The 72,089-nt window shown below is 41.2% G+C and overlaps 2 protein-coding genes and 1 long non-coding RNA gene across 5 annotated transcripts; 2 read left to right on the top strand and 1 right to left on the bottom strand.

The window, feature by feature from the left end:
- The first annotated feature begins 18,531 nt into the window (after positions 1-18,531).
- On the top strand, positions 18,532-24,929 carry g6pc.3 (glucose-6-phosphatase, catalytic subunit, gene 3). The gene is made up of 5 exons (NM_001005682.1): positions 18,532-18,803; positions 19,697-19,806; positions 20,262-20,370; positions 22,106-22,221; positions 23,412-24,929. The coding sequence occupies exons 1-5, from the start codon at positions 18,574-18,576 to the stop codon at positions 23,918-23,920; spliced, it is 1,074 nt and encodes a 357-aa protein (NP_001005682.1). The 5' UTR covers positions 18,532-18,573; the 3' UTR covers positions 23,921-24,929.
- A 12,581-nt stretch (positions 24,930-37,510) lies between these two features.
- On the top strand, positions 37,511-39,835 carry LOC116408037. Its single transcript, XR_004220685.1, has 2 exons — positions 37,511-37,820; positions 39,301-39,835. It is a non-coding gene; the product is annotated as an uncharacterized LOC116408037 (long non-coding RNA).
- Positions 39,836-40,693: 858 nt separating this feature from the next.
- Positions 40,694-70,019, bottom strand: aarsd1 (alanyl-tRNA synthetase domain containing 1). Of its 3 annotated transcripts, XM_012971567.3 has the most exons (13): positions 69,910-70,016; positions 64,321-64,440; positions 59,234-59,362; positions 57,352-57,511; positions 56,158-56,215; positions 51,699-51,855; positions 48,888-49,004; positions 47,673-47,803; positions 46,878-46,944; positions 45,694-45,785; positions 43,602-43,656; positions 43,339-43,433; positions 40,694-41,272 (listed from the first exon to the last, which is right to left on the bottom strand). In XM_012971567.3, exons 2-13 carry the CDS (start codon positions 64,357-64,359, stop codon positions 41,134-41,136), a joined length of 1,239 nt encoding a protein of 412 aa, XP_012827021.1. In that variant the 5' UTR covers positions 64,360-64,440; positions 69,910-70,016; the 3' UTR covers positions 40,694-41,133. The 3 variants fall into 3 exon arrangements, with proteins under 3 accessions (XP_012827021.1, XP_031749854.1, NP_001135512.1); XM_031893994.1 differs by lacking the exons at positions 43,339-43,433; positions 43,602-43,656 and having other exon boundaries at positions 69,910-70,019; NM_001142040.1 differs by lacking the exons at positions 43,339-43,433; positions 43,602-43,656; positions 47,673-47,803 and having other exon boundaries at positions 40,695-41,272; positions 45,694-45,742; positions 48,884-49,004; positions 69,910-69,963.
- Between the last annotated feature and the right edge of the window lie 2,070 nt (positions 70,020-72,089).

Raw genomic sequence — 72,089 nt, 5'->3', positions numbered from 1 at the left:
TTGCTCTGATTTATTTACTGGGTTACAACCTGATCATTGGATGAAGGGGTTGCTTTACCACAAACCCCATAAGGCTTTGGCGCCTCATGACACAACTGACACTATGGGGTATATTTATCATGCTGTATAAAAAGTGGAGTAAAGCATTACCGGTGATGTTCAAAACTATTGGGGGCTCAGGATTTCTTGGATCTGTGTTTCATTGTGGAGAATGGTACAATTCACACTCATACATATTTTAAAGAGGTAGCTGTTAATAGCTATCTATATAGAGCCAGAAACTACCATACTAAATAGCGTTTAAATATCCTTTCAAAGGGAAGTTAAGGTACTTGGGAATCACTTCTTATCTAGGTTATGAGAATTGGGTCATTCAGAAAGCCATGCATTTGGCAAAAGAGGGAGATAGAAAGACACTGCTGCATATTTCGCCTAATGGCCTTACCCTGTCCCTTAAAGAATCATCCAAGGGGAAAAGATACTGGGGCCGATTCACTAAAGTGCGATAAAACATGCGCTATTTATAGTGTGCGGTAAAAATTTTATTGTGTCTTCATTTTCGCGATTTTTCGCACGATTCACTATAAAGCATACTTGCGCTATTTTACGCGATATTTCATGCGATATTTTTGTCGCGATAAATAACGGTATTTTTCACATGCACTCTATTTATCGCAAGTGCTAATTGTCACGACATTACGCACGCGACAATCGGCAGCATAAAACTGGCGACATTTTGCCCTGGGATAGCACAGAGTGCTAGAGAGGTGCTGTATAAATGTTTATTTGCAAAAAAAACCCCAAAAAACAATAAAAATATAAGTAAGAAAAAAAAAAGAAGTGCTAGAGATAATAAAATGGGGGGGGGGGCATTTAAGAATATTTAGCCAAATACTTAGGGGTCCGTTTGCTAAAGTGGCTTAAATTAAGTGGGAGATTTTAGACACAGAATAAATGGCAAATATTTTATGGGCACTTTATTAAACGGGAACAAATATAATATTGCAATTATTCTGGCAACAAAACATTGGATTGGCAGTTATCACACTCGCAAGAAAATACGCTACGTACTAATTAACGCAAGTTTTATTATTCAGCAAAATGGGCTAAAGACAAAATTGTTGGCAGAATATAAAAACTTTTAATTTAACAATTAAAAGGAAAAAAATAGGGAAAATAAAACTTAGGACTTGCTGCCCTTGAGTTCTCTAATGTCTCTCCGAAGCTCGGCCACTTCTCCCCGGAGCTGGGCCAACTCGGCCTTGATGTTGGCCAGGTCCTCCTGCACTGATGGTCCCTCGTCTGCAGGAGAACCTGGTGCCAGGCGCTTGGCCTGGGGGGAGTCCGGGGCCTGGGGGGGGAGAACTCAAGGGCCTGGGGGGAAACTGGGGGAGGAAAGAAGGGGGGGAGTGTCCGGGGCCTCGGGGGCCTCTTCGGCCTCTGGGGCCGGTGCTGCTGGGGCCTCAGGGGCCTCTTCAGCCTCTGGGGCCAGTGCTGCTGAGGCCTCTGGGGCCGGTGCTGCTGGGGCCTCTGGGGCTGCTGCTGGGGCCTCGAGGGCCGCTGGAGCCTGGTGGGCCTCGGGGGCCACAGGAGCCTGGTGTGCCTGGGGATGAGGTGCCAGCTGAAGTTCTGTGAGATAGTATTGCAAGATGTTATTTTGTGTAATATATTATACATACTGTATATATATATAGACATTCATACACCATCATAAATAACGGGGCCCCTCACAACAAAATTTTTTGGGCCCCCCTCCTCCCACGCCCCCAATGGCCCCTCCCCCTGTGAACCCTCACATCAATACAAAGGACACACAGACATTGTTAGCCAGGGCCCCCTAAAACATTCGTGGCCCTTCCCCAAATGACTCATACTATGGGCCGCTCCCTGCTGCTTCCCCCCTGCTTTATACTTATTTATGCATATGTATTTGAAAATAGTTGTGTATATAGATAAGGTGTAAGGACGTATGTCTTTTTTTCAACCCAACTTACTATGTTACTATGTTACTTTCGTCATCCCTGACATTTCTTACATTTGTACTTAGTTCAAATTACTTGCTAAATCTTTTACTGAACGTATACTGTAAAAGCATAATAAAGTACAATAATTACCTTCCGCAATTTCAGCTATCAGATCAGAATTCCTGCGCTTCAGGTCAGACCATGGCGGAGGTCCACATCAATTCCAAAGCCCCCGCGCAACCCGGCTTGGAGGTCGTGGACCCCTAAGGGCCCCAGCGGCAGGTCGTCATATCCTGAGCGCAGGAAACATGTGATAATATAGCGCCTCTCCCCTGGTAGCAGATCAGAAACCCCAGGCATGATGCTCCTCTCAGTGTGACTGCAGGCTCAATGACACAAAATGGCCCCAAGTCGCACATGTCACGAGATTACAAAATCGCTACAAAATGTCCGCCAGTCGCGAGATTACAAAGTTGCGACAAAGAAATCGCCAAAATATACCTAGTAATGTATTTTGTGCGACTAAATATTTACTGCTACAGTACTGCATATTGTGGAGACTAAATATTTACCGCTACAGTACTGTATATTATGGCGACTAAGTATTTACCACTATAGTACTGTATATTATGGCGACTAAATATTTACTGCTATAGTACTGTATATTATGGCGACTAAGTATTTACCGCTATAGTACTGTATATTATGGCGACTAAATATTTACCGCTATAGTACTGTATATTATGGCGACTAAAGATTTACCGCTATAGTAGCGAAATTCCATACATGCCAAGACTTTAGTAAAATTTAGTAAAAAGACACATACTTGAATAAATAACACTGCTAAGTCCATATTTTATTGCCAAAAACTCATTTACTGTACTTTTCTATCATTTATCGCCTGCCTGTAGTAGGTGTTAATTTTCACATAGACCAATGCGATATTTAGCGCGCCTAAGTGTTTGTGAATCATGCAATCGTATTCTTTTCAGCGCAAAAATTAACGCATGCGTTAAAACTAGCGCATGCGGGCACGCGAAAAATAACGCATGCGATATGGCGACTTAACGCACGCGATAATACTATGGTGAATTGCTCGTTAATTATCGCGACTAATTTAACGCAAAAAAGCGTGCGATAAATTTTAACGCACTTTAGTGAATCAGCCCCACTGTCTCTATCCCTTTGGCTAGGAAAGGGAGATCTCCATTGAATACAAATTCCACGATTGAAGGGATTGGTAATAACCCAATCTTTTGTACAATTTATAATCCATGGTGTATGGAGATTATATATTGTCTTAAACATTGGAGCATTCTCTTATCAGACCCCTTTCTCAAACCATTTTTGGAGGCCAGACCCAAGGTGGCTTTTAGGAAACATATTAGAGAGTTGATTGAAAATGCAAGCTCAATCTTTATCACAGGTTTCACATGAGAATGACTGAAGGGTTTTTAGATGTGGGAAATCTAAATATCTCATATGTCCTCATATTCCACATATTCCTTTGCTCAGTGACAGGAGAACAATTCTTGATTAAACAACACATTTCATGTATGTCTAGGGTGCTCATATATTTGTTAACCTGTACTTGTGGGTTGCACTACTGTATGTGAGTCAGACAAGAAGGTAATAGATTTCACACAGATTGCCAGTCCGGGCTTGGTCACTCTACATGGTGCCCTTCGCAGAGAGGGCTGAGCAGAAAGCAGTAGGGACTCTACAATTTGTTTTACCCCAAAATTGCAACCGCAATTTGTGCCCTAGGCACCTGCCTACCCCTAGTTCTGGCCCTGTAGAGATTGTTCATTATTCTATCGCAAGAAGCTATTTGCAAATTATTATTACCCATGGCAGTGGGCAACCTGGACAGGGAATAGTAGAACCACAAAGTGATATTGGGGTCACAATTATGTGTGCCTCCACTGGTAAATCACAACCAAGTTGGCATGCTCACCAGTTTTCAGCACATGCTAATCATCTTTTATATTATGAGTAATGATTGAAGTTGGTGAAGAGTGAGTGTTGCACCAAATCCATAATGTTTTGATGCAGCCAAATACTAAATCCTCTGCAAAAGATTAGTCTAAATACAAAATACCAAATAGTAAATACTCTATGATAAAATTTTGTTGTATTGATTTGTCCAGCACTTAGTGACACAGTACATAAAGGGTTATGATTTAGCTAAATCCAAATCATGCAAAATGGTATTTATTCATGTTTGTACTTGAGCTGTAGACCCCAAAGTATGACTGCTTCCTTTAAAGGAAAACTATACCCCCAGAATGAATGCTTAACCAACAGATAGTTTATATGATATTAAGTGGCCTATTAAAGAATCTTATCAAACTGGAATACATATATATATATATATCAGGAAATATTGTCCTAGCGTGTAAGAGCAAAATACAGAACTTTGTCCATTTATTGGCTCATGTGACCTATCATGTCCATTATTTGGCTCATGTGACCTATCATGTGTGTCATTGGTTTATTTGTGTGCACTATGAATCATATGATCCCAGGGGGTGGCCCATAGTGCTTAAAATGGTGATATTCTATTTAGAATTACCCGGTACCACATACTACTACAAAAGTATATTTTCATAAAAATGGTTTATTTAGATTAAGCAGGATTTTACCTATGAGCTATATTATGCAATACATTTTAGAGACCTATCTGGGGTTCATCTGTTTGTGAATATGTGCCTAGTTACTATATGCTGCCCCCCAGAAACCTGTCCCATTAAGGCAGTTAGAATGAAGACCCATTAGACCAGTTTTATAGTACTGAGGATTGTTTACAAGGAACCTGGCTTTAAGGGGGTGGAACTGTTTGGTTTTCCCATTATCTCTCTGTTACAGGTCACCACATATAAGGCCTCTCTGACTTCCCCACCGGCCTGACCCTAAGCCTGTTTGATCTCTTGCAGCTGGTAAACAGGGGGCTGAAGCAGGCGGCATCCAGACTTTATCACTTACGTCATGTGAAGCATTCTGCTGCTGTCATTACTCAGCCCTACGTTCATTAACCTCTGACCATGCTCCTTTCTGTTGAAAACAAGGGACACAATAAAACAGGCACTGCAGTCAGATATTTGCAACCTCAGACTCCTAAGATAGAGGGGTGAGATGGTGGGAGCGTCACTTTGATGTCTAGATAGTGTATTTGTTTGCTAATGGGCCATATTTTCCTTATTGAGTGTTATACAGTCTCAAAACGTTTAATTAGTTTTTAATACTACACCTTAAATAAGTAAGTTTTTTTAATTTTCAAAAAGGTTTTTTAATTTTACATTTTAATTATCTTTATTTCTGCATCTCATATTGCCCTATAGCAACTCAGTAACCTTGTTAATGACTTAAATCAAAATAATACTTGAGCATATATTATTACCATGGTATTAAAGGCAATTACACTAAAATTGTAGGGGAAAACATTGTATTATTAGTTAAAAACATGACAAATCCAAAATTTGTGTTTACAAACGAGTCCTAACATCTATGTTGCTGGCTCTGAGGCACCATAGATTTTACTTTCCATGGTGCTAAAAGGGTTAATGCCATGACAAGCACAAAGAACAGGGTGATGGATATACACAGAGCACGGAAGATTCTCGTTGAAGTATACTTTTATTATGAGGGTTGCTGACCTTGAAGAGGTGAATACAAAAATGTGAAATATTTTAAAAAACATAAAATAATATAACAATTTGTGGTTTACTATTTGCAAACAATAAGCAGAGTTGGGGCAAAAGCACCCAAGGCAAGCCCCTGGCCTTCATCCCCTCAGTGCATGCCACCTCCACCCTCTAGTCGCTACCTCGCCTCACTTGTCCCCTCTCACTCATAGTAACATAGTAACATAGTAAGTTGGGTTGAAAAAAGACATATGTCCATCAAGTTCAACCATAATGCCTATATATAACCTGCCTAACTACTAGTTGATCCAGAGGAAGGCAAAAAAACCCCATCTGAAGCCTCTCTAATTTGCCGCAGAGGGTAAAAAATTCCTTCCTGACTCCAAGATGGCAATCGGACCAGTCCCTGGATCAACTAGTACTAAGAGCTATCTCCCATAACCCTGTATTCCCTCACTTGTACTGAGAGCTATCTCCCATACCCCTGTATTCCCTCACTTGCTAAGAATCCATCCAGCCCCTTCTTAAAGGAACAGTAACACCAAAAAATGAAAGTGTATAAACGTAACTAAAATGTAATGCGCTGCCGCCCTGCACTGGTAAAAGTTGTGTGTTTACTTCAGAAAGTCTACTATAATTTATATAAATAAGCTGCTATGTAGCCATGGAGGCAGCCATTCAAAGGAGAAAAGGCACAGGCACATAGCAGATAACAGATAAAACACTATTGTATTCTACAGAACTTATCTGTTATCTGCTATGTAACCTGTGCCTTTTCTCCTTTTTTCCAGCATGAATGGCTGCCCCCATGGCTACACAGCAGCTTATTATATAAATTATAGTAGTGTTACTGTAGCAAACACACCAGTTTTACCAGTGCAGGGCAACAGTGCATTATATTTTTATTACTTTAAAGCTCTTTCATTTTTTGGAGTTACTGTTCCTTTAAAGTTATATAATGTATCAGCCAGCACGACTGATTCGGGGAGGGAATTCCAGAACTTCACAGCTCTCACAGTAAAAAAACCTTTCCGAATATTTAAATGGAACCTCCCTTCTTCTAAACGAAGTGGGTGCCCTCGTGTCCGTTGGAAGGACCTACTGGTAAATAAAACATTAGAGAGGTTATTATATGATCCCTTTATATATTTATACATAGTTATCATGTCACCTCTTAAGCGTCTCTTCTCCAGTGTAAACAGACCCAACTTGGCCAGTCTTTCTTCATAACTGAGACTTTCCATACCCTTTACCAGCTTAGTTGCCCTTCTCTGGACCCTCTCTAACTCAATAATGTCCCGTTTGAGCACTGGAGACCAAAACTGAACAGCATATTCTAGATGGGGCCTTACCAGCGCTCTGTAAAGGGGAAGAATAACCCCCTCCTCCCGTGAATCTATACCCCTTTTAATACAGCTCAAAACCTTGTTTGCCCTTGCAGCTGCTGCCTGGCATTGCTTGCTACAGCCAAGTTTATTATCTACAAGGACTCCAAGGTCCTTCTCCATTATGGATTTGCCTAGTGCAGTCCCATTAAGGTTATACGGGGCTTGCATATTTTTACATCCCAGGTGCATGACCTTACATTTATCCACATTAAATCTCATCTGCCACTTAGCTGCCCAGATTGCCAGTTGGTCAAGATCCTGCTGCAGGGATGTCACATCCTGGATAGAATTGACTGGTCTGCAGAGTTTTGTATCATCTGCAAACACTGATACATTACTCATAATACCCTCCCCTAAGTCATTTATGAACAAATTAAACAAAAGTGGACCCAGTACAGAACCCTGAGGGACCCCACTGAGGACCTTATTCCAAGTAGAGAATGTACCATTAACAACCACCCTCTGTACCCGATCCTGTAGCCAGTTTTCTATCCATGTGCAAATGACTTCACTAAGACCAATAGACCTTAGCTTAGAAAGCAGTCGTTTGTGGGGAACGGTATCAAATGCTTTGGCAAAATCCAAATAGATTATATCTACTGCATCCCCACTATCCAGCTTCTTACTTACCTCATCATAAAAAGCAATTAAATTGGTCTGACATGACCTGTCCTTCATAAAGCCATGCTGATTACTGCTCATAATGGCATTCTCCACTACATAATTTTGAATGTGATCCCTTAACAAGCCTTCAAATAACTTGCCCACCAGGGATGTCAAACTTACAGGCCTATAATTGCCAGGCTGAGATCTTACTCATTTTTTAAATATGGGAATGACATTCGCCTTCTTCCAATCCCTAGGTACCATACCTGATGAAAGAGAGTCTGAGAATATCAGAAACAAGGGCCACTGCAATTCTGCCCCTAGCTCTCTCAGTACCCGAGGGTGTATTCCATCTGGCCCAGGTGCCTTGTTTACATTTATCGTGTGTAACCCTTTAAGCACCATATCCTGTGCCAGCCACTGTGTAGTTGGAGCTGAGGCAACAGTGAAGCTATTGGGTGGGACTTGGCCCACTGGCTCCTCTACTGTATACACAGAAGAAAAGAACTGGTTAAGCACATCTGCCTTTTCTGTATCCGCTGTAACCATATTGTTATTATAACTCAATGGGGCCACACCCTCAACCTGCATCTTTTTACTATTAATATACTTAAAAAACTTTTTGGGGTTAGTCTTGGCCTCGGCCGCGATGCGCTCCTCATTTTCTATCTTTGCGTTCCGGATTGCTGTTTTACAACACTTGTTATAGTGTTTATAATCATTAAACGCAGCTACTGTCCCCTCTGACTTATATTTCTTAAAAGCTTTCCTTTTTTTCCCTATTAACTTCTTTACCTCAGAGTTAAGCCACATAGGGTGATTCTTAACACTTCTACTTTTTCTTATTAATGGAATGAATTGAGAACAGTAATGATTTAATATCATTTTAAATGACAACCATTTCTGCTCTGTGTTTTTATCAGAAAACATAATGCCCCAATCTATGCCCTGAAGCGCTGCCCTTAAGGAGCTAAAATTTGCCTTCCTAAAATTCAGTGTCTTTGTTGCCCCCATGTAAATTTGTTTCCTGCACCAAACATCAAATGAAATAACATTATGGTCACTATTACCCAGGGGTTCAACCACTTGCACATTTGCTATACGTTCTGGGTCATTAGAGAACACTAGATCTAGTATAGCATGGTTCCTGGTTGGCTCCTCAACAACCTGTGACATAAAGTTGTCATGCAGCAAGTTTATAAACTTGTTCCCATTTACTGTCCTGGCAGTACTATTGCCCCAGTCAATATCAGGGTAATTAAAATCCCCCATTATTATCACTTGCCCCAAACTAGCAGCCTTTTCTATTTGCAACAGGAGCTGGGCCTCCTCCTCTTCGCTTACATTAGGGGGTCTATAGCATACCCCTACAATTAGTTTGGTAGATTCTTTACTATCTGTGAGAAGCTCAACCCATAAGGATTCAGCTCCCTCTGTTAACCCCATCACTTCCTCCTTAATATTTGCTTTTAATTCCTGCTTAATGAACAGACACACTCCTCCTCCTTTTCTATTGCCCCTGTCCCTCCGAAACAATGTATACCCCCCAATATTAACTGCCCAGTCATGAGACTCATTCAACCAAGTTTCAGCAATGCCAATCACATCATATTTCCGCTCCAATGCCGTACCTCCAGCTCTCCAATTTTACCAGTCAGACTCCTTGCATTGGTAAACATACATTTAATACTGGTTCCGGCGTGAGAATGACGTGTAAACAAATTATGGGCCTCCCTGCCATTATCAGTATCCCGAAGCAAGTCTCCTCCCCCATTTTCCCTTACTATGCCCACTACCTCATCTATCCTGTCTCCCACAGAATTTCCCGCTGCACCCTCCCCTCCCACTCCTAGTTTAAAATCTCCTCCAACCCGCTAGCCATCTTTTCCCCCAAAGCAGCTGCCCCATCATCATTGAGGTGCAGCCCATCCCTGGCAAAGAGCCTGTAGCCGACTGAGAAATCAGCCCAGTTCTGGAGAAACCCAAAGCCCTCCTCCCTGCACCAATCTCTCAGCCACGTATTAATCTCCCTAAGCTCCCGCTGCCTTCTTAACGTTGCTCGTGGCACAGGTAATATCTCTGAGAAAATTACCTTGGAAGTCCTCGCCCTCAACTTTGCACCTAGCTTTTTAAAATCGTTCTTGAGGACTTCCCCCCCTCCTCTAACTTTGTCATTGGTACCTATGTGTACCAAGACCGCCGGGTCTTCCCCAGCCCCTCCCAACAATTTGTCCACTCGTTCCACCACATGCCGAACCCTAGCACCAGGCAAGCAACACACAGTTCGGCATGTAGGGTTTTTGCGACAAATTACCCTATCCACGTTTCTAATAATTGAATCCCCTACAACTATAGCCTGCCTTCCCTTCCTAGCACTATTCCCCCCACCTGTATTAGAGGTGCCGGCTCCCAGGGTGCTCTGAGAGTCAGCCCGCTCCATACATGCTAGCTCAGAGCTGTCTTCCCCAGCATCTTCACCTAAAGCGGCAAATCTATTGGTTTGTACAAGCTGTGAACCAGCCCCCCTAGCCTTGTGTCCCCTACTGCCCCTCTAAACTGTTACAAATTTGTCTCCCTCATTAACCTCCACTGTCCCTTCTCCACCCCCCACTACACCGGCCCCTGCCAGTGGTTGCTCAGTGAGCCTCCTGTTCTCCCCCATGCTTGCAGCTGCCCTCAGTGCTGCCAGTTCCCCCCTTAGATTCTGCACCTCAGATTCCAAGAGGAAAACCCACCTGCATCTCTCACAAGTAAATGCTGCATGGAACTGCTGCTCCAGGACCACATACATGCGGCAAGATGCACACTGAGTAACACCAGCAATCATACTGCAACTCATATTGCCACTGGGTACTTACAGTCTCCCGAGTGCAATCCCTTGTATAGTGCCTTTTACGTTTCAAACGCCTTTTTTGTTTTTAACGCCTACTATACACTTAATCTACATGCAACACTTTAGATTAAATGCAAGACTCGCTAGCAGCTCCCAAACTCGCTGTGCAGTCAGAACTTATTGAGGTTCAAAACCACTCAGTTTACCATTGGAAATTCCTCTGTCCTCCTTTAAAACTGCACCAGTTTCCCCCCTAAATCTATACATGCTCTATGTCAGTGATCTATTACAGCAGAAGATTAAATAGCAGATTCCCTTACACCCCCATTTCCACCCCTTAGTGCTCTTGCACTTCCCTAAGGAAAGGATATCTGCAGGGCCTAAAACATTTTTCCTTGAAGTTTGCATGGGAATGGCTGGTTTATAGGATGCCTATAACCAAGGAGGTACATACAAATGATGCAGCTAGGCCTTGCTATTGCTGGCGGGGGGGGGGACAAAACACCAGTCAGTATTTAATTTTCTCCAGAACATCCCATCCCTTACATCTCCCATCCCTACCTGCTAGCGCTCAGGTAGGAGAGCAGCGGGGAGGGGGTTTTGCTAAAGCTATAGAGGAAGCTGTCTGGGCCCTAGGGCCCCCCTGCAATTGCAGGGTCTACTTCCTCTATAGTTACGCCACTGGAAGTGCTTGATGAGTGCTGCTCTGGCCAATTTATGGGGCATCAGCATAAGACCTTATTCATCCTAAGAAGTAATACTAAATAGTAATACTAAAATGTACAGGTTGGCAATAATGATAAGTTGTATTAAAAAACCCCTACAAAACATATGGGGAAATAAAAATGAATATCCAATAACACAATTTTGTATTGCCAATAATATAAAAGCTAGGCATTTTCCCCAAGATGTTGTTTACTGCTGGACAGAGTAAAGGAAGGGGGGTGGGGGCAAACGATCAGTGAAATGGTAAAGCCCCAGGCGTTATTCTTTGAAGAGAGTGAAAAACAGCTTTTGTCCCTGGTGAAGACAAAAACAACTCATATTGGTTTTCCTCATTCCCTTTAGACTTTGAACACTATGATTTGTGCACGGTCCTGTTCAAACTGGATTTTTTTTCTTTTAAGCAGACGGAACATTCTAAGTGCCAGATGTAAAAAAAAAGAAAAAAAGAACAAATGACTCTGAGGTGTTTCCTAAAATCTCTCCCATAGATGTAAGAGCATTAGAAATAATCCCATCATTCTCCAGATATGGGATAGTTTTTATAGAGATATATCTCTAAGGGGAAGAAATCTCTTTTCATGAGTTTTCTACCAGCAGGAGGGTTAAAAGGGTTTCTTGTTAAATGGAGAGGGGGGCAGGCAAAGAGTTGAACCCACTGAATATTAGTACTCTAGATTATTATACTATTTTATCAAATCTATGTTATTTGGATTTGATATTCAAGTTGTTTTAAAGTCACACAACACTATTTTTTAACTTGACTTTTGGTATGTGACAGAAGTTCTATTTCTAGCAACTTTGCAAGTGGTCTTCATTGTTACTTTTATAGCTTTTATTTATGTGCCTTCCTCTTCATCACTTCTGGGATTCAGTGTTACTAATAGTATTAGGGTCCAACTAATAGCAAAACTAGTAGACCAGCCCCCCCCCCCCCCGCAAGAAGATGTGCCCTTTGACCTTTTTGTATTGTGCACTGTGGCTCCGGTGGCCATTTTGTGGGGGCAGACCCACTGCTCCCCAGTAGTTACACCACTGATTTGAACCCTGGAATTACCACCACATCTAGGCTAGTTTTCAGGTATTTTTGCATTACTTGCGCTCGGGTTGCATCTAAAGTAGTGCATAGCACTTGCTCTTGAAATTGTAAATCAGGGCAGTTAAATTGAATGCAAAGTTGGGCAAATGTTTTCTAATATTATATCATTCTTAGTATTTCTTGCCCTGCATTCTGCTGCACCGATTGATGCAAAGGAACCCTGGTCCTACTGCCACCTCGTGTTTGCACCTTAAAGGGGTGGTTCACCTTCAAGATAACTTTTAGTTATAGAATAGACAGTTTTTAGCAACTTTTCAATTGGTCTTCATTTTTTTAATATAGTTTTTGAATTATTTGACTTCATTTTCTGACTTTTTCCAGCTTTCAAATGGAGGCTACCCCGGTAGCCCAAAACTTGTTGCTCTCTTAGGCGACAATTTTATGGTCATTGTTATTTTTGTTACTTATTTTTCTCCTCGGGCCTTCTCCTATTCATATTCCAGTTTTGTGTTAAAACCACTACCTGGTTGCTAGGCTAATTTGGACCCTAGCAACCAGAGAGCTGCTGAAATTCCAAGCTGAAGATCTGCTGAACAAAGAGCTATATTAATCAAAAAAATGAAGACCAATTGCAAATAGTCTCAGAATATCACTCTCTACATCTTATGAAAAGTCAATTTAAAAGTGAACATCCCCTTTAATAAAGTGCACAGAAAATAAACAGATTCTGCATCTGACTTGCCAGCCACAATGCAAAGGCTCACAGGACAGCACTGACATTCATACTCACATAATGGCATTTCAGGCTGACTTTCCAGCGGGGGTTAGATGCAGAGAAACTGCCTTTAGAGTACAGGTCAAGAGAGTTCATTGTAATTTAAACTGGATAATGCCATTAGTCTAATCAATTAAACAGTAAGCATTTTAGGGCAGGACCCTTTTTACTTCTTGTATGTAAATCTATATGTTCAGTGTATTCACCCATTTATTGTACAGCTGCTGTATAGGTTGGTGGTATATAATAATATAATAATAATAATTAAAATCATTTGTTAGTTGAGCCTTTGTATAGTTGTGTTAATTGTTATTGGGTCTGCTCCGCCTCTTCTACTGAATCATTGGCAAGTGTGCCTATTGATGCTGGGGAATCCTTTCACTATCGCTTCGTCAAATAATTAGATAGAGATAGAAAGAGAGTGTCTGTGAGTGCATTGAAATGGGCCAATGTATGTGTTTATAGATAATATTATATGCAGGGATGGACTGGGGTGTGCAAGCCCCACCAGTGCTGCTACCCCACAGGCTCCCACACCCCCTTTGGTGCCCCTTCCTGCTCACCCACCGCCAGCCCCTTCCCCCCATGAGCACATCTTATACTTACTTTTGCTTACTTTTGCAACCAAGTATGCCACCAGCCCAGTCCGACCCTGACTTTATGTAGCCTACCTTAAATTCCACCATAGACCATTACTGAATATAGCACATTACCTACTTATATAAAGTAAATTTTTCTAATCTTGATGCCCACATGAGTAACATAGTAAAGCTGCCTAACTGCTAGCTGATCCAGAAGAAGGTGCACAACCCCAGCTGAAGCCACTTCAAAAACATTTTTCCTGACTCAATGATGTGTATTCTGTCATTATGGCATAGCCCTGGGTAGCCTCTATTCCCTGTTAGGGACATCTTAAATAATTGGGGAGGTATGAAGATAAGGATAAAAAAGGACACAAGAGAACTTTCTGTTACAGACCAACAGACCCCTCCCAACAGGTGAAGTTAACACTGACACCCTTAGTTCCACTTTATTTTTTTTCTGCTGTATGCACAATCTGCACAATCAATATCTGGTTGGGGCTCCATCAGTTATCACTCGAGCTGGCTAGAAAATCCTCTTGGGTTAGATATAAAAGCAGGCCATTGTGGACCTCCAAATGGGTCTCTATGATGTCCAGATCAGCCTAATATGTTCCACCACCAAGGTGGTAATATCAGGTTTATCAGGCAAACTTGCCAGCTGAGCAAATCATAAGAAGTATGAGCCACTTTGGTGTCACCAACATGGTCTTGCACCTCTTAGTGCTGTAGCACTTGCACCCTTGGTGCAAATGATCCCTTTTTTCTTGGAAAATACTATTCAAGATGTTTTGACCTCTTATCTACAAATAGCTACTTAAGGGGAAAGAAAAATAAATCTGTACAGGAAGACATGGACATTTTGTTCTCACAGAATCATAGTTGTAAACAAAGCCTTGTGAAAAGTGAAAAGGAAATTGGGAATTACTCATGCAGGACTCAAGGATGGTTCTGCATGGTATTAAGCACACAGCAAACTTGTGTTTAACCACTTCTGACCAGTCAGTATGATATATTAACTAAGAATGTTAAACCAACAAGCATTTTATTTGGGCCCATGTGAAAATGATGATTACATTATACACAAGCAATCCCACTCACAGTCAGGTCTGCTACCTCAGGCGACTGGGAAAACAGAAGTGCCCCTGTTAAAAATATGATGCTTTATATAGAGGGAAAAATGTTTATGCAACTTACATCCAGCTGCTTGTGCTGAACTCAGCTTTAAGGAGAGGCCCAGGGCACCTTTGCCCAGACAGGAACTACCAGCTTCCTGCCAAACTGCTGATCAATCAGGAGAGAGTGTCAGTCTTGTGATTTTGGTGACCCAAGAGAGTGCCCTTTGCATGTACTGCTGCGATAGAGAAAGAGGTTCCCATAAGACTGCTTGGGAAAGACTAGATTAATTTACAATGGATTTGTTAAGGGACAGGTCTTGGATTTGAAGTATCTAAGAAATATAGCACAGCCTTAGTATTATTATTGTCTCAGAGCTGGTATGGGCTGTATTGCATTAAATTGAGTCATAAGTATACTATATGGCGAAAATGATGTGGACACCTCTTCTTATTTTTGCAATTGGCTATATAAGCCATATAGGTGCCACTACCTCATACAATAACCTTCTTGACAATCCAATATTTTAATCCAATCTTCTTGTGGCAACAGTTTGGAAAAGGGACATCCCAGTGTCAATGGGATAATAACCATGTGCACAAAGTAAGGTCCCTACAGAAATGGTTTGCAATGATGAGATTGCTGGAACCTGACTGGCCTGCAGACAGCTTGACCTCAAGTCAGTGAGACAAACTGGGACACTGGTGCAAGTCAGGGTCTGATCACCCAACATCAGTGCCCAACCTCTTAAGTATGAATGAAATTAAAGGCCATCAACAATGTTCCAACATATATTGTAAAGCCTTCCTAGAAAGAGAGTAGAGGATACTCTAGCTCTAGCACAAAGGAATGGCCAGCTTGATATTAATATCCTTGGTTTGGGAATGAGATGTTCGACAGGAGAGGTGTCCACATATGTTTGGTCATACTGAGTATCTCTATCTGAAGTTCTCTAAAGACTGATAAGTCAAACTGTACAAGCTAGCTTTTTAGTTACCTGTGTAGTAGGAGTACTTTAACTCTAATAGTGTATACTCTTATAGTGGTGACCCTTTAATATGTATTAAGACCATAAAGTTTACTGCATTCATGTGTTAGCTTTTTGTTCCCTTATAGAACCCATATATCTTTACTTCCATGGAGATGGATGAAACTTGGAACTGTGGAAATGCACAAAAGGGTGGAATGCTGCCATTTTTTGCACTTGCTGCATCTCTATTTAAGGAGGAAGCAACTGATCTCTGAACTCCAAACAGATCCCTTATTTCTCTATTTCCTGTACTAAAAGTTCTGCTGAGGGTAGTCCTATTACAATTTCTGGGGGGCAGCTGTGAGGACCCAAGCCTACTCCAACATAAATATAAAGAAGGAAAGGAAAACCCTTAATTACACTCTTCCAAGCAAAACTCTGTATTGATTAAAATAGATATCCTTGTTGCATCAAATACATTGCGGTTCCGGCAAAAAAGCTGTGGTGGCGTCACAGAAAAGTAGCAAGCTTCAAAAAAGTAATACGGTAGGTGCGGTTTCACTCATCACTAAATAGGATTTAAATGTCACAATTTAAGACTATAAGACTGATTAGTAATTAATTCAGATTCTAATTATGGCAGCTCAGAAACCAGTGCAATTGGCATCTGAATTTAATAATCAGCCCCGTTGCATCAGCTTATATAACAGGCAAACCTGCTTGATGATTTGCAATCACCCCTAAATTTAGCTTCTTATAAGCTGCTTAGAACATACTGAGCGTGCACTCCTAACAAAATCTAAGATGGGGAGCTCTAAGTTCAGTATATAAAATTTGGTATTTCTAGCCACATTCTTATGAAAAATTAATTTCTTCTCTATAGTGAGGGAATACAGGGTTATGGGGGATAGCTCTTAGTACAAGCTGATCCAGGGACTGGTCCGATTGCCATCTTGGAGTCAGGAAGGAATTTTTCCCCTCTGTGGCAAATTAGAGAGGCTTCAGATGGGTTTTTTTGGCTTCCTCTGGATCAACTAGAAGTTAGGCAGGCATTATGGTTGAACATGATGGACGTATGTCTTTTTTTCAACCTAACTTACTACGTTACTATGTTACTATGTATAAGAAAATTAAAAAGCAATGAAATCGCCATCATAGCCTGTATATGCCATTTCTCTAAGATCCTTAAGACAGACATATATGGAACAATCCATTGTAGTATCCAACTATGTTATAGCTACCATTCTTGTGTTCCTTTTATTTTGGCCAATAGCCTGAAGGGGCAGAACTGAACAAAGTAAAAAGGATTTGCTGCTTTTCTTCACTTCCGCATCTGAAAATGTAATCTGCTGATAAACTATGTTGGCCAACGCCGAGTGCATACACTGGCCAACATGGTCCATCAGCAGATAAAATCTTTAAAACTTCCTGATAAATGAGCCACCCAAAGAACACGGATATCGGTGGGGATCTTCAGGCCACTGTAAATGTTTTTATATGTGTATGGCCATTAACAATTCAAACAATGTCACAGGTGAGCATGAATCAGTCTGTGTAGCTGTTTTATTGCTTCTCTGTGCTTCTTTGTGATTCCAGATTTGGTGAAGGGTAGTAAAGGTATGGGACCTGTTATCCAGTATGCCCAAGGTTTCCAGATTAGGGATATTTCTGTAAATTGGATTTCCATATTTTGTATACTAAAAATCACTTCAGCCTTAATAAACCCAATAGCAATGTTTTGCCTCCAATAAGGATTAATAATATATTAGTTGGGATCAAGTACAAAGGTATTGTTTTATTATTACAGAGAAAAAGGAGATCAATTTTAAAAATTTGAATTATTTTCTTAAAATAAAGTCTATGGGAGATGGCCTTCCCATAATTTGGAGCTTTCTGGATAATGGGTTTCCTAATAACAGATCCCTTACCTGTACTGCAATTAATATTCCTAACCAGCTGATTTCAGGCAAATCTACATGGGTTGATTTGGATGTATTTTGGGGCAACTTGAAAATGCAGTGCTCAAATATCCTCTATGTTAATTAAAAAAGACTAATATATAATCATTTTCAGAAACAAATTTGATTTTTTAGGAGCCACAAGTAAATGAGGGGCAGATTTTTTGCTGCTCTTTTGGGCTGCTTAAAGACTTGGTGCTTAAATATTCTGACATAGCCCTACGTGCCCTTTGTCTTCATAAATGTGCATCACTATGCTTTTAACGTTGCATCCATTTTAGAGCCCCTGCACTTACGGTTCCATTCATAAATAAGCCCTAATCATTTTAAAAATGAGTTGATGAGTTGAGTTAAAAGTGAGTTTATTGAAATGCAATAAAACCCTTTCAAGTTACTTGTTGGGGTAATTAAAAAAATAATAAGGTTGCAATAAACCAATATTAATACCTTTTCTTGATGACTGAGCATTCAGCAGTAATTATGAGGCTAAAAGTAGGCTGAGTAGGTCTGTTTGTTTAGTTACTAAAAATATCTGCTTTTCTTGCGTTATTTCAGCAGACTCGTCATTATTAGCAGCAAGAACACTGACTTTTTAATTCAAATCAGCAAGCACACAAGTACCTAGATAAAGCTTAGAGTGCTCAGCTCAGCATTTTCTACAAAAGCCAGAAACTCTGAAATTCACCTATCGGAAGAGTAGACTATGCCCTTGCCTTGTCAACAAGGCTATTTTCCCTGTTTCTCCATAATATGACAGTAACATGACACCGCTCTGCACTTTTTAGCCCTCAGCCCCTACCTGCGTCATGCTTTCAATTTAGTCAACAATGTGTTGCTACAGGGATGTTCAAGGGGGGTCAGAGTTCAACTGCTGGAGCTGCAGACCATATAAAAGGCAGCTGCACTGAGGCAGAAGTCAGATCAAAAGAGGTTTGAAGAAGTAAACAACCTTCAGAAGTAAGAGAGATCCACTGAAATGGAGAATAAGATGGATGCTCTCCACCACTCAGGAGTTCAGATGGTGCACTATCTCCAGGTGAACTATGAAACATCCCAAGACTGGTTCGTATTTATCTCCTTCGCGGCTGATCTCAGGAACACTTTTTTTATCCTGTTCCCCATCTGGTTCCATCTGTGTGAGTCGGTGGGGATCAAGCTCATCTGGGTAGCGGTGATCGGCGATTGGCTAAACCTTGTCTTCAAATGGTATGTTGGTCTTCCAAAAATATTGCACTAGGTGGTGTATATTTTGCACTAGCATTGACTAAATGAGCTATAGAAATTTGATTTTTGCGTAAGTTGGTAGCTCATTGGTTACAGCACTGGGGTCCTGAGTTCAGTTCCAAAGTCTGCAAAGTGTATAAAGCACAGTAAACATGTTATAAATAAAGGGTAATATTTATAACGGTGGCTTATCCAACCTAGACAAAGAACTAAACTTATAAATAAACAATTGTTTAAATGAGATAAGTTAATTAAGTGACAATTTCATGACAATGTTGTTTTTTGCAAATGTCTTGTCATATTGTATATGTTTTCTATGTTGTAATTTTTAGGGCAAATATGTGTTTTTAATATAAGAAGAATACATAAAGATACTAATATACTATAAATAAATGTAGAAAATGAATTAAAGAGATTGGGGCTGGAACTAAGGGGTAGGTAGGGTAGGTGCATGTCTAGGGGGCAGTATCGGGGGGGGGTGCAGTCCCAATTGCCAAACAACTGGCCAAGGATAAATTAATAAGCAAAGTGATCAACCTTGTAGGAAGCAACAGTGAAGGATGGGGTGACTGCAGGTGTGAGTGGGCAAGGGGGCAAGCTGGCAGGACACCAGGCCAAGTAGTATTGCTACCCAGTTTTAATAGAAATGCAGTTTAGAGACCTATATATAACTAGGGGAATTAACTCACACATCAAAATGCATCTGATATAAGCAATAGTTGGTGATCTGCCAGTTAGTCACTGTTGGAAATTTGTATAAATCTAGTTAATAATGCTTTGGGATATTTTAGACCTAAATTGCAGACTTTGTTGCCTGGGCTGATAGCATGGGTGTCCCTAGATAACTGTCTTATGCTTATTTTTTTCTTCTCTAGGATCCTTTTTGGCCAGAGGCCGTACTGGTGGGTGCACGACACAGACTATTACAACAACATGTCTGCTCCAGTCATACAACAGTTTCCTGTCACCTGTGAGACAGGTCCAGGTAAGGGGCTACATATTTATTTTATTTTTTTTATTTTATTACAGGTGCATAAATATTTAACTATAATATCTTATCTCAACTAATTTTACCTTGTTAAGGGTACCTTATCCTGCTATGGAATGTAAACAGTTGGTTTCATCTTGGGTCTCAGACCACTGGGGTCTAAATGCAATTATAAAAGGCTGAACTTTAGCCATAAACCCATAACACAGAACCTATATATGGCTGAGGGCTCATGCCTAGCATGGCCCTAACTGATGCGGACAGTTTCAGATAGAAGCTAGGTATTGCTTTGCTATTAGCCCGCATTGCTTTCATAAATGAACCAATTTGTTACAATTTGCCTAATTGTTATGAAACTCCCTAGTTTAAATCTGCCCCTAGATTTTCTTCTGTTTTTGATACAATGGATATACTTTATGTAATCTGGAGTTTATTTGGTCTTCTCTTCTCAGGAAGTCCTTCAGGACATGCCATGGGATCTGCTGGTATCTACTATGTCATAGTCACTGCTCTAGTTACCCTTTTCCTACAGAAAAAACAATCCTTTAGTTTCCAAAAGAAGTAAGTCCTAATGTGTATCTGACTTCATAGCATCAGTTAGTAATTACATCTTTAAACAAAATAGAAAAAAAAAGAAAATAATTTTCCTATTGACCATAGTATGGTATAATAGTCACTGCTAGCTTGAAAGTATATGATATTGGTGGCAGGACCAGGAACACCAGGGACATTAAAATGCTCATTAGAGGCAATTACTAGTGTAGGCTAAACATTTTTCAACCATTTTAAAGGGTAAGGCTAATGTCACACCATGCGTATGTCGTATATTTTCGGCAAGCCAAAAACGTTTGCTGGAAATACGTGCCATACACTCCTACCTGTACCCGAATGACTACGCCATACACATGGTGTGGCATTAGCCTTACATTTTCTCAACTGATTGCAATTGTTGTCACCTGTGATATTTCAGTGAAAAAGGGCCCAACGCTGAAGAACCCTTTAGTAAATATGTATGACATTCTCCAATGTGGAAACATATTTTGCATTTCTCAAGTAATTTTGTGCATTTCACAAATGTTAGAATTTCTTGCACTGTGAGAAAAAACAGTATTTGGGTGCGAGAAAATTCTTTAGTATACCCTTTAATAAGTAAAGTAAACCCTTTAGTGCAGTGCTGTCTGGCAGCCCGCAGACCCCCCTCTGTGTAAGCTTTAAATGGTATCAGTACTGAGATTAACTGGCCCCCTGCATAGTTTACACCTGTAAACCCCTGTATTGTGTAAAAATGTAATCCCCTGTACTGTTTACACCTTTTAATGCATTGTTCACCCCCTGTATTGCTCACACCTCAGACTGTAAGCACCCACATTGTTCACCTGTTCACAGTTTAGACTGTAGGAGCAGTGCCAGCATTGTGTCACTGTATGCTGCCTATGTGTGTCATACTCTGTCTGCCCTACCCTGCCTGTGTGTGCCATTCGCTGCCTTCCCTATGCTGCCTGCATGTGTCATACTATGCCTGCCTTATACTGCCTGTGTGTGCCATACTCTGCCTGCCCTACCCTGCCTGTGTGTGCCATACTATGCCTGGCCTATGCTGCCTGTGTGTGCCATACCATGTTTGCCCTATGCTGCCGGTGTGTGCCATACTATGCCTGTCCTATGCTGCCTGTGTGTGCCATACCCTGCCTGTCCTATGCTGCCTGTATGTGCCATACTCTGCATGCCCTATGCTGCCTGTGAGAGGTGAACCTGGCAGGGGTTTGTTCTGGAATTTTGCTAGCATTTGGAAATAGTCATTAAGTCCCTAAGGTGTGTAATTATATACTGAGTATGGTCTTAAAAGCTCTTTTGAAAACATGGGTGTGGTTTGAAGTGGGTATGGTTTAAAAAGGGGAGTGGTCAAAACTGACTTCCATTATCGGCCCTCCACCACGTAGTCCAGAAAAATTCCATCCCTTGGTACCACAAAAGTTGGACAGCACTGCTTTAGTGGATATGTCCATTCAACAGCATATTCAGCTGTGGTTTTTCAGCCTGTAGATTTTCATGGTAGGGCTTTTGGAGAAGTTCGGGAATTTGTATTACTTGCTGAACCCAACATACCAGGTGAGGCTTTGTTTAGACAACCAATAAAAGATAGCAGAACTTAAAATGAAAAACAGAAATTCTGCTTTAAGAATAATATTTGACATGTATAGAGAAAAAAGAATAGGAGTGGAAGCTTTGCTGCCATATGTTAGATATTTATCACTTATGTGTTTGAGATAACAGTTGTCTCTCTATTTCAAACTAGATGTTTTCAAGCCCTGCTGTGGTCTGGTTTCTGGGTGATTCAGGCATGTGTTTGCTTGTCCCGAGTCTTCCTTGCTGCTCACTTTCCACATCAAGTTATCTGTGGAGTCATTGCAGGTCAGTAACCTGGTATGGAAAACAAGGTTTTTTCTCAGTACATGTTCTGCTGTGTCAGACTTTTTGCAAAGTGAGCAGAAAACCACATGTAAAAATGTAAAAAATGTCCTCCTCCATAAGTAGCAAATGTTTCTTCACATCGCTCACATTGCACCAACGATGATTACAAAACTACATGTAGATAAATCTTTTCGGTGACAACTACTGCAGCCAGGGCTGCACATACACATTGTCACAGGGTGACCCAGCTTCCTCACAGACCCCCAATACTGATCCATCAGCAGTTCCAATTCTTGATGCCTCAGAAGCTGACATCAGGCTTTTGGAGTCAGGCAAAGGTTCCAATAGGCTAACGAAGAATGTAAATGATACTCTAGCCTATGGGGAGTTTGGCCTGCCCTAAAACTTAAGCACTGACTGCTGCGACATCAGGAAAAGGACATGAGTTGGATCTGACAGGGGTTCACCAGGAGGCGGGGCACAGAGGTAGAGAGGCAGCAGAGAGTTTATTAAAGGATTAATAGTGAAAAAGCATCACTAAGGTTTAAACATAATATTGCAATACAAAGAGTGAGTGTTAAGGGTTCTCGTCAGTAAATATAGATATGAGTATTTGGTACTCAGCAATCAATACACCCCTGTGGCAAGGATACTCCAAAATGTATGTGTTTGCTGCTATATATTTAGTTGTTATGGTTAAAAAAATGTACAGTATACTTACTTTGTAAGTCCTAGTTGATCCAGTGGAGGTAAATTTTAGGAAAGCCATAGCATTTTAATTGTAAATTGCAACTTAAAAAGATGCGCAGATGTAGGGCCTATGCCCACGTGCATTATTATGGAAAGGGTAGTGCTATTAGGCCATGCTGAATCAATATATTATATAGGAAATAATGTACCCCTTATTGTAAAATATTAGGATATTGTAAGTCATTAAGGAATTCCATGCCCATGTAAAAACATGATGTCGAAGGCCAAGTCCTTTTATACAGGTCATAGAACTCATGACGTAATATCCTTATATTTTACAACAGAGGGTACTTTATTATAATACACACGTTACAATAAGTCATGTGAGAAATTACTTCATCACCAATTATAATTGATGACATCACTAAGCACCATTTTTAAGGATGTTAAAACCTTATATGAGATGAAAATTTCTAATTTTTTTTTCCTTACCATTAAAGGCATGGTCGTGGCAGAAGTATTTGAACACATCCAATCCATTTACAAAGCCAGCCTGAATAAGTATATATACACTACTCTGTTTCTGTTTTGCTTTGCACTGGGATTTTACCTGGTGTTAAAAACTGTTGGCGTGGACTTGCTGTGGACAATAGAAAAGGCCAAGAGATGGTGCTCCCAACCCGAGTGGATTCATATCGACACAACTCCATTTGCTGGACTTCTTAGGAACCTTGGTATCTTCTTTGGCTTGGGCTTGGCCCTTAACTCGCCAATGTACAAAGACTACTGTCAGGGAAAACAAGGCAGGCACTTCGGCTTTCGCCTCTGCTGTATTATAGCCTCGTTGCTTGTCCTCCACCTATTTGACAGCTTTAAACCACCTACCAAAGTGGAGATGATCTTCTATGCTTTGTCCTTTTGCAAGAGTGCAGCAGTTCCATTGACATGTGTAGCAATAATCCCATACTGTGTATCCCAGATTGTAAACAGGAAAGAGAAAGTTTTATAAGATGATGGCATTCTCTTTCTTTCTACATTGTGCAGTACTCTACATACATGTATATATGGGGAGTACCATCCAGAGTAGAGAGGACATCCCATACTTATTAATAGGTCTGCACTGAAGTCAAGTTTTTGCTACTTTCAAAGCAAGAACATGCAAGAGATGCCTTATAATAGGTAACAAACTTGAAAATAGGTCAGATCAGGAAGTAATTACAATAGGACTATTTATTAAAACAAAGAATAGTTATAAAGTAAATCCCATTGCACCTCAGTTTTGGTTATCTATGGGGTTATCTGAGTATTTTTCTAAATGCCAATATGTAAGTGTTTGAAGGACACATTGGGTTACATTTCTACGGACCTATGGTGAAGGGTCATTCAGAGTATTTAAAAGGTAGCATGAGTAATTCTATTTTATATAAGGCAACCTTTTTACATGAAGGAGGTCCTACTAAGTCTGGCTACATTTCATACTTTCAGGTGCTAGAGTCTGTTAATACTTGATATTAGTCTATAATATTATTGCAAAGTCCTCTAAACTCATGGGACATTGGTGGGCAGACAGTGACAGCTAACAGTGTTATTTTTTTGACAATTCCAGCCCTGTAGGGAGCATGCATGAGTTTTATAGATTGAGGACAAGAAATAGCCCACCAAACATCATTAGTATATGGAACATATCAAGGTGTTTCTAATGGATAACAGTAAAGTATGGCAGACATTTTCCTGGGTTTATTATTTTGAGCCCTAATATATATATATTTTTACAAACCTCTCAGGGGAGACTTTCATTGTCCTAGTTGTTTTATTGTGTGGTTAATTCACAGCTTTGTAGCTAAATTAGAAGAAAATGTATGTGAGATGTTGTCAGCTAGAATGTATGGGTTTTTTAGCCTTCTTTTTATTTTGAAACATTTTAATATCAAAGAATTATCTGATCTAAATTGTGAATGACAGTTTAGTTGTTCTATTGGTTCATGCAAATATTTTTTTTAATAAAACATTAACTGTGATTGTTGTCTTTCTTAAAAAATATAAAGTATCATTAAAGGATTAGCTTTTGAAATGCCTTGTTATTCCATAAAAAAAACTTGACCTTTCCAGTCTCTTTCCTAAGTGTAAGCTGACCCCTGTCCACTCAGATGACATCAAGCAAGCAGATTTATGACAAAGCGCAGATGGAGGGAAATTAGGGTTGCCACCTATTAAGCTTTGACTGATGAAGGGAGGTGCATACCCCCGAAATATTGTTCTTTTTGTGGAGAATCTGGCTCAATAAAAAAAAGTATTGCACAGCAAGAAATGGTTAGAACCATTTATTTGGACTTAATAGTGATGGTGACGTGGCAGTATGTCTGGGAACAGCACTGCCCGTGAGTACATGTTAAATGTGAGTAGTGCTTCCTACATCAGTATTTACAGCTGCCCTTTAGCAAATCTCACATATTTTCATTGACATTAGTAACCAAGTAATTTTTCATTTAGTAGTTTGTCCCTAAACAAACTATAACTATCACTATAACTATTTGTATATATGATCAGATGTGAATGGTCATCTCTGTAAAGGATGGAATTAAATGTGCTCTCATCCTATCCCGACTTGACTACTGTAACCTGCTACTAACCAGCCTCCCTAACTCCCATCTCTTCCCCCCTACAGTCTGTATTAAATACTGCTGTCAGAATTCTCCTCCTCTCATCCAGAAGAGTTCAGGCCCTTCCCCTGCTAAAGTCCTTATCGTGGCTTCCCATTAAACAAAGAATATCTTACAAACCCCTTCTCTTAGCCTTCAAAGCCCTCCATTATGCTGCTCCTCACTACATCTCTTCTCTTTTGTCTCAGTGTGTTCCTGGCCAACTCCTCCATTCCTCACAGAGCAACCGCTTGGTTGCAACTCCCACTACTACTGCTGTTTCCCGCCTTAAACCTTTCTGCCTTGCTGCTCCTTTCATTTAGAATGCCCTTCCTGTTTTCTACCGGAGAGAATTCTCCCTCAGTCTTTTTTAACACTAAACTTAAAAGACTACCTCTTGGAGCACTCGCACAGCACTTGATCTGGGAACTAGCACTTATATTGTAGTGTCACCCACTGTAACATACAGCACTTATATTTGCCTATTTGTGTCTGTAAGTTACCCTCCCATCTAGATTGTAAGCTCTACAGGGCAGAGACCTGGATCCTCTTGTATCTTTGACTTTTAACTTATTGCACCTGTACCTTGTATTTATTTGTATTTATTGTTATACTTCGTATTTATCTATTATTAATATGATTTGGAACAGTTACCAGTAAGTCTGGCCCCTTTTCTCCTGCTGATCTGACTGACTACTTTGAGACTACTTTGGAGAAGTTGGTACAATTTGTAACATCAGTGTTTTAGTCCCTCTTCCCCATCAGGATTTCAAATGATGCAGAAAGAAAAAGGCTGTTTTGCAGCTGGATTTCAGCATATACAATGGTATTAATTCATATTTTTTGAAGGAACAGTGATATACAGTGGTATATTAGGAGTTTCTGTGTTGTGTAACAAATGTTGGTTCAGAAGCCGGAGTTCCCCTTTAAATAAGGAATAGGTCCAAAATGGTCTTAAAGGGCTCCTATCACCCGAAAATTGCTTCCCTCAACAGAGCTGCGGGCTAATAGAGCCCACACTCTAATTAGGGAAAACAAATTTAAAAAAATAAAATTAAATAATCCCCTACAGTGTTAGGCTGCCCACATCAGGGGGGAGCTCCTGTTTCAGACTGCTGAAAAAATCAGGGTGATCGGTGCCCTTTAATCAGATGCAATGCTTTGCTAGATTTTATAATTAAAATGGGATGGTTGGAATTCATTTTTTTTAGATTGGAAACAAATGGTCTCTGTGTTTTCCTCACTGGGTCAGGAATTTGCTCCAGGCTTCCTGTTCTACAGCTTTGTGAACACAGGTGTATCATACTCCTGCCCAGAGGGTTTCAGCCTGCCTGCAATGTTCTGCAGAGCCTTCCTTCCTGCCTAAGAGACCCTTCCAAAGTTATTGTATGGGATGCTGAGCAAGCATTCTAGAGTTTTGTCACGGTTTGCCACAGGAGTGTGTAAAAAAAGTTGCCTCTATCATGGTCACTCCAAGTTGTAATAAACAACAATAGCAACTTAAAGTATAGTTAATTTAAGTATACTTTAATGAGTTAGACAGAGTTGGACAGCAGTTGGAACAACAGTGAACAGACTCCATCTGGGACTTCGCCTGAAAATGACAAAACTCACTTCATTCCTGTTGATTGTATGCATGGTGCTCCCTTAGGTAGTCTCTTCCTTTAACCCTCCTGTTGCCTGTCCATACTCCATCCACATATCCTCCTCCCTGCTCCCATCTACATACTCCGGCTCCTTTACCCTCTATAACTACTTACATCACCTCTGTCCCCCGGTTACTGTCCGTATGCAGAGGCCCAATCATTTCAAATCCTCTGCTAACGTCTTCTCACTCCTCTTCCTACTATTGCTGGCTGCAGGGGATGTCTCTCCAAACCCCGGGCCCTGCTCCATACCTACTTATATCCGTCCTCGTCCTTCTATCCCCATGCCTAAAACCTGTCGCTCTGCTGTTTCTAACCTTATTCAGGTTCCCACTCTTCCCTCCTCCTGCCTTCCGTTTTCCTGTGCCCTTCTTAATGTCCGTTCCTTGACTAACAAAGCTACACCAATCCACGATCTGTTCTGCTCTAAATCATTTCATCTCCTCACACTAACAGAAACCTGGCTCTTACAGGATGACACCGCCACTGAAGCTGCGCTCTCTCATGGCGGTCTGTCTTTCTCACACACCCCCCGGACCACTGGACGTGGTGGGGGAGTTGGAATTCTCCTCTCCTCCCGTTGTCGGTTTGCACCTATTCCACCAGCTTTTTCTTTTAACTCATTTGAGGTGCATGCACTTCAAATCTTCCATCCTCTCTCTGTACTGGTGGCTGTCATTTACAGGTCCCCGTCAGCCTCCTCCCCTGATACCTTCCTCTCTGATTTTGAAACCTGGCTCTCCTTTTTCCTCTCTACTGACGCCCCTGCAATCATCCTTGGGGATTTCAACTCCCACATTGATGATCCCTCGCAACCCTGGCCCTCATGTTTTCTCCGCCTAACCTCCTCCTTTGAACTCCAGCAGTGGACAAATGCTCCGACTCATAAGGATGGCCACTTTCTGGATTTAGTCTTTACTAAAAATCTGTCCCTTTCTGATTTTATCAATGTCCCCTTCTCTGACCATCACCTGGTTACATTTTATGTCTCTCACTCTCCTTCCCAACCTGCTCCTTCCCCCACTGTATTAATTAGAAATACACATGACGTAGATCTCCCGGCCTTAGCTTCCTCTTTCAGGTCCAGTCTCTCCTCCTTTGATGAGATATCGGACCCTGATACCCTGGTTAGCAAGTACAACAGTATACTTGCCTCCACCATTGACCTATTTGCACCCCATCAGCCTAAGCGTACTCGGGTGCAAAACCCACGCCCCTGGCTGAATGTGAGCACCAAATTCTTGCGCTCCTGTACGAGGTCTGCGGAACGTATGTGGTGGAAATCCCGTACGCAAGCAGACTTTATCCATTATAAATTCCTATTGGCCTGCCTCAATTCTGCCCTGTCGAAGGCTAAACAGGAATACTATAACACCCTTATAAATAACAATAAATCCAACCCACGACGCCTGTTTTCTATCTTCAATACCCTTCTGCGTCCCTCACAGACCCCATTACCTCACCCTATGCACTCTCCCCAGGACTTTGCTGAGTTCTTCATGAACAAAGTGGAGTCCATCCGCAATCAGATTCCCCCCTCTACTAATACGAACCAGCTCCTCCTTCCTCAGCCCCCCTCTGCATGTCTTAACTCTTTTGGTCCCGTAACTATCTCCGAAGTCTCCCACCTTCTTTTGTCGGCTCCGCTCACCACTTGCTCTCTTGACCCTATGCCTTCCTCTCTGCTCAAACACTGCATTCCTGAACTTACTCCGGCTCTTACTCACATCTTTAACTCTTCTCTGACCTCTGGACGCTTCCCCTCTTCCTTCAAACAGGCCTGTGTCAAGCCCATCCTAAAAAAGACCCTGCTAGACCAGTCCTGTCTCTTTAACTACCGCCCTGTCTCACTTCTACCGCTCGCCTCCAAAATCTTAGAGCGTATTGTCTTCTCCCATATCACTAACTTTCTTAATGCCCATAATTTATTAGACCCTCTGCAATCTGGTTTTCGGCCTGCGCACTCTACTGAAACAGCCCTGTGCAGAGTTACAAACGATCTTCAGGTTGCCAAAGCCAAAGGTCACTTTTCCATACTAATCCTCCTAGATCTATCGGCTGTGTTTGATACGGTTGACCACTCCCTCCTGATGCAAATTCTGCATTCGATTGGTCTCCGTAGTCAGGCTGCATCCTGGATCTCTTCTTATCTCTCTAACCGTTCATTCACTTTCTCCTACGCTAATAAAACGTCATCTCCAGTTCCTCTTCAAGTGGGGGTACCTCAAGGCTCTGTACTTGGGCCGTTGTTGTTCTCCCTCTACACGCTGTCTTTGGGAGATCTTATCCGTTCATTTGGCTTCAAATACCATCTGTATGCTGATGATATCCAAATTTATCTGTCGACCCCTTCATTAACAGTTGAAACTGAGACTCAAATCTCTAACTGCCTCCTGGCCATCTCTAACTGGATGAACCAACGCCACCTCAAACTCAACCTAACAAAAACTGAACTAATGATCTTTCCGCCTAAGTCTGGTCCTACCCCCCCCCCCCTTTCTATCTCTATTGATGGCACCCTCATCAACCCCGTCGATTCGGCGCATTGTTTGGGGGTGATCTTTGACTCCAGTCTCTCCTTTTCTAACCACATTAACACCACTGTCAAAACCTGTCACTTTTCCTTACGCAATATTGCCAAAATTCGTCCCTTTCTTTCTACTGCAACAGCTAAGGTGCTCATGCATGCTCTCATCCTGTCACGACTGGACTACTGCAACCTGCTATTAACCGGCCTCCCTAACTCCCATCTTTCCCCCCTACAGTCTATATTAAATACTGCTGCCAGAATTCTCCTCCTCATATCCAGGAGAGTTCAGGCCCTTCCCCTGCTAAAGGCCTTATCGTGGCTTCCTATTAAACAAAGAATATCTTACAAACTTCTTCTCCTAACCTTCAAAGCCCTCCATTCCTCTGCTCCTCACTACATCTCGTCCCTTGTGTCTCCGTATGTTCCCGGCCGACTCCTTCGTTCCTCGCAGAGCAATCGTTTGGTTGTTCCCCCCACTACTACTGCGGTTTCCCGCCTTAAACCTTTCTGCCTTGCTGCCCCTTACATTTGGAATGCCCTCCCTGATTTCCTCCGGAGAGAATCCTCCCCCAGTCTTTTTAAAACTAAGGTTAAAGACTACCTTTTGGAGCACTCGCCCAGCACCTAATCTGGGAACTGGCACTTATATTGTAGTGTCACCCACTGTGACCTACAGCACTTATATTTGTCTATTTGTGTCTGTTAGTTACCCTCCCATATAGATTGTAAGCTCTACGGGGCAGGGACCTCCTTCCTCTTGTGTCCTCGACTCTTAACTTATTGCAGCTGTATTTATCTGTATTTATTGTTATACTTTGTATTTATCTATTATCTTATTAACACCCTGTTTGTATTAATGTATTCTACTGTACAGCGCTGCGTACATAAGTAGCGCTTTATAAATAAAGATATACATACATACATACATAAACATATATATATTATGGTAACTAGGTTTCCTTGTGCAAAGCAATCACCGGGCACTGAGTAACAAGTATGATGGTGATGGAAAGTGAAAGATGTATCACAAGTGACCACCAGTGAACACATGCCCTGAACCAAGATGTGCAGACTTTGCCAGTATAAGGGCATCTCTGCAATGTGTCAACTGGGAAAGGCTTTTCATGGGGTTAGACACAGAAGGAAAATGGAACATCTTTAAAACATTGCTTTGTAGGTATACACAACAGTATATCCCCCTTGTAAGCAAGGAGAGGCATCGCAAAGCAAAACCTTTATGGCTGAATAAAAGTGTTATTGTTGAGGTTGGTAAGAAAAAACGTGCTTTTAGGGCATTCAAGTTAGCTGGGACAGCAGAAACTTTCATCAGGTACAAGGAAGCAAATAAAGCATGCAAAAAAGCTATCAAGCAAGCTAAAATAGAAATGGAAAGGGATATTGCTGCTAGGAGTAAAAAGAATCCTAAATTATTTTTTAATTATGTGAATAGTAAAAAAATGAAGCAAGAAGGGGTGGGAACTTTATTATCACGGGGGGGTAAGTTGGTTGATGAGAACAGGGAAAAAGCTGAAATTTTGAACTCTTATTTTTCATCTGTCTATACATCTGAGGAGCCAGATAATGAAGGCTTCCCTTGTAATATGCCCAGTTCTAGTAATTTAGCTACTGGCGCATGGGTCACTCGGGAGGAAATTCAAAAGAGACTTGAACATGTAAAGGTAAACAAAGGTCCAGGGCCGGATGGGATTCATCCCAGGGTATTATATGAGCTGAGCGCTGTGATTGCCAAACCTCTTCACATAATTTTTCAGGATTCATTGAGGTCTGGCATGGTGCCAAGAGACTGGCGGATTGCTAATGTGGTGCCGTTATTTAAAAAGGGATCCCGTTCTCAGCCTGAAAACTATAGGCCTGTTAGTCTGACATCAGTAGTAGGAAAACTTTTGGAAGGGGTAATAAGGGATAGGGTACTTGAATACATTGCAGTTCACAATACTATTAGTTTGTGCCAGCATGGTTTTATGCGTAACAGATCTTGCCAGACTAATTTAGTTGCCTTTTATGAGGAGGTGAGTAGGAACCTTGATGCTGGAATGGCAGTTGATGTCATCTACTTGGACTTTGCTAAAGCATTTGATACAGTACCTCACAGAAGGTTAATAATCAAATTGAGGAATATTGGCCTAGAACATAATATTTGTAATTGGATAGAGAACTGGCTGAAGGATAGAGTACAAAGAGTGGTTGTAAATGGAACATTTTCTAATTGGACCAGTGTGGTTAGTGGAGTACCGCAGGGGTCAGTCCTTGGGCCTTTGCTTTTTAACTTGTTTATTAATGACCTGGAGGTGGGCATAGACAGTACTGTTTCTATTTTTGCTGATGACACTAAATTGTGCAAAACTATAAGTTCCATGCAGGATGCTGCTGCTTTGCAGAGCGATTTGACAAAATTAGAAAACTGGGCAGCAGACTGGAAAATGAGGTTCAATGTTGATAAGTGCAAAGTTATGCACTTTGGTAGAAATAATATAAACGCAAACTATCTACTGAATGGTAGTGTGTTGGGGGTTTCCTTAATGGAGAAGGATCTAGGGGTTTTTGTTGATAACAAGTTGTCTAATGCCAGGCAGTGTCATTCTGTGGCTACTAAAGCAAATAAAGTGCTGTCTTGTATAAAAAAGGGCATTGACTCAAGGGATGAGAACATAATTTTGCCCCTTTATAGGTCCCTGGTAAGGCCTCACCTTGAGTATGCAGTGCAGTTTTGGGCTCCAGTCCTTAAGAAGGATATTAATGAGCTGGAGAAAGTGCAGAGACGTGCAACTAAACTGGTTAAGGGGATGGAAGATTTAAGCTATGAGGTGAGACTGTCGAGGTTGGGGTTGTTTTCTCTGGAAAAGAGGCGCTTGCGAGGGGACATGATTACTCTGTACAAGTACATTAGAGGGGATTATAGGCAGTTGGGGGATGTTCTTTTTTCCCATAAAAACAATCAACGCACCAGAGGTCACCCCTTTAGATTGAGGAAAGGAGCTTCCATTTGAAGCAGCGTAGGTGGTTTTTCACGGTGAGGGCAGTGAGGTTATGGAATGCCCTTCCTAGTGATGTGGTAATGGCAGATTCTGTTAATGCCTTTAAGAGGGGCCTGGATGAGTTCTTGATCAATCAGAATATCCAAGGCTATTGTGATACTAATATCTACAGTTAGTACTAGTGGTTGTATTTATAGTTTATGTATGTGTGTGTATAGATTGGTAGGTGTGGGTTAGGTGTGCTGGGTTTACTTGGATGGGTTGAACTTGATGGACACAGGTCTTTTTTCAACCCTATGTAACTATGTAACTATGTATGTAACTATGTAGTTTATGTATGTGAGTGTATAGATTGGTAGGTGTGGGTTGGGTGTGCTGGGTTTACTTGGATGGGTTGAACTTGATGGACACTGGTCTTTTTTCAACCCTATGTAACTATGTAACTGAAAGCCAGAGCACCAGCGCATAGACAGCATAAATGGCTACACAGAATACCTGTCCCTCAAGGAATATGAAAAGAGTAAAAACAGAGCAAAAAGTCTTCAAATTTCACAGAAAATTACCCCCAAAAATTTTTTTTGGCTCTAAAGGTATAATCTTTGGAGATGGGAAGTCATTGGTTTCTCAGACACTGATTAACTACATCTTCAACATGACCTCCAACCAGCACACAAGGAGGCAATTGGGAGCAAGCAGAAGTGGGAGGTTTATAAATGGACTGATTAATAGGTAGGGCATGGGGCAAGCAGTTGCCTTAGGCCAGTGATCCCCAACCAGTGGCGCATGGGCAACATGTTGCTCACCAACCCCTTGGATGCTGCTCTCAGTGCCCCCAAACCAGGTAGTTATTTTTGAATTCCTGACTAGGTGGGAAGTTTTGGTTCAACAAAAACAAGATTTACAACCAAATTAAGCCTCCTGTAAGGTGATAGTGTGCATAAAAGCTACCTAATAGCCAATCTTAGCCTTTATCTGGCACCTCTATGAACTTTTTTGATGCTTGTGTTGCTCTCACAAGTAAGTTTGGGGACCCCTACCTTAGGCAAAACCACTACAGTTGTAGGTAGCCACATTCAAATGTAAAGAGAGTGGAGGAGCAACACAAGCACAAAAAAGTTCCTGGGGTGTAAAATATGGGCTGTGCCCATATGTGGACTGGCAGTCTACACGAGATTCTGTTTGGTAGTTGCCTGGTTCTTATGTCTCCAAAACTTGCCCCAATTTAGGAATTTAAATATAAGCACCTGCTTTGAGGCCACTGGAAGCAATTTCCAAGGGGTTGGTGAACAACATGTTGTGCCCGAGCCACTGGTGGGGGATCACTGGCTTAAATTGAATTTATGACCCGAGCACTAAGCCACCAGGTATAACCATGTAGTCTGCATTACACAAAGGGGACATTTTTAAAGGGTGTTAACAGAGTTGGGGATCCATATTGAGTGGGACATATCTATAAAAGGGTTTCACCTTTATTAAGATGTATCTGAAAAACAAAAAGGTTCAACATTCTTTCAGTAAAAACATGTCTCTCCCCCAGAAAACACAAACAAGAACATAAAGTTAAGAATAGAACATGTTTTGGAAATTCCTTTCTTCAATACCTGCAAGCATTGTACGTATTCTGTGTGTTTTCAAACACGTTCCTGACCTGTCACCTACTCACTAACGGCATGGCCTGATTTCTCAAAAACAATATCTCCTGACACGTAGGCATGTAGGAACAAAGAGAAAGAGGCGGTTAGGACAGTGCTACTAGGTACAAAATATTATTGCTAAAAAGCATTGGAATTACTGAGCCAATGCCCTAGATCAGTGATCCCCAACCAGTGGCTCCGGGGCAACATGTTGCTCACCAACCCCTTGGATGTTTGCTCCCCAAACCAGCCAGTTATTTTTGAATTCCTGATTCCGGTTCTACCAGGAGCGGCGCTTCACATTCAGCGCTGCACACTACCAGACCGCACCATACTTCATTAGTTTAAAGGCTGCACGCTTTACACCAGCTCTCCCACCCGTTTCTCTCAACATGCGGCTATCATTGGCACTCTGCCTTCCCTACCCTGCCTGTGTGTGCCATACTCTGCCTTCCCTACCCTGCCTGTGTGTGCCATACTCTGCTTGTCCTATGCTGCCTGTGTGTATGGCACATACAGGCAGCATAGGGCAAGCAGAGTATGGCACACACAGGCAGCCTACAGTGATGCAATGCTGGCACTGCTCCTACAGTCTGCACAATAATTATATATTAAAAACATTTTAATTGCAGTACCACCTCAGTATATGTTCTTTTTATAGTGTGCAGGGTTTATTTGTGGGTTTCTACTGCTCCTGAGGTGTGAACAGGTGAACAATAGGGGGTGATTACAGCCTGAGCCTGAGGTGTGAACACTGCAGGGGTAGAACAATGCAGGGATTAAAAGGTGTGAATAACACAGGGGATTACATTTTTAAACAATACAGCCTGATTACAGCCTGAATCTGAGGTGTTAACCATGCAGGGGGCCAGTACTGATACCATTTAAAGCTTACACAAAGGTAAGCCATCAAAGCAGTCAGACAGGTGGGGGGCCACACAGAGGGGGGTCGCGGGCCGCCAGTTGGACAGCACTGCCCTAACCAATTGTGTCAAATCACTACACTCTCGCCCTCTAGTGATCATATTTCAAAATGACACCCAATTTACTCAAATTCATGACATTAAATCATGATATGTGGGGATACCCAATTGGGGGACAAAAAGTAAGGTGGAAAAATTCCTATGTAACAGGGCCTCATCTCTCTGTGAGTCCAAAGTCAGATCAATAGAGCAAAGTTATCTATTCCGTAATTATTGTATACCAGGTTAATCCCAAATTAACACAATAGGACAGTGGTATCTATTGCGTATAAAGGGGGTGAAGGTGAAACCCTCATTTAAGCCTAACGGTGCTCTTGATTTCAGTCTATAGATCCATTCACATTCTTTTTTAAGTAAAACATTATTAATGTCACCCTTTCTCGGGCCCAATTTTATTTTTTCAATTCCAAAAAAGGAGATGGCTGTCACATCAGAGTTATGGAAATCACGGACATGTCTGGCTATAGGGGTTTCCTTATTATTGATAATTGTCCCTACATGTTCAAGGATTCTTTTCCTTAATTCTCTGAAGGTTTTCCTAACATAAAGCATAGGACAACGACACATGCCCACATAAATTACCCCTGTGGTATGGCAATTTATGAACTGTCTAATTTCGAATTTGGCCGATGACCCGGGTCTCTGAAATACTTTCATTGGTGCCATATATTTACAGGCCTCACACTTATGACATTTAAACGAGCCCACAGTTGGCGTGAGAAAGTGTATCGGTCTTTCATGCCGTTCACTCAGATGGCTGTGAACCAGAATATCCCCCAGTCTATTTGACCTCCTTGCCACCAAGGTTGGTGAACTGGGCAGAATCGGGCCTAAGTCACGGTCACCCTTCAATACATGCCAATATTTATTCAGGATAGACTTGATACTTGACCACTGATTGTTAAACGTACCTACACATCTGATGCTTGATTGTTGATGTACAGTATTTACTTCATTTGTGCCAAATATCAAGGTCTGGCGATCTGATTCCAACGCTCTCTGATAGGCCCTCTTAAGGCACCGTTTAAGGTACCCCCGTTGAATACATCGATTCTGTAAATCAACAGCCTTAATCTTAAAGTCCTCAATGTCAGAACAATTCCTCCGCAATCTGAGGTATTGTCCCACTGGTATGCCCTTCTTTAAGGGTGTAGGATGAAAACTCGAGAAGTGCAACAGACTATTAGTTGCTGTCGGTTTTCGATAAATGGTAGTTGCGATAGAGCCTGCCTGAGTAATTTCTAAAGATAAGTCTAAGAATGGTAATTGTTTAATAGCAAATTCACTGGTAAAGTATAGACCCATATCATTGTTATTTAGGTGGGAAAGCATGTTGTTAAATTCAATTTCACTACCATGCCATACAATCATTATATTATCGATATATCTCTTCCATAGCCATATCTTATGGAGAAAGGGATTGCCTGACGGGTTGAGAGCAATACTTTGTTCCCACCACCCAAGATAAAGATTTGCATAGCTCGGGGCGCAGGAACTGCCCATCGCGGTTCCCCTAATCTGATGATAGAACCTCCCATCAAAAAGAAAATAATTGTGCGTGAGTATAAACCTCAGCAGGCCAAGTAAAAAGTTTGTTTTCTCAATACCATACTTAGGTGTCAAAAAGTGTTCAGTACCTCTAATACCCATATTGTGCGGGATACTCGTGTATAAGGCCTCCACATCAATACTTGCCAAAAGACACATAGGATCAAGTTTTAACCCTTGTAGTTTTACAATAATATCTTTTGTATCTTTTAAGTGAGAAGGCAACCCTAGAACGATCGGTGCCATATATACAGTGGCTTGCAAAAGTATTCGGCCCCCTTGAACTTTTCCACATTTTGTCACATTACAGCCACAAACATGTATCAATTTTATTGGAATTCCACGTGAAAGACCAATACAAAGTGGTGTACACGTGAGAAGTGGAACGAAAATCATACATGATTCCAAACATTTTTTACAAATAAATAACTGCAAAGTGGGGTGTGCGTAATTATTCAGCCCCCTTTGGTCTGAGTGCAGTCAGTTGCCCATAGACATTGCCTGATGAGTGCTAATGACTAAATAGAGTGCACCTGTGTGTAATCTAATGTCAGTACAAATACAGCTGCTCTGTAACAGCCTCAGAGGTTGTCTAAGAGAATATTGGGAGCAACAGCACCATGAAGTCCAAAGAACACACCAGACAGGTCAATGATAGCCCCTGATGAAGTCACGTGGAGTGTGATGAAACGTGTAGGGCGGGTACCTTGGGTTGGAATGGAGGGGGGGAGTATGGAGAGAGGACTGCTTTAGGGGACAGGACTGATCTGTCCGGGTGGGGATGTGGCCAATGATAGCCGCATGTTGAGAGAAACGGGTGGGAGAGCTGGTGTAAAGCGTGCAGCCTTTAAACTAATGTACTAACTAAAGTAGTGTGCAGCGCTGAACGTGAAGCGCCGCTCCTGGTAGAACCGGAAACTCTGCAGCTAACTGGTAACTGCCTTGCAGGCAGACTTTCTTAGTAACTCTAGTACGGAGCGGCGATGTATGGGGGAAAGTGTGTATCCCTCTGAAGCCGCTTGTGAAGTGCAGGTGTTATTAATCTGCAGTAGCGATTCTGGCACTGAATTATTAGCATTTTGAAATAATCCGCCTAAACGGTGGGGGCACCTTTAATTGTGAGCATGCCCTGGCTGCTTGCTTTTTACTATGGAGGCAGGAAGGGAGCAAGCATGGTGTATATCCCTGCCGTTTCAATTTAAAGCTAAGCAGCTGGTCTAATACATCCTATATGGCTTGGTGCGGTCACGGATTATGTAAATAATGTATATAGTGCCCCTAAGTATTAATTGTTTCCCACCCTTATTGATATTATAGTTATACTGGAAAAGAATGTTTTCTTCCTAACTTTCTCCCCCCTCCCCCCCCCCACTAATCATCAATTAAGGAAATCACTATACTGCTAAAATGAATTGTTCTATTTGGCCTATGAACTGCATTTATTATAATCATGTATAAGGTTGATTTCCCCATTGATTAGATGGTACAGGAATTGATTTACAGGGTTGATTTGAGGGTTTAATGGTTTTATTTGTAATTTAGTCAGTTTAATCATTAATTAATAAAAGTTACATTTTATGGTGTAAACACAGAACATTTCCTTGGTGATTTTTCCTTGACCTGGCAAGTTTTGTTTGAATGCAAACAAGATTTACTACCAAATAGAGCCCCCTGTAAGCTGATAGTGTGCATAGAGGCTACCTAATAGCCAATCTCAGCCCTTATTTGGCACCTCCATGAACTTGTATGTTGCTCTCCAAGCCTTTTTACATTTGACTGTGTTACATTTGAGTAAGAAAGGTTGGGGAATCCCGCCTTACATTATCGCTAAAATGTGCAAAAAACAGACTCAAATATTTTAACCATTCCTTTAACTCTTTGCTCCCTACTTCACCCAATTGTGTCTGCTGGCTTTAGGCACAGAAAATGGCATTTGCAAAATGCAGTGAAGTATAAAGCCGTGCTGCATTCTATATGCATGTGTGCCCATTCAACATGTGCTAGGCAGGAGTGGCACAGAACACCATGCTCAACTGTGACTGTGTGAGTGGTGTACTGCATATAGTGCCGGGTTGTTGTTTTTTTTTAAATCTTTATTTATAGCATTTTAATGAGGAGAAGGGGGGGGGGTACAGAAAGAAAGAGGGGGGGGGAGGGGGGGGTGCATAGGAATATATAATATCCAATTGACATTTCACATTAGTTTACATTTTGATTAAAACATTTTTTGGGTTTGCTTGTAAAGAAAGAGCTATATGGTTTCCCTATCTAGGAATTCAATTTGTGCGGTATTCCGCTAAGATAGTTTTTTGTCTATTTTTGGAGTCTAAGGAAATTTATCCATGGGGACCATGTCTCCCAATATTTTTTATTTTTCCATGAATGATCGCTGTTATCTCTTCCATTTGTCTAGTTTCTTCAAGCAGAGAGATCCATTCCTGTTTGGTCGGTGGGGATTTATCCTTCCATTTTTTTGGTATGGTGGCTTTTGCGGCTTGCAACATAAATAGGAGCAGTCGATTTTTGATGGTCGATGAGGATTGTGTATCATAGTGGAGAGTCAGCTTGGGTAAGAAATTTGTGGATAGGTTTTCCTGCGTGACCTTTTCCGTGATTGTGGTGACATCTTTCCAGTAGTCTTTTAGTACTTCGCAATGGTACCAAATGTGGCTATAAGTGCCTTGATGATGGAGACATCTCCAACAGCTGTCTTGGGCTGTGGGGAACATTTGTTTCAATCTGGTTGGGGTGTAGTACCATCGGGTAATTAGTTTGTATGTGAATTCTTGTGTTTTAGATGCTGTGAAAGCTTTATGTGTTGAAGTGTAGATATTTTTCCACTGTTCTGTTGGTATTTTTATGTTTAGTTCTTTCTCCCAGCTGGTTTGATGTGGTTTTTTTATCTCGTGGAGGGAGCAAAGGAGGTGTTTGTATAGTTCTGACAGTGGCCTTTTTAATTTAGTTTGGGTTATGATTAAGTTCTCCCACCACGTATATTGTTTACTGGAGTCTTTTAGGTTTGTAGTTTCTATGTAATGGTGGAGCTGGTTGTAGTTCCATTGGTCCCTCGGGTGGTATCCCCATCGTTTTTGTACTGTGGATAATGGTATAATTCTGTGGTTCTTTATAAAATCTTTTATCAAGGTAGGTCTATTCTTGTACGTACTCCATCTATCAAACATTTTCTTTTCCAGGCTTGGCAGGAAGTCTATGTTTGATACGAGAGGCTGAAGGTTGAAGGGAGAGCTAGCTAGGTAGTGCCGGGTTGTTGCACAGCAACAAGGCACAGTGTGCAGCTCAGGACCTGTAAAAGGTTTCAGTGCATGGGCCCTAATGGGCACGATTCTGTAACAATTACACCCTTAAATTACTTAACGCATCCTGTAATATTTTCAGCTTCCCCTTTTTTGCGCACAGTAAAATGAAAACACTTATACTTGTACACTTGTAAAATGAAAACTGGTACACAGTTGAACTAAAAAAGTAATCCACTCACTGCCTTTCCCTAAGGGCTCTGGCACACGGGGAGATTAGTCGCCCGCGGCAAAACTCCCTGTTCGCGGGCGACTTGCGCAAAATCGCGCCGCCGCGTCTGCCATCCCGCCGGCGACTTACATGTTCGCCGGTGGGATGGCAGGGATAGGCAACTCGGGGAGATTAGTCGCCCGCAAACAGGGAGTTTTGCCGCGGGCGACTAATCTCCCCGTGTGCCAGAGCCCTAAACATGCCAGACTAGGAAAAGGGTTCATGCAGGACAAATAAAGGTGACCAGGGAAGGATTAATTCAAAGAGCCAATAGAAAGCAGGACAGTGGTAGAGCTGCAAGTTTATTTGAGAATTATTACACTAATGTGGTCCTTATCCAACAGGATTTTTTTAAGATAGAATTATTTTCTACCAACTGGTCAGGCAGGCAACATACATGGGCAATAAATATCAGCCTTTATGCACATACAGTTAACTCTTGTAATTCTACTGCATGTTTTTCAGTGATTTATATTTAAATAAATATATAACATGTTGTTCTCACACAATGGCTTCATTCCGCCAGGGCGCTGCCATTAAATGTGTTTAAGGGTTTGCCTGAAGACAAACTGCAGATTTATTGGACGGTGGCATATGGCCAAATGCATTAGCACTGTGTGGCTCCAGTGAGGACAGGACTTCCTTTCTGTGCTGAAGATGCTGAGTGGAACACACAATACCCCTGGAAAGGATTAGGCTGTTTATTGTATAGCTCCATACATCACTCCTGTGTCCTTTTTACATTGCTGATAACCTCCTGCAGTAGAATCTCAACCTCTGCCCTCTGCCTCATCTTATTTGCTTTGCCTTGAAACCGACCACATTTTCCTGCTCCTTTACCATCCAGAATTTCACAAACTCTGAAACGACAACAAGAAAATAATGGCACTAACGTTGATCTCTAAAAGGTTTCTCATCATCAAAAAATGCCTTTATTTGTGAATGGAAATAATGTCTGACCAAGACCCCCTGTACATGGGCAGTTTGTAAGACAATGAGGAAGCTTCCTGCTGTTTAGCTCAGATCACACATTCCTAAGGGGGGAGGGAGAGTGCAGAGTCTGGCACAGGAATTAAGAACAACATGTTTACAAAAAATAAATTCTGTGTTCTTTTGATAGAGGACTCAATGCTGTGTTTCTGTGTTTATGGCTGTATTTACATAGACCTTTCTGATAAAGCTTACTGAGTTTTTACCTTTCCTTCTCCTTTAACTTTTTTATAATCTACTCTATGCTGTCCCTTTTGCTAAAGTAAGCATATTGACAATAGGGACTCTTTAAAATACTTTTCCTTTAAAAGTTATATCTAATAGGGCAGATCAATCTGCCTCTGCTTTTCTTGGCAGAACCGGGTTAGAGAGTGCTCCACTTTAGAATTGGGTAAGTGCCCCCCCCCCCCCATACATTTCTTTGCACATACAAGTGCAGGCCCATGGCTGCCATCAGGGGAGGAGAGGTTATACTATTGTGCTGGGCCCCATAAAAATCAGCTTTGGGAGGGGGCCCGGTCATGCCGCTGAAATGCAAATTGCGTAAGTTACGTATAAGGTTACGTTACAAGTTACGCAATTTACATAACTTCCACAAAAGTTGCCAAGAAACTGACGTAACTTGCCTAGAAACTTAGAAACTAAAATAACTTGCATATCAAGCAAAAATCAATGCAAAGAAGGGGCAGACAGAGTCAAGCTCCACTGACCACCAACAAATTAAACAACTTTAGGTAAATTCTATTTCCCCCAATGAAATGACTTATTAGCGCATTTATTATTCATTTTAGCTATTTATATGAACTGATTATAGTGAAACATCAGCTGTTATTATTATTAACATTTATTTATAAAGCGCCAACATATTCCGCAGCACTGTACATTAAGCTGTGTATACTGGGATTTATTGAATTATATGTGTCTCCTACATGAAGTTTCAGAAGGGGAATGACTGATTATTGGGCCTTACAGCAACATCATTGAGCAATTTAAGCAACTTACATTACTTTCAAAGAAACTTGCATAACTTATGTATAAACTCCAATGACCCGCAATTAAAAGACTGACTTATTACCACTTTATGTTTACAATATTTTTACTATATTTATGAACTACTACTGACTAGTTATTGGGCCCCTAAATCTATGCAGTTTATGTATGGCAAACTTTAGTGACTGTTACTGAACTGACCTTTAATTATCACTACAAACTGGTTATTATAGCGTATATCAGCTGTTTATGCACACACAAGGAGAGTGGCCAAAATGGTACTATGAACTTGTGTTCATGGGGGGGGGGCATTTAAATAACTTGTGCAGGGTCCCAACGTTTCTGATGGCAGCCCTGGTTGCAGCTGCTAATGCAGAATCCTGTGCAGGTTTATTTTCTTATTAGATATTTCCACACCCAACCTGTACCTGCTACCCACACCCGACCTTTTTCTTAGACCACATCAGCAGCCCTACTACCCACAGTGCTCCTTGCTGGAATTACAGAGGTTAAACAGCAGGAGTGTGGACAACGAGAGTGGACCTGCTCTGTCTCATTTGACCATTTGAGAAAACGCCAAGTGTGATACCATGATGCCACCAATCACACATAGGGTGTGCAGAAAGCAGAAGAGGAGGAGGGTTTTTTCCCTCAAGTAGTTACCTGCCCAAATGGGACCCAAACTAAATAGCAACGGTCCAACCGAAAACCAGCCAGGCTGGCTGAACCAGCAATATGGTAGTGAAGCCAATTTCTCTAGCCTTTGTGTCATGTATTTTGCAGGCACTTGACCCAATACAGAATTCTATGCTTTAAATATAATTATGGGTGCAGCCTCTTTTGCTATAAATAATTAAATAATGAAATGACAGATGTGCCAGTGTTATAGTAGAAAGATTGCCCACAGCAAGTAAATGGTTACCCCATACATTACACCATTCATTACCTGGGCCCAAATTTCTTAACAATCCCTGGCGGCCCAGCTAGAAGAAACAATCCAGAGGTCTTTTCATCCCCAACTGTAAGAAACAGCAGTGTGTCCTGTAATCAAAAAGAGCAAAAACCCTCAAATACATTTATTCACACCAACATTGTATATGTGCTGTGTACTGAGTGCAGGTGTTCCTGTGGTTCTGAAGCATGTTCTATGGTTCTGAAATGTGTCTGTATTTGTGATGTCAGCCAGAGTGACAAGGAAGAAAAACTCACCTCTGTTTTGATCTCATTAGCAATGATATTCATGAACTCATTATTCCCTTCTTTTCTGTTGGGAGAATATATAAAGTGTAATATTTATTGACTGCCAAGCTAACAAACAGAAAGTCATTTTCTACAAAGTGAAGCTAATCACCAAGTACCCAACATATGTTAATATGTGTGGGAGGGTTACAGTGACCTGTATCATGTGCAGGGGATCATTTTGGGCCAGAGAACCTTTTATAACCCCAAGGCTAACTGCCCAAGCACCAGGGTGTAAAATACTGTGAGTGCCATGGTACACAGGCCCCCACAGGGAGTAACAGAAGTTTGTTACTAAATGCACTTTTCCCTGCTGCTTCTCCCACTGGCTAACAGCAGATGTATATATGAGTGTAACATCTGCCAAACAGGACCTTTCTTGCCCTGTACATAACTGAAGCATGAAAACACAGGCTAAGGCAATGTGAATACGGGCATAGTCCTGCCTTTGCTGTTCAAATAATAAAGACAGTAATACTATATCTACATAGTGACACAGTAATTATGGTTAAAAAAAGATAAAATTCCTCCATAAATTCAAAATAACACAGTGTCAAGAAAAATCACATGCTCACTTTTCAGTGCAGCTTTACAATATTAAAGAAGAGAGAAAGGTAAAATTACTGTGTGGTGCCAAGTTGTTGTCACCCTGGGTGAGCACATGAACAGTACAGAGCATGCATATGACTTCACATCTGGTAGCGTGTGACGTCACTTCAGTGTGAGTGATGTCACACAAGCTACATTGTGTATTTTAAGGGTTCTTACTTGGGGCATTTTGCCTTAATAAGTACAGACCAATAGGAAAGAATGGGTTACGTTTCATCCTGTGGTGGAACACAGGAGAGCGCAGGATGAAATGCCTGTGTTTAAGTGCCCTAAAGACATTCCTTTTTCTGTCTGTGTTGAACCTTGTGAAAAGTCTTTCCCAGTGCTGTTTATGTCTGAAAACCTGCTAATATTGCTGAGCTAAAGCATTTCTGCATGTAGGGGTGGGGCAAAATGCCTTCACAGCAAAGTAAGAACCTGTCCAGCTTCAGGAGATTACCTGCAGCTAAAGGTGGCGCAATTAGTTCTTGAATGTAAAAAGGCAATTACTTTCTCTCACTTATCAATTACATTCCGTACAATGTAAATCACATGAAGGCCAATACCTCCTTTTGCCCTATTATGCTTCATACATATACTCATAGAATTACAGGGAGCACTGGAAAGGTGAGAAATACCTTTTTTATAGCACTGCAGTAGAAAATACATTATAGTTATAAGTGAAACCAATTTAATGACTACAAGCTTTAGCTCCCTATTATGACCTCACTCAAACTGATCTCCTTGGTTTTGGAATTTATCCTGCTTTGTTGTATAGGTGATAACTGTGTGTGCACAATTCCTATTCATCATAAACATAATCTTATCCCCACTGTCACTGCTCTGCATGGTGTTTGCTTACATTTACAGACACAATGCAATGTGCAATTTTTGGGACCAAAACCTTTATTTTTTTCCCCCAGAAATAAAGTTTAAATGGTGTCTGCTGCATTTACGCCCAAAATACAGACACAATTGAATTTTTCTTTTTTTTCTGTGAACTGGATGCACATTATGGATAACAGTTTTAGGGTGGGCACTGTGCAATTCTGGTGAATGGCATTAAATGAGCATGTGATTCATTTAGTGCAACGTTGTGCTGACACAACCAACTGTGGGACCCTGGAATTACTGGCATGTGCATAGCAGTAGCTCTATGATCCCCCATTATCAACAGGTGCCTTGCGCATGATTCCACAAAAGAGGCAAGATGGGTACTTATTGTACAGCGCTGCGGAATATATTGGCACTTTATAAATACATGTTAATAATAATAATAATACAATGGTACCAACCTAGCTGTATTGCCATTGGTCTTTTAGATACCTATGGGGAAAATGCTGTTGGCACTTGGAAGAAACTGGTGGGAAATAGTTTGGCAACAAATGTAATCATCTATAAACCTATTCTAAAAAAACATTTGTTGGTTTTTGGGTGCCATCACAGCACTCAACCCAAAAAAATGAAATGCTACCTGTGCAAAGAGAAGAATTTTCCTCTGTCCACTTTACTTTTGAAGGTTTCTGCGGTAAGGATGGCAAAATCTCTCAGTAAATTCAGATTATTCTGTATGGATGGTGTTGGAAAGACATATTAATACACATTATAAATGGCAACAAGAAACACCTCAAAGATTTAACACCATATTTCTGAGTGGGCGCTTCTACTATCCTTCCCAGAATCCATGTAAATTGCCCAGTTCTTCTCATATCAAGGGTGTAAAAAATTTGCTGGCAGATTTTCAACCCAAAAAAGGATCTACATTGCAAGAAATACTGTATACATATATGGCAGCGATTAGAAGGAATTGTTAAATAGACTTTGCTATTCTTCCTGTGCTGTAACAAATGTCAGCTTGAAAAGTGATAGATAACGTCAGGGAGCTGCTACAGGCTGTACATTATAGGCATTTGCAATTATCAAAGTAACTGCTGCTAAATTTCCGTTGCAATGCTGGCTAAGCCCCTGCTTTAAAGAAGCCTCTGACTGCCACCCACTGGTTGCTTAAAATAATATTTGGTAGCAATTTTTTTTTAGTATTATGGAGAGCCATTTTGACTTGTGAAAAAATCTTGCATTAACAGATGAACGTATAAAATTGTAATCAATTGTACTGACAGATACAGAACCAGTGCTGTCATGTGTTTCCCAAATGACTAGGAGGCAGTTCTGGATCTCTTCTAGTTGAGAATACATTCTGTGTGCCATCATCTTTAGATTAACTAGATATGCTATGGGATATGTTTCATTAGCTGGTGCCAAAAGACTAAGTAGGAGCTACCCCTATAGGTTAGCAGTAAGAAGTGCAGCCAAGTGTAACCATTCATCCACAGAAAGCCTGAAAAAAGGATAGTTCTAAAAAGAAGTTAAATGTTGCAATGAAGACATTTTAACACAATCTTTGCTTTAACGTGGCACTAAACTACAATTCTCACATAACTGCTTTTTCAAAACACTAACAAAATACACCCAATCATATAATGATCAATTAACAAATACAATTCTAGATATTTGTAGATTGTATCTCTTGTATCGGTTACTGATTGCTTTATATGTTACTCTGTATGTCCAATGTATGTAACCCACTTATTGTACAGCGCTGCGGAATATGTTGGCGCTTTATAAATAAATGTTAATGTAATGTAAATACTGCTGAACCTTTTGAAGTGCTTTGACAGATTTTTGCAGTTTGTCTACAGCTTCAATGTGCTCCTCAGGTCCATTCCTTTAAAAAAAAAAAAAAAAAAGATCCCTTATAAGTATTTTTCCAAGGTCCAACAGTGTACAAAGCAACGTTAAATGAGTACACTAGTTAGCAAAGTACTGATTTACCTAAAAAAATGAGCTTTATTAATTTTTTTAACTGTACGGGTTCTATTAAGGTAATTTTCCTACTCCAAGCCCTGGAATAAACAAGCTTTGTAGCCCTAGATTTGGTCAGGTGACCTGCATGTTATTGACCATACTGCCCAACTATCTGGACTTGTATCACACCACTGGGGTGCAGTTTTAAAAGCTCACCCTTCTATCAGATCAAGGTTGATCTATCCAAACTAAAAATACCATCTGCAGATGCCCCCTACATGTAGATCAACTGATTAATAGCTAACCTGCTTTGCTTTGTGCCATGTAAAGAGAAAATATACAGCATTGATATCTAAGGATAGTATTCACTTTAATTAATACATATTAGTAAAGATAATTTCTAAATGGCTGCCAGATAATGACAGTGCTTTCTTTATTTAGTAGGTCTAGAGTTTTTTTAATCACTTCCAGAAAATAGTTTTCTCATCATTTTAAAACTGATTTTCACAGTAATTCCCAGTTTACCAAGTTTCTGGAAATTAAAGGATTAATGCTTCTGAATGAGAAAAGTGTGCAACAAACACCAATCAAAAACAATATTTTGCAATAAATTAATCCTTGTTTTAAAAAATATAACAAAGTGTTTACTTTAGCAGGGACGTTAAGGTCTTTTCAGTGTAATAGCTCTGAGAAACATATTTTAAGACTCTCTGTCCAGACAAAAATATTAAATTAGTCTTGTTCTTCTTTCCTTTTTCAGTACCCAAAATCTTGATCATCTGTGAAAATAGAAGAAATAAACTGATGCATCTTTTTGACTCCACAGTGATTTTAGATTCTGTGTTTAAAACACAGATTTGAAAAGAAAGCTAGGGCTGAAACTATGAGTAAAGGCACAGGTCTAGGTCAAAATGGCAGGCAGCACAATCAGGCAATCTGTAGATTCTGGTAAATGCCAGAGGGGCTGCTGTAAGATGCTATAGACAGTCACTATTTAGTGGGCTGGTGGAGGGCTGTTTGGGCCTATGTGTACTTGATACACCAGGGCCAGTTTGAACCCCAGTAAAGACCTGGGTACAATTACCCCCCTTTAAACAAATTATTGCATAAATCACTCTGCTCTGGCAGAAAGGGTTCTGTTGCAGCAAGCAAGTGGGGGATCTAGAGCAGGGCAGAAACTGGGGCAAGTGGTACTTGCCTTGGCCACAAATTATGTACACTTAAAAAGTTTGAAAATGAAACATACTGTGTAAATATATTTTTCATGAAAACTATGGACCCATTAGTACATTAACTAAACAAGGTCACAATAAAAGTTTCTTTGTTTTCTGCTAAGACCTGTGAGTGCGGCATATGTTCATCTCTAACTAAACAAGGTCAAATATGATATATGATATAACCAGATACATAGCTCTAAACTTTGCAGCAAACCATAATGAGCAGTCTTCAGACATCAGAAAATAACAAGAGGAACCCAATAATAATACAGGGGGCAGCTCTAGAGATCATCAAATGATGATACCACATTAAGATAAGTCCAGCCAATTATACTGCTAAGCTTTGGTGCTAGAGATGAGATGGCCTCATTCATTGGGGGGGGGGGTAAAATAGCAAGTTACACAGAGTATGTACATGGACTGTCCTACTTTTGCCGCCAGCAAAAATCAGAAACGCCACAACTGCAAATCTCCTTTGACATTTCTCAAACCAGATACTTGCATTCTGAGAGTTTAAACATACACGTGCATAATACTGCCCTGAGGCTGCTGGCCAGGATATTGCAATGCTAAGGTCATCTTGCCAAACCAGATGGGAGCCCAAAAACCCTATTTCAGTTAAGTGCAGTTTTTTAAACATACCCACCTGGAGGTCGCTCAGGTTTCTGACGTGTGTCCCACAACACATGTTGGCATCAACACCTTCAATATCAATTATTCTCACTGGGCCAGCATGATCATCTGGCAAACCGTGGCTTCTCACCTACAAGAAGTAAAGACAACTAAACATTAGGACCAATAACGACAAAGTAAATATAAAGAATTGCAGTATGAGCTCAACTGTGTGAGCATTAGGGGGAGGATTTACCTTGTGTAACCAATGCTGTGTTTTCTCAATCTCTTTCCTATAAAAGCTAGTGGCGGGGGAGGACTAAGGCCTGTGACTAAAACCAATGCACTGGTCAGGAGACACTTATCCCGAGAAATGCAACCATGCAGGGATGTGCTAGCCTATGAAAAACACGAATTCAAGCATTATATAGAGTAAATATCACTCCCCTATTAGATAGGTTAATTCAGAAACTAAATGTATGGTCAAATTACCTGTTAATTACTTGGGAAAATGCCATTTAATCAAGATGATATGGTTCACTCATCTGCTTTATCCCTTACAGATGCTTCCATTTTTTTTGACCAGCAAAGATTTAACTAGACTGAATAAAGCACTTAGTTGTTTTTTATGGGGGGGTACACATTCCTGAATCAGCAGAAACAAACTGCAACAACTAAGGTCTTGAGGAGGAGTTAATCTTCCAGTTATACAGACATATAACTTGGCTTGCAACAATATGCAGCAGATTGGGTTAATAATAGGGAACTACAGTGGTTTGCTAAAGTATGCACCCCCTTTGGCTTTTTTCATGTCTTGTTGCCTCACAATCTGGAATTAAAATGGATTGTTTTGAGTTTGCACCATTTCATTTACAGGACATGTCTACAACTTTGAAGATGTATTTTGTTTTTATTGTGAAGCAAACAAACAATAGGACAAAATAACAGAAAACTTCAGCATGCATAACTGTTCACACACCCCCACCCTAAAGTCAGTACTTTGTAGAGCCACCTTTTGTGGCAATTACAGCTGCAAGTCGCTTTGGATAAGTCTCTATGAGCTTGCCAATGGGATTTTTGCCCAATCCTTAAGGCAAAACTGCTCCAGCTCCTTCATGTTAGAGGGTTTTCGCTTGTGAACAGCAATCTTTAAGTCTGACCACAGATTCTCAATTGGATTGAGGTCTGGACTTTAATTAGGCCATTCCAACACATTTAAATGTTTCCCAGTCGAGTGTTGCTTTAGCAGTATGCTTCAGGTCATTGTCCTACTGGAAGGTGAACCTCCGACCCAGTGTCAAATCACAGGCAGACTGACACAGGTTTTGCTTAAGAATATCCCTGTATTTAGCACCATCCATCTTTCCCTCAACTTGGACCAGTTTCCACGATGTTTCACTGTGGTGATGGTGTTCTTGGGGTGATGGGATGTGTTGGGTTTGCGCCAGACATAGCATCTTCCTTGGTGGCCGAAAAGTTAAATTTTAGACATATGCCTTTTGGCAAACTCAAAATGTGCCTTCTTATTTTTAATGTTAAGTAATGGCTTTTTTTCTAGCCATTCCATAAAGCACAGCTCTATTATGTTATTGTGCTTATTATGTTTATTATTATTGTGTTTATTATGTTTATTATGTTTATGCTTATGTTATTGGCTTATTGTGGTCCTATGTCCAGTCTCTGCTGTGGAACTCTGCAGCTCCTTCAGGGTTACCTTTGGTCTCTGTGCTGCCTCTCTGATTAATGCCCTCCTTGCCCGGTCTGTGAGTTTTGGTGGGCAGCCCTCTTTTGTCAGGTTTGTTGTGGTACCATGTTCTTTCCATTTGAAGATGATGGATTTGATGATGTTCCAGGGAATCCTCAAAGATTTGGATATTTTTTTTTATAACCCAACTCTGACTTGTATTTCTCACCAATGTTGTCCCTGACTTCTTTGGAGAGCTCCTTGGTCTTCATGGTGTTGAAGCCTCTGGGGCCTTTCAGAAAGAGTGTGTTTATACTGACAGATCATGTGACACTTAGATTGCACACAGGTGGACCTATGTTTAAAATGTCATGTTCCAAAAACAGATATTTATCATTGTTAACGGGAGTTAGCGGGGAGAAATCCTTTAACAAATGTAATTTAAATATAAGGGTATTCTTATTAAAGTGTTGATATACATTTAGTTAAAACAGGAGGGGCTCCTGAGAAGGAAAATAAATCATTAATGTTTAAGGTAATCAGAGGTATAATATCTGGTGTGGATCATTAAAGAGGGTCAAAGAAATAGTGTGTAGACCCAACTCAACTTATGTATATAACCCTATATATATATGAATGTAAAAATGTAAAAAAATATTAAAAAAAAAAAAAAAAAAAAAGAAAAATATGACATGTAGGTAAATAGTTAGGACCACTATATGGGGTTCACCTTGACATGGTATGGTGGCTTTACAATTTAATGCTCATAACTCTGTGACTATAAACCTTGCAGGGAGCTGCTAGCTTTTGAAAATTAGGACTGGAGGTAAATAGTTAGGACCACTATTTGAGGTTTACTTTGACATGGTATGATGGATTGCCAATTTTACAATCATAACTTTGTAACTAAAACCCCATGTTTTTGAAAGTATATGCACTTATATATAAATATATATAGATAGTAAATTACTAGTAAAACAGGAGGCCAGGGAATGTGCATGAATCACCTCTCTTTTGTATGCTTGTAGCTAATTTTGTTCGCTACTACTTGTGAAATAGGTTGAGGTTCAATACATAAATAATACTCTAATCCATTTAACACCACATAGCCACTTATCCTGTGGCTGTGAACTTGTATATGATCCATTTCTGCAGACATACCTTATTGAATTCAGGATTGTCCACTGTTATCAGTCTTACATTGACAGGTACATGCTCACGAATCTTTTGATTCACAGTCTTCTCTATAGCTTCTGCCTGCTGTACTGTCACCAATGGTGTATCCAGCTCAATTACACTACGCTGGCGTCCAAGTTCCCTAAAAATTTATAAACAGTGTTGACATCATATTTGCTCAGTAAAAGAAACTGGCTGCAAAAGAAGTCAAAATGCCTCAATAATACAAAAGAAAGTGAGGTTGACAAATAAAAAACCCAAGTCTATCAAGAGAGATGATTTTGATGAAAATTACTAGTGAGGGAATATCAGTTGTTGCAAAATCTGCAACATATACCGCTTATACCAGGACAATGCAATAAAATTACAAATTTAAGAGAAAAGATTTTTGTTACTCACCATTACATTCGTCAAAAGGGGGACACAGGGAACGTTTGTCGTTAAGCTCCACCCTCCAGGAGGCAAGACACTTGATTAACAGATTAAAGGGGCGTGCCAGGTGCAGGTTTTACCCCTTCACTGTACCCAATCCAATCAGTTTGTATCAAAGAAGTATGCAGAACAGGTAAACAGGGGAACTAGGCCCCAACTACTGACCAACATGGTTGCGGAGTTTATAAAACGGACTGGAAGCCCTGTGTCCCCCTATAGACTTGCAGAGAAACAGATTTAGCGGTGAGTAACAAAAATCCTATTTTCTCTGCCGTCTCATTGGGACACAGGGAACGTATGGGGACTTAACAAAGCAGCCCCAGTAACTGCAGGGTGGGATACTATTTTAGTGTGTGGACACATTACTGCACAACAGCGTGCAGAACCTTGTGTCTAATCTGTAGAATTTTGTGAATGTGAATTTTGTCAATCGCCCCTTGTAGTGTGAGCCCGGAGTCTGTCAGGTGATGGCTTGCCCTTGGACAGGTGCAAAGGATGTCTTGGATGCTGCCTGTCCCCGGTGCGGTCCAGAAGGAATCACGAAAAGCGATTGACAGTGACAAAAGGTTTTAGATCTTTCAGTGTATTTTCGAAGGACTCTCACCACATAAAGGCTGTCATCCAGGACGTGGTTCCTTCTCATTTTGGGGTTCCGGACACAGGAATGATACCACGATCTCCTGGTTCACATGGAAGGAGGATATCACTTCGGGTAAAAAGGATGGTATCGTGCGTAATACCGCTTTGTCCTTGTGAAAGATTAGGAATGGAGCAGCACAAGAGAGGGCGCTCAACTCAGATACTCATCTGACTGAAGATATTGCCGTAAGGAATACTGCCTTCCAGGTAACCCAAGTGTCTGAAATGGAGTCCAAGGGTTCGAATGGTGGTTCGAGGAGGGCCTCAAGGACCAGATTGAGATCCCAGGATGGTGTAAGTGGGTGAAAGGGTGGGGCTACATGTGCCACTCCTTGGAGGAAGGTGCGAATCATGTCATTAAGAGCTAGCCGGGATTGAAAGAGGACAGATAATGCCGAGACCTCGGCAATGGCGGAGGGGATTACGTCAGCACACGCCCCTGTCTTGGTGATGCGTGCATGAGTGGGAACACAAGCACCCACCCTGGGAGAAGGCATTTACTGGGGGCAGGAGCAACCAGCAGACGAGAGAGGTGCACTATTCTGCTTCACTGCCCAGACCATCTGCTTTGCACTGGGGCGCAGGGACTGTCTGGGTGGTCTGTACAGTCCCCTCTGGGAGAGGTGTTGCCCCCCGGTGGGCTTCCCGTGTAGGGGGTTAACCCTCTAGGTGACAAGAAGCCGTGCGCCTGGTATCACCCCGAGTGTCAGCACTAGGCCCTGAACAAGCAGTCATGGAAAGTCTCACTTCTCACTAGAGACCTGATCGTCCATCCGCCTGGTAGCAGGGCACTTGGAAACTGATTGGGTACAGTGAAGGGGCATCTGGCAGACCCCTTTAATCTATTAATCTGCCTCCTAGAGGGTGTTGCTTAACCCCATACGTTCCCTGTGTCCCCCTGAGACGGCAGAGAAACCCTAATACAGTCACACCCAATTTCTTCTGACTACCTTTTATTTGTGATTGATAGCAGCTGCCCTTTAAAGGAAACTATAGCCCCAAACAATCTTGGTCTCTACAAAAATATGTTGCATAAACAAGCTCATATGTAAAACCCTGCTTCATCTAAATAAAACATTTTTATAAAGATATACTTATTTAGTAGTATGTGCTATTGGGTAAAAAGGGAGATGGGGATTGATCAATGCACATTTCTTGGTCCCCGGTTTTATAAGTAAATCTTTATAAGTTAATATCCATGATCCATGTATTTCCAAAAAACAGGGGTTTTTTTTGTTACAAACTTATGATCATAAGACTTGTAAGCCACCATAACATGTCAAGGTAAACCCCATATGGTGGTCCTAACTATTTACCACTGGTCATATTTTTCAAAAGCTGGCACTTCCCTGCATAGTAGTATTTCTTGGGATAAGTCTCCAGACCTGAGCATTGGTTTCAGTCACAGGGCTTAGTCCACCCCCACACCTTTAGCTTTTACAGAGAGAGATTGCCAAGACCACAGCATTGATTCTACAGGCTTAATTCTTCCCCTGCTTGCGGTGTGTAAAGGAGAAGACTGCCCAGTGTCCAACACCCATTTTTTAAAGGCATAAGACCACCATTAGGACCTCCATATGGGGTTTACCTTGATGTTGTATGGTGGCTTACCAATCTTATCATCATAATTTTGTAACCAAAATACCCTGTTTCTTGAAAATGTGCATTGATTAATCCCCCTCTCTCTTTTGTATGTGTGTAACTAATTGGGCCAGATCAGTCGCACTTACAGTGTATTTGTATATTTTATTTAGCCTTGGAGTGCTCCCACAAATCCCTTTTCTGTATAATAAAGACTATCTGCTGGTTAAGTATTTATTCTGGGGGTATAGTCTTCCTTTAATAAAACCTAGAACCTTCATTGCACCATGTTTTTTTCAAAACACATCAGTTAATAAAACTTCTCCAGCAGAACCCTCCATTTTTTTATATTTCATTTTGAAATTTCACTTGGGGCTAGCCATATTCTTCGTTTCCCAGGGTGCCACAGCCATGTGACCTGCGCTCTGATAAACTTCAATCACACTTTACTGCTGAGCTACAAGTTGGAGTGATATCCCCCCAACAGCAGCTCCCAGTCAGTATCAGAATAGCACTCAATAGTAAGAAATCCAAGTCTGGCTTGGGACATGGGAGTAGGCAAAACAATAGGCTATGTCAGTGCTGTCCAACTTCTACGGTGCCGAGGGCCGGAATTTCTCTAGCATACATGGTGGAGGGCCGCTAATGGAAGCCAGTTTTGACCACTCCCCTTTTTGAAACCACACCCACTTCAAAACCACACCTATTTTATCACAATGGTGGTAGCACAGCAAAATCCCAAATGTTTGGTCCTTACTGTGGGGATATCAACCATCATTCATATGTGAAAGAATTATGTCATATTAAGATATACCCTTAAATTCCATATGCCTCCTCCTCCCCTGTGGATAGCAGAGCAACCCCCAGTACATAATTACACACCTTAGGGACCATTTAATGGCTATTTCCAACTGCTAACAAACTCCCACAACAAACCCATGCCAGGTTCACCTCCCACAAGCAGCATAGGGCAGGCAGAGTATGGCACACACAGGCAGCACTCTGCCTGTCCTATGCTGTCTGTGTGTGCCATACTCTGCCTGTCCTACCCTGCCTGTGTGTGCCATACTCTGCCTTCCCTAAGCTGCCTCTGTGTGCCATACTCTGCCTGCCTACCCTGCCTGTGTGTGCCATACTCTGCCTGCCCTACCCTTCCTGTGTGTGCCATTCCCTCCCTGACCTATGCTGCCTGTGTGTGCCATACTCTACCTGCCCTATGCTGGCTGTATGTGCCATACTCTGCCTGTCCTACCCTTCCTGTGTGTGCCATTCCCTCCCTGACCTATGCTGCCTGTGTGTGCCATACTCTACCTGCCCTATGTTGGCTGTATGTGCCATATTCTGCCTACAGTACCTATGTCTGAGGTGTGAAGAAGTGAACAATGGGAGTGATTACAGTCTGAGCCTGAGGTGTGAACACTGCAGGGGGTGAAAAATGCAGGTATTAAAAGGTGTGAAAAACACAGGGGATTATATATTTAAACAATACAGAGGGATTACAGCCTGAATCTGAGGTGAGAACCATGCAGGGGGCCAGTTAATCTCAGTACTGATACCATTTAATGCTTACACAAAGGTAAGCCATCAAAGCAGCCAGACATGTGGGGGGCCACACAGAGGGGGGTCGCGGGCCGCATGCGGCCCGCGGGCCGCCAGTTGGACAGCACTGGGCTATGTAATGTAAGATGTGGGGAACTGTATGTTTTATGAACCTACCCCATGCAGCTAGTGGAAGTATGCGTTTTATTAATAATTTGCCACAAACAGAATAAAATCTATACTCTTTACTTACCAGGAGGTTGTTTTGAATCCATACAAAGAGTCTGCAAAGGCTGTTACCAGGTGTTGGCCTAAGAAAAGCAGGAAGCATGCAGTAAGATATTCATCAAATCCCAATTTTTTCCTCGCAGTCACCTTCCCCACTCTCCCATGTAATTTCTAGCACAGTGCTAATTTACAAAGTTATAACTGACATTTAGTTGTAGAATGAAGTTATTGAAAACAACCACGTATGTTTTGTATGGTATGGCCCACACAGAAGAAACTACAATGACATATACAAACACACAAATACAAGACACAAATATTAGGGATTAAAAAGAAAAGGAGAGAGGGCACCAAGGAAAACTCGCCTAGTGTATCACCAATAGTATAATTGCAAGGTTTCAAAAACCTGTTACAATTAGCAGGCGATGTGAGTAAAATGTATCAGGTAAGGCTGATGCCACACGTGGCGTTTTTCCGCTGCGTTTTTTTCTCAGCCTAAAAACGCCGCACAACCCACACAGCCCCTGACTATGGCGTTTTTCAGCCTAGTACTGGTGACGTAAGCAACTCCCGTTTCCAAGGTGCTAATAGTGCGAAATAGCAAAAAACGCAGCGTATTTCCGCTAGGTCTGGCAGCTGCCTTTGTGTATACATAGGAATAGCTTGCTTGGCAAATACTGGCGTATTTCGGCCAACGCTTGAAAAATCCGTGCTAAGGCGTTTTCTAGCGTATTTCTGCATTGTGTGGTTTGCTTCGTGTCTTTTCAAGTTATTTCTATGGATGATGATATCAGGCGTTTTTCAGCCGCCGAGAGAATTAGAAAATACGCAGCAGAAAAACGCTGCTAAAAATCATTAAAATAATAAATAAACCAAAAGCATTATTAAATAAACCCAAAGGGTTTGTTTTGCTACCAATAGGTATTCATTCAACTTAATTACCCTCAAATACAAGGTATTGTTTTATTATTATAGAGAAAAATTAAATTTTTAGGCATTCCAGTTTGAAATTTCAGCAGCTATCTGGTTGCTAGGGTTTTGTTTACCCTGGCAACAAGGGAGTGGTTTAAATTAGAGACTGGTATATGAATAGGAGAGGATCTGAAAAGAAACATAAATAATACAAAGTAAGAATAATAATAAAATTGTAGCCTCACAGAGCAATAGTTTGCGCACACACATACGCATACCATATATTATGGTAATCTGCTGGGATCACCTGAATGCTGCTGCATATGGTCAAACCTCCTGTTCCAGTCTACTTTCACCAGCACTCCAGCCCCAGGTTCAAAAGGTGATGGCACAAAATGCACAGCATCAGGCCCTTGACGGGTTACTCTAAGCACAGGTACCTCATGAATAAAGCCTCTGTCATCTGGCTGCAGGAAACAAAACAAAAAAAAAAATGAACACATACAAAACTATAGTTGGAGTAGTCTGTAGGACTGATCTTTTTGACAAACATGCTCCTTTTAGAAGAACATGGTTTAAAATGTTTTTATAGAGAAATATATACCCTATATTGTAAAATATAAGGCAATTATAAGTTGTAGAGGAATTCTATGACCATATAAAGGCACAAAGCCAAAGTGAGGCCAAGGTGGCTTCTAATATCCTTATATTTTACAACAGGGAGTATTTTATTTTTTTTAAATGCATAAGTTTTATTGAGTAAAATGTAAAAGGAATCCACCGGAGAGCTCACATCTGTGCAAACAAGTGTGAACTTTATAAGAGATGCATAGCACATCTCTAATAAAGTTCACACTTGTTTGCACAGACATGAGCTTTCCGGTGGTTTCCTTTTACATTTTGATCCATTATTTTGGAGGTGGCGACCCCATACCACTGTGTAGAGACTATTATATAACACTTGATTGCAGTAGTCCCTGTGGATAATTTTGGAATGATTTTGGACTAAATCATTTTGGACTAAAACTGAAGAGTTTTAGAAGCTTTCTCTGTTTGCTTAAAGGGGAAGGAAAGGCTAAGTCACTTGGGGGTGCTAAAATGTTAAGCACCCCCAAGTGACTTGAATCGCTTACCTCGTACCCTGGGCTGGTGCCCCTATTAGGAGAAAACCACACCAGCCCGGGGCACCTGGGGCGATTCGCTTCCTCCTTCCGCCTTCCTTTCCCCTAGACTCCGAGTCCGGCGCATGCGCAGTAGAGAGAAAAAGCCGACTTCTCTGTTAAAGTTCGGCTTTTCACTCTACTGCGAATGTGCGCGCAGCGAGAGAGGAAGGAGGAAGCGATCGCTGCTACCCCGGGCTGGTGCTGTTTTCTCCATACAGGGGCACCAGCCCGGGGTAGAAGGATCTAAGTCACTTGGGGGTACCAAACATTTTGGCACCCCCAAGTGACTTAGCCTTTCCTTCTTCTTTAAGATAGCAGCTGCCATTTTAAGTAGCTTTCTTCCTGCTCCAGCTCTAGCCTTTATAGCTGAGATCACACATTCCTAAAAGAGGGGGGAGGGAGTTCTTAGCATTCTGGTGAGAGAGGGAGCAGGAGAAAGGAGAGAGGCAAGAACTGCACAGACTCTGGCCCCAGGAATTAAGGATGTTTCTGAGAGAGGAAGTCAGACACTGGAACATCATGTTTACAAAAAAAAAAACAAGAAATCCTGTGTTTAATTTTTACAGCATTACTGTAAGTGCTTATGGCTGTATTTACATAGACCTTTCTGATAAAGCTTACTTAGTTTTTACCTTTCCTTCCCCTTTAAAGCCGCATGGCCATCACTTCTTGACCAGGTAGTAGCTCCAGGGTTCCCTCAGCATCCTGTGTCAATAGACACAGCGCACTTGAAGGTAAGAATCATGTGCATATGTCATTTGCACATTGGCCACCGGAACCGATGCCAGGTAAATACTCAGCGCAACTGCGACTGACTAACGGCAATCACAAATGAAGTTGTATTGATTTTAGCGAAACAGAAACAATTATGCCATGCACAGCAAGCAAGAGTCAGATGCAGCACAACAGCATCAGATTCAAAAACGGAGTGCATGACTATCTTGAAAATGCACTTTTCTCTCTGCGTCATGGTAAGCAAATGCACCCCATTGCCTTTTAAAAAAAATCATACAGGTTTTGTTTTACCTGGCCTCCCCCTTCAGGGAAAAGTACAGTGTCTTTCAATAAAATATTAAACCCAGACACAGTGCTTTTCTTGCCTTCATTTTCCACTTTCAACTGGGCAGGATGGCAGGACACCACTTCTGTCAGCAGCTGTCAGTAAGGAAAACAAAAAGATTAGCATAAGAAAGGAAAACTGTTTCAATCACATTTTTCAGCACATTTAGGGCTCTGGAACATGGGGTGTATTTGTCATCCAGAAGAAGCACCTGAAACAACTTTGTCACCATTTATTATGCAACAAAATTTTTAGAGTTTTGGAGTTGAAGCATGCCTGTGATAAGGGGTGATAGATGGTTTCCTTTACAGACACTAACAAACAGTACAGGCAGTTTCAGGTTCCTCATAAGGCCATCAGCCTTACCTGAGTATGTAAGGTTATTAATTGTATTAAAGGGTATATAGATTCACCAGAGGAAAGACCATGTGTGCCCTTTTGCCTCTTGGCTACCATACTATGCTTGGGCTGAATTACAGGACAGGGGGAATCGAGTTGAACCGCTTATGAGTAGTACTTCACTGTGACACAAGACATGGCACCAGTAGAAAGGAACAGTGACAATCCTACTGACAAAACTACATGTTTATATTTGACTTTTTAGGCGGTGCAATCATTTTTCTGTCATTTGAATAGCCTATTTTGGGAATTGATTTTTATATATATATATATAATCAAACTCAACAGTAGAAAGCACTCACAGCTATAGCGTCAATCAAGTCAGTGATTTATTTCAGCATACCATCTACGCGTTTCGATCACCACTGATGACGATCCTGTGGTGATCGGAACGCGTAGATGGTATGCTGAAATAAATCACTGACTTGATTGACGCTATAGCTGTGAGTGCTTTCTACTGTTGAGTTTGATGCATTATTTTTGTCAGCACCCAGCCATTGCCCCGATATTGGTGAGTGCCGATTTTTTACAAGACTATATATATATATATATATATATATATATATATATATACACACACACACAAAGGATGGCACACCGCTACATAACATACCTCGGGTGCTCGGTAACTCCGGGATTTCTTGTGAAAAATCAAAACATATATTCAAAGTAGCATAAACAGCTGGCTGTTTATGTGCTACTTTGAATATATGTTTTGATTTTTCACAAGAAATCCCAGAGTTGCTGGTCTTTTTTATACTAATATATATATTATATATATACACAGTGGCTTGCAAAAGTATTCGGCCCCCTTGAACTTTTCCACATTTTCTCACATTACAGCCACAAACATGAATCAATTTTATTGGAATTCCACGTGAAAGACCAATACAAAGTGGTGTACACGTGAGAAGTGGAACGAAAATCATACATGATTCCAAACATTTTTTACAAATAAATAACTGCAAAGTGGGGTGTGCGTAATTATTCAGCCCCCTGAGTCAATACTTTGTAGAACCACCTTTTGCTGCAATTACAGCTGCCAGTCTTTTAGGGTATGTCTCTACCAGCTTTGCACATCTAGAGACTGAAATCCTTGCCCATTCTTCTTTGCAAAACAGCTCCAGCTCAGTCAGATTAGATGGACAGCGTTTGTGAAAAGCAGTTTTCAGATCTTTCAGATTCTCGATTGGATTTAGATCTGGACTTTGACTGGGCCATTCTAACACATGGATATGTTTTGTTTTAAACCAGTGCTGTCCAACTGGCGGCCCGCGGGCCGCGGGCCCCCCACCTGTCTGGCTGCTTTGATGGCTTACCTTTGAGTAAGCATTAAATGGTATCAGTACTGAGATTAACTGGCCCCCTGCATGGTTCTCACCTCAGATTCAGGCTGTAATCCCTCTGTATTGTTTAAAAATGTAATCCCCTGTGTTTTCACACCTTTTAATACCTACATTGTTCACCCCCTGCAGTGTTCACACCTTAGGCTCAGACTGTAATCGCTCTCATTGTTCATTTCTTCACACCTCAGACATAGGTACTGTAGGCAGAGTATGGCACATACAGCCAGCATAGGGCAGGTAGAGTATGGCACACACAGGCAGCATAGGTCAGGGAGGGTATGGCACACACAGGCAGCATAGTGCAGGCAGAGTATGGCACACAGAGGCAGCATAGAGAAGGCAGAGTATGGCACACACAGGCAGGGTAGGACAGGCAGAGTATGGCACACACAGACAGCATAGGACAGGCAGAGTGCTGCCTGTGTGTGCCATACTCTGCTTGCCCTATGCTGCTTGTGGGAGGTGAACCTGGCAGGGGTTTGTTGTGGGAGTTTGTTAGCAGTTGGAAATAGCCATTAAATGGTCCCTAAGGTGTGTACTTGGGGTTGCTCTGCTATCCACAGGGGGGGAGGAGGCATATGGAATTTAAGGGTATATCTTAATATGACATAATTCTTTCACATATGAATGATGGTTGATATCTCCACAGTAAGGACCAAGCATTTGGGATTTTGCTGTGCTACCACCATTGTGATAAAATAGGTGTGGTTTGAAGTGGGTGTGGTTTCAAAAAGGGGAGTGGTCAAAACTGGCTTCCATTAGCGGCCCTCCACCATGTATGCTAGAGAAATTCCGGCCCTCAGCACCGTAGAAGTTGGACAGCACTGTTTTAAACCATTCCATTGTTGCCCTGGCTTTATGTTTAGGGTCGTTGTCCTGCTGGAAGGTGAACCTCCGCCCCAGTCTCAAGTCTTTTGCAGACTCCAAGAGGTTTTCTTCCAAGATTGCCCTGTATTTGGCTCCATCCATCTTCCCATCAACTCTGACCAGCTTCCCTGTCCCTGCTGAAGAGAAGCACCCCCAGAGCATGATGCTGCCACCACCATATTTGACAGTGGGGATGGTGTGTTCAGAGTGATGTGCGGTGTTAGTTTTCCGCCACACATAGCGTTTTGCATTTTGGCCAAAAAGTTCCATTTTGGTCTCATCTGACCAGAGCACCTTCTTCCACATGTTTGCTGTGTCCCCCACATGGCTTGTGGCAAACTGCAAATGGGACTTCTTATGGTTTTCTGTTAACAATGGCTTTCTTCTTGCCACCCTTCCATAAAGGCCAACTTTGTGCAGTGCACGACTAATAGTTGTCCTATGGACAGATTCCCCCACTCTGCAGCTCATCCAGAGTCACCATGGGCCTCTTGGCTGCATTTCTGATCAGCGCTCTCCTTGTTCGGCCTGTGAGTTTAGGTGGACGGCCTTGTCTTGGTAGGTTTACAGTTGTGCAATACTCCTTCCATTTCTGAATGATTGCTTGAACAGTGCTCCGTGGGATGTTCAAGGCTTTGGAAATCTTTTTGTAGCCTAAGCCTGCTTTAAATTTCTTAATAACGTTATCCCTGACCTGTCTGGTGTGTACTTTGGACTTCATGGTGTTGTTGCTCCCAATATTCTCTTAGACAACCTCTGAGGCCATCACAGAGCAGCTGCATTTGTACTGACATTAGATTACACACAGGTGCACTCTATTTAGTCATTAGCACTCATCAGGCAATGTCTATGGGCAACTGACTGCACTCAGACCAAAGGGGGCTGAATAATTACGCACACCCCAATTTGTAGTTATTTATTTGTAAAAAATGTTTGGAATCATGTATGATTTTCGTTCCACTTCTCACGTGTACACCACTTTGTATTGGTCTTTCACATGGAATTCCAATAAAATTGATTCATGTTTGTGGCTGTAATGTGACAAAATGTGGAAAAGTTCAAGGGGGCCGAATACTTTTGCAAGCCACTGTATATATATATATATATATATATACACACACAAAGGATGGCACACCGCTACATAACATACCTCGGGTGCTCGGTAAAGGGTTCCAATAGTATAAAAAAGACCAGCAACTTCGGGATTTCTTGTGAAAAATCAAAACATATATTCAAAGTAGCATAAACAGCTGGCTGTTTATGCTACTTTGAATATATGTTTTGATTTTTCACAAGAAATCCCGGAGTTGCTGGTCTTTTTTATACTATATATATATATATATATATATATATATATTCTTGTGAAAAATCAAAACATATATTCAAAGTAGCATAAACAGCTGGCTGTTTATGCTACTTTGAATATATGTTTTGATTTTTCACAAGAAATCCCGGAGTTGCTGGTCTTTTTTATACTATATATGTATATATATATATGTGTGTATATATATATATATATATATATATATATATATATATATATAGTAGGTGAAAATGGATCGCATCAAGTTTGAGAAAGGCTACTGCTGTAGCCGAAACGTCAGTTTTTTGCTTTTCACCCAAATAAAATTCATATTTTTTCTATAAGTCCTGTGTGATGCGATCCATTTTCACCTACTATCTACGCTAATGAGGACTGCACCCAGGCAATCAGTAACCATCTATTTCGTGAGTGCTGTACATTTTGAACTGTATATATATATAACAACTCAAAATACAATACTGGCAATCACGTATGACTCGCAAATCCGCCTGGGTGCAGTCTTCAAAGTGTAAACAAGACAAGGAGAAAAAGAAGCCGCTCTCTCAGGACTTAGGTGCAAAAAATAAAAAGTATTTATTGTGTAGACGAGTTTATGCACAATGAATAAGGCATATATGTTCTTTATTATGTTAATGAGTATTTCACACGCGATGTGTATTGGGTTACACGAAACCGTGACGTCACACCCCCAGTTTCTGTTTGTATTTTCCCGCCAGTCTTTGTATTTAACTTTGAGAAAGGCTGAGGTGTTCAGCCGAAACGTCAGTTCGTCTACACAATAAATACTTTTTATTTTTTGCACCTAAGTCCTGAGAGAGCGGCTTCTTTTTCTCCTTGTCTTATATATATATATATATATATATATATATATATATATATATATAACCTATTATGCCTATATATTAGATTTTAAAAAATACACACAGACTCACGTTGCGTGTGACTTCACACTCATGCTGCATGTGACGTCACTCCCACAGGGTAACGTTGTATTTAGGTCCAGTAGTGCCTAGGGTGGCACTGGACCTAAATACAGCACTGAATATTGGAGAGAAAGGAGGGAAGTTGTTTCTATAAAGCTTGTATTGCTACTGTACATTTAAAGTCAGACACATACCTCAGTGGCATAACAATCTCTCTGACAGTAGAAAGCCATTTTTTAATAATCTCCTCTATTGTACCAAATCCTCTGATTCACCTGGATACAGAATAAACAGTCACAACTGTTTCTTTACACCTAGAATAAAAATATTACTTTTGATTATTCATTTATATAGCACATATTGGGCCCGATTCACTAAAGTGCGATAAAAATTATCGCACGCTTTTTTGCGTTAAATTTGTTGCGATAATTAGCTCGCGATTCACCATTGTATTATTGCATGCGATAAGTCGCCATATCGCATGCGTTATTTGTCGCGCGACCGCATGCGCTAGTTTTAACGCATGCGATAATTTCCACGCTGAAAAGAATACGATCGCATGATTCACTATAACTTTGGCGCGCTAAATATCGCATTTGGCTATGCGAAAATTAACTCCTACTACAGGCAGGCGAAAAATTATAGAAAAGTACAGTAAATGAGTTTTTGGCAATAAAATATGGACTTACAGTGTTATTTATTCAAGTATGTGTCTTTTTACTCAATTTCACTAAAGTCTTGGCATGTATGGAATTTCGCTACTAATATACAGTACTATAGCGGTGAAAATGTTGTCGCCAAAATATACAGTACTATAGCGGTGAATATTTTGTCGCGATAATATACTGTACTGTAGCGGTGAATATTTTGTCGCTCAAAATACATTACTATGTATATTTTGGCAATTTTTTATTTTTTGTCGCGATTTTGTAATCTCGCGACTTGCGGACATTTTGTGGCGATTTTGTAATCTCGTGACATGTGCTTGGGGCCATTTTGTGTCATTGAGCCTGCAGCCACACTACAGAGAGGACCATGCCTGGGGTTTCTGATCTGCTACCAGGGGAGAGGCGCTATATTATCAGCGTGCTCCTGCGTTCAGGATATGATGACCCGCCGCTGGGGGACTTAGGGGTCCACGAGAGGAAGAGGGCAATCCTGGGCGAGCTAAGAGAGGGTTTGCTCGCCGGGTTTGCCCTTGATGTGGACCCCCGCCAGCTCCAGCGTCTGTGGTCCGACCTGAAGCGCAGGAGTCCAGAACTGGTTGCTGAAATTGCGGAAGGTAATTATTGTACTTTATTATGCTTTTACAGTATACGTTCAGTAAAAGATTTAGCAAGTAATTTGAACTAAAGGTACAAATGTAAGAAATGTCAGGGATGATGAAAGTAACATAGTAACATAGTAAGTTGGGTTGAAAAAAGACATACGTCCATCACGTTCAACCATAATGCCAGTGAGGAACTGAAATGTTGGTCACAATAAACCTCTGAATATTATTTCACATCTTTGTGACTCCTTGTGAAAATCCTGTGTGTGCCGTCACCCCATGCCTGTCTAGATTTTGTTTTGCCACAGGCACCCAGGTATTATTGTTCCTTATGGTGTGCAGCTTCCCAGCACTTCGTATTGTATATATATATATACTAGGAATGATTCTATTTTGGACCTGGTAATATCTAATAATACTGAACTTATCTCTAACATTTGTGTGGGTGAGCATTTGGGGAACAGTGATCACAATATGGTCTCCTTTGAGATAATGCTACAGAGACAGCGCTATAAGGGAGTAACTAAAACGCTCAATTTTAGACGTGCAGACTTTGCCAGTATAAGGGCATCTCTGCAATTTGTCAACTGGGTAGGGCTTTTCATGGGGTTAGACACAGAAGGAAAATGGAACATCTTTAAAACATTGCTTTGCAGGTATACACAACAGTATATTCCCCTTGTTAGCAAGGAGAGGAATCGCAAAGCAAAACCTTTATGGCTGAATAAAACAGTTAGGGTCGAGGTTGGTAATAAAAAACGTGCTTTTAAAGCATTCAAGTTAGCTGGGACAGCAGAAACTTTCATCAGGTACAAGGAAGCAAATAAAGCATGCAAAAAAGCTATCAGGCAAGCTAAAATAGAGATGGAAAGGGATATTGCAGCTAGGAGTAAAAATAATCCAAAATTATTTTTTAATTATGTGAATAGTAAAAAAATGAAGCAAGAAGGGGTGGGAACTTTATTATCACGGGGGGGTACGTTGGTTGATGAGAACGGGGAAAAAGCAGAAATTTTGAACTCTTATTTTTCATCTGTCTATACATCTGAGGAGCCACCTAATGAAGGCTTCCCTTTTAATATACCCAGTGCTAGTAATTTAGCTACTGACGCGTGGGTCACTCAGGAGGAAATTCAAAAGAGACTTGAACATGTAAAGGTAAACAAAGGTCCAGGACCGGATGGGATTCATCCCAGGGTATTAAATGAGCTGAGCGCTGTGATTGCCAAGCCTCTTCACATAATTTTTCAGGATTCGTTGAGGTTTGGCATGGTGCCGAGAGACTGGCAAATTGCTAATGTGGTGCCGTTATTTAAAAAGGGATCTCGTTCTCAGCCTGAAAACTATAGGCCTGTTAGTCTGACATCAGTAGTAGGAAAGCTTCTGGAAGGGGTAATAAGGGATAGGATAGTTGAATACATTGCAGTTCACAATACTATTAGTTTGTGCCAGCATGGTTTTATGCGTAACAGATCTTGCCAGACTAATTTAGTTGCCTTTTATGAGGAGGTGAGCAGGAACCTTGATGCTGGAATGGCAGTTGATGTCATCTACTTAGATTTTGCTAAAGCCTTTGATACAGTACCTCACAGAAGATTAATGATCAAATTGAGGAATATTGGCCTAGAACATAATATTTGTAATTGGATAGAGAACTGGCTGAAGGATAGAGTACAAAGAGTGGTGGTAAATGGAACATTTTCTAATTGGGCCAGTGTGGTTAGTGGAGTACCACAGGGGTCAGTCCTTGGTCCTTTGCTTTTTAACTTGTTTATTAATGACCTGGAGGTGGGCATAGAGAGTACTGTTTCTATTTTTGCTGATGACACTAAATTGTGCAAAACTAAAAGTTCCATGCAGGATGATGACAAAATTGGAAAACTGGGCAGCAAACTGGAAAATGAGGTTCAATGTTGACAAGTGCAAAGTTATGCACTTTGGTAGAAATAATATAAACGCAAACTATCTACTGAATGGTAGTGTGTTGGGGGTATCCTTAATGGAGAAGGATCTAGGGGTTTTTGTAGATCAAAGTTGTCTGTTGTAGTTGTCTAATTCCAGGCAGTGTCATTCTGTGGCTACTACAGCAAATAAAGTGCTGTCTTGTATAAAAAAGGGCATTGACTCAAGGGATGAGAACATATTTTTGCCTCTTTTTAGGTCCCTGGTAAGGCCTCACCTTGAGTATGCGGTGCAGTTTTGGGCTCCAGTCCTTAAGAAGGATATTAATGAGCTAGAGAGAGTGCAGAGACGTGCAACTAAACTGGTAAAGGGGATGGAAGATTTAAGCTATGAGGTTAGACTGTCGAGGTTGGGGTTGTTTTCTCTGGAAAAGAGGCGCTTGCGAGGGGACATGATTACTCTGTACAAGTACATTAGAGGAGATTATAGGCAGTTGGCGGATGTTTGTTTTTATGGGAAAAAAGATCAGCGCACCAGAGGTCACCCCTATAGATTAGAGGAACAGAGCTTCCATTTGAAGCAGCGTAGGTGGTTTTTCAAGGTGAGGGCAGTGAGGCTGTGGAATGCCCTTCCTAGTGATGTGGTAATGGCAGACTCTGTTAATGCCTTTAAGAGGGGCCTGGATGAGTTTTTGAACAAGCAGAATATCCAAGGCTATTGTGATACTAATATCTACAGTTAGTATTACTGGTTGTATATATAGTTTGTATGTGAGTGTATAGATTGGTTAGTATAGGTTGTGTGCTGGGTTTACTCGGATGGGTTGAACTTGATGGACAATGGTCTTTTTTCAACCCTATGTAACTATGTAACTATATATATATATATATATATATATATATACACACACATCTATTTTCAAATACATATGCATAAATAATTTTAAAGCAGGGGGGAAGCAGCAGGGAGCGGCCCATAGTATGAGTCATTTGAGGAAGGGCCACGAATGTTTTAGGGGGCCCTGGCTAACAATGTCTGTGTGTCCTTTGTTTTGATGTGAGGGTTCACAGGGGGAGGGGCCATTGGGGGCGTGGGAGGAGGGGGGCCCAAAAAATGTTGTTGTGAGGGGCCCTGTTATTTATGATGGTGTATGAATGTATATATATATATATATATATGTATAATATATTACACAAAATAACATCTTGCAATACTTTCTCACAGAACTTCAGCTGGCGCCTCCTCCCCAGGCCCAACCCCAGGCCCTCCAGGCTCATGTGGCACAGCAGGCTCTAACGGCCCCCGAGGCCCGACCTCCTCCGGCCCCCGAGGCCCGACCTGCGGCCCCCAAGGCCCATCCACCGGCCCCTGAGGCCCAAGGACCAGCGGCCCCTGAGGCCCAAGGACCAGCGGCCCCTGAGGCCCGACTACTGGCCCCTGAGGCCCAAGGACCAGCGGCCCCTGAGGCCCAAGGACAAGTGGCCCCTGAGGCCCAACTATTGGCCCCTGAGGCCCAAGGACCAGCGGCCCCTGAGGCCCAAGGACAAATGTTTGCAAATATTCTGGCAACAATTTTGTCTTTAGCCCATTTTGCTGAATAGTAAAACTTGCGTTAATTAGTACGTAGCGTATTTTCTGGCGAGTGTGATAACTGCCAATCCAATGTTTTGTTGCCAAAATAATTGCAATATTATATTTGTCCCCGTTTAATAAAGTGCCCATAACATATTTGCCATTTATTCTGTGTCTAAAATCTCCCACTTAATTTAAGCCACTTTAGCAAACGGACCCCTAAGTATTTGGCTAAATATTGTTAAATGCCCCCCCATTTTATTATCTGTAGCACTTTTTTTTTCTTACTTGTATTTTTATTGTTTTTTGGGGTTTTTTTTTTGCAAATAAACATTTATACAGCACTCTGTGCTCTCCCAGGGCAAAATGTCGCCAGTTTTATGCTGCCGATTGTCGCGTAATGTCGCGACAATTAGCGTATGTGGAAAATACTGCTTGCTATTTATCGCGACAAAAATATTGCATGAAATACCGCGCGTAAAAAAGCCCGAGTATGCTTATAGTGAATCGTGCGAAAAGTCGCGACAATTAAGACGCGATAACATTTTTAACGCACGCTAAAAATAGCGCACGTTTTATCGCACTTTAGTGAATTGGGCCCATTATATGGTAAAATTAGAGCAATGTGAACTACTGAACTAAAGCTCTCAGCAGCTTAGACTAGCTGGAGAATTCCCAGTTACTAAAAAGTTTGGCATAAACGTGACATGTTATCTGTCTATGATTTATGTTCTCTTGCACTTGTTTAGCTAAGAGATGTTCATGTTTCTCCACTTTTTACTTGCTTCCCTCAACGCCAAGCTTTTTTTCTCAGCTCTTTTTCTGTTAGCAGTGTTGGTCCATTACACTGTTAATGGAAAGCACCCTGGATATTGCACACACAGCAGTCTCAGGTCAGGTCTGTCACTTCTCTGTGCGTATCCACAAGGTCTCTTTCCTATAAATGGGACCTATGGTGTCACCCTTACCTCCCTGTATTATATGGCCTTTTCTAGAAATGTATAGTGCCCCAGAATAAACGGTCAAAATCACATTTTACCTCGTTAAAATGTTGTGACATCAGAGCTGCCGTCAGATGCATTCCATTCAGTTCCTAAACTACAATGAGGTCTGAGCATGTCCTTGCATTCTCTCACAGGAAGTGGTCAAATCTGTGAGTGACATTCCATTCTGTGCAATAGCAGCACAAGTCCCACCCCCTGCTTTTCTCAGCTCTTATCCTGAACAGACTGTGTATGTCAGTGTTCCTGCTCATGGTGATTAATTGAGCTGGTGCTTATGACTGAATTTGTTTCCTCAGTTGTAGCTATTAGAGCTGATTCTCAGCACTTTTATTTGCATATCTTCTGCTTTGTATAACAGCTGACTGTAGGACATGCCCTTTTATTAAAACACTATGGGGCACATTCATGAAAAAGTGAGTTTGAATCCTGAATGGGATAAATTCAGATTGGTTACGATAATTTTTGAAATATCACGAATATGCTTACGAAAAAATTGTATTAGCCACGATAATATCGTATTGGCGATCCGAAAGGCATGAAATTTTTGTACGGAATGATTGTAAACAGTGGGAAAACCTTTCCGATTTTTTTCACGCAAGCGTACGGAAAAGTTGCGCGGGCGTCGAAAAAGTTGCGCAAGCGACGAAAAAAATTCAGCGAAAATACACTCGGAGCGTTCGTGTCTTAGTAAATCTGCCCCTAGCTGTTATAGTATGGGCATCCTCCTGCTGTCAGGAAGCCACAACTCCCTGCAACCTTTAAGCAAAATTGCTATTTAATCATAGCTTTGATGGAAGCAGTTGTAGCTCTCTGACAGAAGGAGGGCCACCTGCTTGTACGGATTAACACTCTTTCTTGTCTTGCAATCCTCATCCAACTGAATTTTTTAGGTCCTATGCATAGGCTGATAAATTGCTAACAGTTTGGAGGGGCCAAGTTGGCAGCTTTTGTTGCCCTGTGTATGGGCAGCTTTAGTTACGGATACTGGGATGGGGTTGTGGAAAACACAGATGCAAATTCATTGCAACAGATAAGCAGGAGGAGAATGCTGGGGTACTGGTAATTAAATGACTGGCAGGGGGTGTTTCTCAGACACAATTTTTATATTATAAGGGTGATGGCACAGTGGTGTTTTTTTTACCACTGGGAAATTGCACTCTATGCTGGTGACTAAGGGGCCCATTTAATAAACCACAATTAAAGGAACAGTAACATTAAAAAATTAAAGTGTTTTAAAGTAATTAAAATATAATGTGCTGTTGCTCTGCAAAAAACTGGTGTTTTTGCTACAGAAAAGTTACTATATAAATAAGCTGCTGTGTAGCCATGGGGGCAGCCATTCAAGCTGGAAAAAAGGAGAAAAGGCACAGGTTACATAGCAGATAACTAGTAGATAAGCCCCATATAATGGGGGTTTATCTGTTATCTGCTAAGTAACCTGTGCCTTTTCTCCTTTGAATGGCTGCCCCCATGGCTACACAGCAGCTTATTTATATAAACTATAGTAGTCTTTCTGAGGCAAACACACCAGTTGTACCAGTGCAGGGCAACAGTACATTATACTGTAATTACTTTTATACACTTTCATTTTTTGGTGTTACTGTTCCTTTAAGTTTTTTTGAGAAAAAAAAATATTTTTTTCTAGAACTTTTTGTAATGTCCACGATAATTTCGTTAAAATTTCACAACCTTTTGAGGTTTTCGTTAACTTCCACAAAAAAGTCGTATTTTTCGTAAAGACTACAACCATTTCAGAATTCATTCAAGATTTGGTATTGTGACTATCTTTTGGCCAGGTTGAATCTGTAGAGTGCCATTGAGTCCTATGGAAGGCTTTTTGCGCCGTTTACAAACATTCAGATCTGAAAATTTTGTGCCTTTCGGAACACAATCACAATATTTTTGTAGGACCAATAACATTTTTGAACATCAGAAATTATCGTGGTTACTCCAAATTTTTGAATTCTGAGAATACAATGCAAACAGGCATTACACAATTTTAATGTTTTACAAAATACTATATATTTTGAAACTAAACAAAAAATATTTTTCAAACTAAGATATAATGGATCCTTATTGGAGGAAAAACAATCCTATTGGGTTTAAATTATTTTTCAGTATACTTAAGGTATGGAGATCCAAATTACAAAAAGACCCCTTATCTGGAAAACCCAAGATCCCAAGTATTATGGATAGCAGTTCCTATACCTCTACT

This window comes from Xenopus tropicalis, chromosome 10, assembly GCF_000004195.4.
Source record: "Xenopus tropicalis strain Nigerian chromosome 10, UCB_Xtro_10.0, whole genome shotgun sequence".
NCBI classification, from domain to species: Eukaryota; Metazoa; Chordata; class Amphibia; order Anura; family Pipidae; genus Xenopus; species Xenopus tropicalis.
The sequence above is the reverse complement of the archived record's forward strand: the minus strand, read 5'-3'. Positions and strand labels throughout refer to the sequence as shown.

Bases quoted from the DNA above. Each gene is read 5' to 3' on its own strand.
- aarsd1 (XM_012971567.3), bottom strand. From the start codon at position 64,359: ATGGCTTTCTACTGTCAGAGAGATTGTTATGCCACTGAG. The intron at 56,216-57,351 runs GTGATCCCAGCA...TGCTTTTCTTAG, and splicing joins CCATATGCAGCAGCATTCAG to GCCAACACCTGGTAACAGCC. The intron at 51,856-56,157 runs GTAAGTAAAGAG...ATAAATTTTTAG, and splicing joins GGATTCAAAACAACCTCCTG to GGAACTTGGACGCCAGCGTA.
- g6pc.3 (NM_001005682.1), top strand. From the start codon at position 18,574: ATGGAGAATAAGATGGATGCTCTCCACCACTCAGGAGTTCAGATGGTG. The intron at 18,804-19,696 runs GTATGTTGGTCT...TTTCTTCTCTAG, and splicing joins CTAAACCTTGTCTTCAAATG to GATCCTTTTTGGCCAGAGGC. The intron at 20,371-22,105 runs GTAAGTCCTAAT...ATTTCAAACTAG, and splicing joins TCCTTTAGTTTCCAAAAGAA to ATGTTTTCAAGCCCTGCTGT.